The following is a 68,490-nucleotide window of genomic DNA, read 5'->3' as shown; positions in this document are numbered from 1 at the left end:
GTCTTTGCTAGCTCTTCAGGAAGATGGTGATCTGTTCAATCTGAAATAAAAGACAATAAAGGAAACTGTAAGAAAGAGCAACAAATATGCCTGAAATGCAGCCACTTTTGTAGAACCCATTCTGTTTTTCCCCTAACAGAGCCACTTTAGGTGTTTTATAATTGGTCTGGTCTGGGTAGCAGCAATTTCTGACAGCTCTGCGTAGCTCACAGTCTTGTGTGACTCATATCAATAGATGGTCATTTGAAACAAAACAGTGGCTGGCTGCCCATGAGACAAAAAGACACAGGAAGCATGACAGGGAGCGACAGTTTCTATTTAAATTCTTTTTTACAAGCGACTGCTAAATAAAAACACTTTACATGAAATGATGTTGATTTTAGGAGGACAAATACATTCCAGGAGTACCGGTAATACTGTTCTAATTACAACCTGCTAGAGTAGTAAGGCATTAATAATAGGAATGCAATTACCAAATGGTGATGGATGTTCACTGTAGGGCAGAAAGAAAAGAGAGGAGTGAAGAGAGAAGAGGAGGATAGCTCAGAGTACAGACTGTTTGCGTGTAAGTGAAGGAATCATCATGGGAAAAGCAGGTGAAGACAGGGAAGATGAGGAAGAAAGCGGAGGGTGCAAAGCGTTTTGTAATGAGCTTTTTTCCTCAGGAGACGTAGAAAAATAGAATGCGGGATGAGGTGAGGGATTGTAAAATGATTTAGTTGTCATAAAACATACTAAGTACAACTGTGCAGATTTAGCACTTCCTTCCACCAGATCTGGATTGTATTATCAGAATCTGCACCAAATTTTACAAACTCTTGGATCTCAACATTAAGATACATTAATTATTTCCTGGGAAACTGACAAGAATGTTAAAAAATAGCCCTTTAGCTGGATCCCCACCAACATGTAATAGGTTCTGCCCTGGCACATCACTCATCCCTCCATCAATTTTGGTGCAAATCAGTTCAGTATTTTTTTGTGTAATCCTGCTCACAAGTAAACAAACAAACAAGCCGACAAACAAACAGTAATATAAATGTTGACTGTTGTAACCATTTTGGTTTTATAGAATATAGAACACAAACAAAAAGTACATGCATGTTCCTAACATGAAAAACATGTAAATTACTGTACATGCAGGTGTTATATGTGTGGAATAGAAACGCCAGCTCAGGAGGGATAAATCCATGCTGTATGTCTGATCACCACAGGAAAGTTAACACTCTTCTCTCAACATGCCATATGGCTGATTAAGCCAATGCCACGATCTGATTGTGCAAAACAGCACATCCTTCTTCATTTAAAAACAAGGTGCAGAATGTACCAAAAACTAAGATTAAAATTATTGTGTCGGTTTGAGTAAATGACACCTTCTCAAAGTAACCCAGTGTATGTGGTGCTGCTGAAGCATGTACAGGCAATAGATGAACAGATGGCAGGGAGGGCAAATGTCTGAGAGGTTTTGTCACACCATGTCAGTGCTGGAGGGTTGCAGGGCGGTTTAATCACAGCGATATGAAAACATAAAAAAAAAAAAAAAAGAAAAATCATGTTTTTGCTCTTGGAGGAAAGACTTCCAGGTGTCTCTTTACATTTCAGTCTCTTCATAATTATGCAAGAGCTTTATTCTCCTTCTGTCTTCAAACAGAAGCATTAAAGCCACAGAATATTAATGGACTCACTTTCATTTGCCTAGAAAGGAGAGAGTCATTTGTTTACTTGTTAGTAAAACAAAGCCTGTGTCCTTCGTCATACACAGAACTCACATTTCAATCATATTCTATCAAAACTGTCAGGTAAATGTGGTATCTGTCTAATTAGGCTGTGACTATTGTATATTTAGATGGAGATGGTCATTATGTAGTCAAATATGTGTCTCCAAACCATCACACTGAATATTTGAGTAGCTTCCACAGTTCAAATAGAACTCCCACCCCCTAATTATATGTGCAGCGGGGGAGTCTATTCTCATTAGCAGGTGCCTTTTCCATGTGTCCTGTGGCACTGATATCAGTGAACTCAGATAAGTACTAAGATGGCAGCTCCCACTGCCTGTGGCACATCTGATGCTGCTCCACTGTTGGTGTAGAGCTACATTTTCTCCAAATGGACTAGGAGGGGAAACGGAGGATATGATTTGTATTCCTGAAGGTCATCCTGAAAATAATTTGGAGATATTATCATAGTTTCTATGTGGTCAAAATAAGGATTTCTTTGCTATACTGGTAAAATTCTGCCTGGGATCAGAGAGTGCTGAGAGTCAGAGGAAAAAAATCCATTGCGGTAGACAAACAGACAAACAGTGCGTACGGTAGTCTACACAATGTCTGCTGCACTCTGCCTTTGTGTGCACTGATAATATTTACCCTTAACTGGTGCACACAATCAAATAATTTTGATTGTGTGCACCAGTTAGCTAATTATAAAACAAATTTCAAAGAGGCGGAGAAGGAGAGGGATGGGAGCGAGAGAGAAAGAGACAGAGAGTGTGTATTAGAAAGTGAGAGAATTCTCTGAGAGGACACGGTGGCAGATCGATTACGGCACTGATGTAGCACTGGAGCTTGTGCTGATGGCAGCAGTCTTGGGAGACTGAGCGCTAAGCGTGGTCACAGTGGCTGAACCAGAATAAGCTGCGCATCACCTCACAGTGAGGCAGACAAAACCGATCTTTCAAAACCCTAAACCTGAATGAGACACAATGCAGAAGAAAAGACTTGCTGTGATGACAAAAAGCATAAAAAATGAGGTGCATCTTGGGATGCGTCAGGAGGCATGTGAGAAAAAAAAAAACTCGACAGGCCCTCCCTTCTGTTGTACTGCCTTGTGGTGATGTACCTACTCACATGTCAAAAATACAAAGGGTAACATAGCAGTGAGGGCATGAAGAAGTGTTGGTGAGGAGTGACTTAATGTTTCCTTTGACTGGAAAATCAATCATACAATTACAAGTGTAACAAATGTGGAGAAGCTTACTTTGATCATCAAGCCCCTTCTATTTGAACAGAGTAAACACTGCAAATAAGTACACAGGGCTTTGTGTTTGGCTTTATGAGATTGGTTGAGTATGCACTGTTGTCAGTAGTGCTCCAAGCAAACACAGAAGTTTTTTCAACATTTCTTTATCATTTATTCAAGGCAAAATTTACCCAATCATGATAAGGTAATTTCTTTTAGAACTAAAAGGTTTAAAAGTGGTACTGATGTTGATTGATGGAATTCAGAGCATAGCAGAGAGGACCAATACTGTTCCTGCATATATGCATGTTGAGGTGATCTGGGCTGGAATATGTAATGAATGTAGGCTTTGTTTCAGCTGATAGTGAGACCCAGTAGTTGAGGAAACCACTCAGTCTGAACTCCTCCTGGGAAAACAACAGGAGGCAAGAATGGAACAGCCCTGCCTCTGTTGTCATGGCGATGCCATATACCTGGGAAATGGAGAATATATGTCTTGACCCCTGAATCTTCCATCAGGGGGAAAAGGTCGGCTTTTGAAAGCGACAGTATAGTTCACAAGGTCAGCTTTATGCTTTTACACTCACAGCTCCTGAATGCATTGCGTTGTGAACCATTGCTTGTGTGAACTCACACTCATCCACAACCATGGATAAAGATGTGTGGCAACACGATGCACCGAAAATACACAGTACTAGAATTTGTTCCTCCAGCAGGTACATACCACTCATCCGAGAGCAATCACATCCCTGCAAATGAACAGATAGACACATGGATGAGAGCATGGGGCAGGATGTGATGATGTCTCAGCAGTGATCAAATTCAGTCAAGGACTTGGCTCCTAACATAGCAGGGGCTGCATTTAACCACAGAAAGCTCTTCTCTGAAGGAAGGGGAAAGATGAGCTTAGAGCATGACATTATGAGGGACTTACTGAAAATGGAAGGGGAAAATAAAAATCTAAAGTGGAGCAGAATTGGAAGAAGAGAGAGGCCTTCTTCACCCTCCTTTTTCTTTCTCTTAATGTGAGCAGGAATCGGTCTGTGTGGGTGAAAGACATGTGAGACACACACTTTAGGTGGGAGAGATGAGACATGCAGATGGATGCAGAAAGGAAGAGTGTTGTCACAGGAGGGCTAAAGCTTTCTAATTAAACTGATGGAAGGGAATGCATCATCAGAACCTCTACAGTACAAGCTATAGAGTTATAGATGTTTCTGAAGTGACTCACTCATATAAGCCTAAGGGAGCAGAATAAAGTAATTACTGAAAATCCTTGACCATATATAATGCTAATGAGTGCAAAATTGCTCCCATTGAGGAAAGTGGGAACATATACTTCCTTTTCTGTATAAATGTCTGTTCTTCAAGAAGTAAATCTCATGGCAATAGTAAGTCCAGAACCTAAGAGGGATCCTTGTTTGTTTCCCTCTTAGGGACAGTGTGAACGGGGGATGAGATGGGGGTCAAAGAAGGGATCTTGATTTACTGAAGGGAAAGCAGTCTGAAATTTTAAGGATAGCACTGGTGCCTTGTTTAAAAAAGGTCTTGCTTTTAACAAAATTAAATATATAGTATAAAGAAATTCACCCCCCAGCTCGACAACTTTGACACAGCCCCTTAGATTTTCATCAAAATATGAGATGAGTTCACAGTTGTCAAGATGTGGGGATTGTGAATCTTATTCTCATTCAGTGGATTAAAATTAGGCGCTGCACAAAATTTTATTTTCATTTAAAAAATTGCTAATTCAAATGAAACCTGCCACAGAAGCTTAGATGTTTTTCTTTACAGAGCCTGGTAGGAAGCATTGGTTTGCATTGTGCAGAAATGTATGTACACATGTGACAACACAAAGATACACACCTGCACAGACACACACACGCATACACACATCAACACATGCACACATGCCTCCTCTCAGTGTCTTTGTTGTTGATCCAGCAGCACATGTGGCTATTTCAGAACCCATTTGTCTTTGGCACTTTGGCTTTATTCCTCTCCTCCCCCACTGGAGAGCAGACAGGTTTTATAGCTCTGTGGTCCCAGGGGAACCCCCAGAGACACACACACACACACCCGTCCCATCTCTTTTTCATCTATATATACACACATACTTCTGCACATGTGTGAATTCCTGCACACTGAAACAGAAGCAAAAGAGATGGGGGGAGAAAATGGCCAAAGCGACAATGCAGCCATAATTTATGACTCCTGAGTGTTACCACATAACATAATTAGATTTAGTGCAGGACTCGCATTAAAATGAAACGTAGCAGTTATCCTTAAAGATGCAATTCCATTCCTCTAATACTGTACATGTTGTGTCTTTGCATGTATATAATTAATCTCTCATGACACCATCCTTGCATATTCCTATACACTTTCCCAAGACTGGACTGTAATGTGTGTGTGTGTGTGTGCAAGTGTTTCAGTGTGAACCTGTGAACATCTACCCATCTACAGACACATGAATACATTTAAGACTTTTGCACATTCAAAAATAAACCGGCAAATGCTGCACACACCGAACAATCATCCTCTTGTCCATTCTGTAAAAAGTGTTCCTCTCTCCTTGTTCTTTTTATTCTGTTCACATACAATGATCCAGCAGGATAAAGCTTAGTGAGAAAGTCTATTCAGAAATAAGTTAAGCTTCTAGTCATCCATCCCTTCTCCTCCCATCTCTGTCGGAAACACAACACAGACAGAAATAGCAGTGAAATAAGCTAAACGCCCCATTTTCGCAGAGGAGACAATAGACACCCTGTAGAACGGAATTTCACAAGTGATGATTCACTAAACTGTGTCTAAGTGTATGTGAACTAACTCACTATGCACAGCAAAGAGTGAAGGAGAACAGGGAATTATCCAGAAATAGTATCCTCCAGTTGCTTGATTATTGTTTAGGTGTGCATCACAAAAACAACAAACAGACCAGCTCCTTATCAACAGTCTTTGTTTCTCTGAATGCAGCACAACAGAGCAAATTTATTCAATTAAGCTTTGTCCCTTCCATGTTTCCCATCTGTTTCATCCTCTTTTCAAAGAAAAAATCTTTTCGCATTTATCTCTGTCCCTTCCTCCTCTCCTCTCCCCCCTCCATTCCCTCAATCACCTTAATAATACAGAGTTAATGAGGACTGGGTGAGGTGATCAATCCCATTTCCATCCTTATAGACGGCACATCAGCAGACTACATCTGCCCAAATCATCTCCTCTTCTCTCTCCCCCTCCGCCACTCTCTCCTACTCCACTCCCTCATACACACAGTCGGATGCCTTTTTGTGCCCCAGGGGGAGTCACTCCATATCGCAGGGGGAACTGTAACAGGATTTCTGCAGGATCTTGGGTCGGAGTGGGTGGTCATACCTAACTGAATAAGGAGAATGAGAAAATCAGATCATCTGCAATAAAAGCTGAATTATTTCCTTATTGTGCGCAGGCAGGCAGTGTTGGCTACCCGCGATGAAATCGTCAAAAAAAAAAATGGGATTTATGATTTGAAGCAAAATGAAAAATGGCCAAACACAAGTGCACGGCCACACACACACACACACACACACACACACACACACACACACACACACACACACACACACACACACACACACACACACACACACACACACACACACACACACACACACACACACACACATCCATCCATTAACACATGCCCCCACACAAGCTTTGTCTCTTTGTTACCCACAAAGCTAAAACAACAACATACTGGACTAAAATAAGGAAACGGATGATTACAAAAACATGCACAACCACTAAAAGTGTCACATTCCAAATTAAACACCAGTTTACCCATGCACTTACATACACATGTGCATCCAAAGTTACACATGAAGAAACATAAGTACCACCTACACACGCTCAGGCAGTGACTATCACTGCAGCAGCAGCAAAGACAAAGACACGGCTTCTCACTGGGTGAAAATGTGACTCAAAAAATAGAGGTCTGTCTCGCAAAAACACACTTAGTGATGAAATTTACCATCTTGTTCATTTTTTTTCAGTGTTTTTATTCTTTAAACTCGAATAGAGCCTGAATCTCCACTGAATCACACATGGTCCTGCTTCACTGTCTGGTTTTGCTGTGCTGTGCAGACTGTGAGGATGGATTGCAGTTGAGATGAATAAAGGGAAGACAAATGTGCAGGAAATGAAAAGAGAAATGACACGAAAATAAGATAAGCTGGGAACAAAAAACAAAGAGGAACTGGTAGGGAGATTAGCATGATTAGGAATAAACTGACTACCACTGTCTGAAGGAGAGAATTAGGAGAAGGGAGAAGACGTGAGACTTGTGTTTATTGGTTCGTTGTGCCCAGCAGTTACAGCACAGACTAACATAGATCCAGACAGGGGTGGCATGGAGGAGAGGAGAAAAAGGGTGTCTGTCCACGCTGGTTGCTGGTAGCACCGCATTGTTATTAGCAAAGCCCCTCCGCCCACTACCCTCGCTCCTGTCGCAGAGAAAAATGTTAACTCTTGCATGGCTGGTGGGCAAAACTGTATGAGGGGACAAAGAGGAGAGGGGAGGAGAGCAGCTCACTTCAGATGCAAAGCTGTTGCAGACAAAGAAGGCGACGATAGTGATATTCTCAGTGGGACTATACGGAAGTTGCCAAATGCTCGCACAAACACACACACAGCCATACGGAGTCAGACATAAAGCTGGCAAGGTGAGACAGCACAGACAAAGAAAAGCTGAGTGCAACTTAGATCGGCTGAGTCACTTCTGTTTATTTTAGGAAAATATCATAATAGAAGCAAATGATGCTGCAGAGAGCGCAGAGGGGGTGGAAAGGAATGGGGATGTGGGGGATTCTAGTTTGTAATGTGTAAGTGTGTGTATGCATGTGTAATGTGCAAGTAGAAAACCCCAGGGGTGTGGGGGAGGGAGAATTGGCAAAGGATCAGTGAGAGGTGAGCAAAGAATAGAGTGAGCTCAGGGTTTTTGGATGGTGATGATGTGCAAAAAAAAAAAAAAGGCAATGATTCGAATTGGCTGTAAAAAAAGGACTGTTTTCATACACTGGATAAAGGAGGGCGAGGACAAGATGGGGCGAATAACTCCTTTGGGAAATTAGAGGAGGGATGCAGCTTATTTTAAGTATTCACATATGCTGCAGCTGACATGTAAGTTTATTTTTGGTAACATGAATAAGCCTCAAAAAATGTAGATATACAGTGTGGAGATGTATTATAAAAAATGAATGATGTGGACTCAGTGAATGTTGCTGTGGCTTGTTATAGTCAAGTTCACTATAGCTCTTGGAGTTCTGTCCTCATAAAAATGCTTCTGCTCACACACGCAGTTTAGGCTCATTCACAGAATTGCATTCATTTGCTTAATAAAGGCTGCATCTTGCTGACTAATATAATTAAAACGATCTAGTAAACACGCTTCTTTTAAACTGACTGCACAAATTCAGCAAATGGACACACACAAGTGGAAAAGGTCTTCCATGTTGACTCCCTCCTGGGACAGGGAAGTTTGTGTGTATGTGTGTGTGTCATCAGTGAAGGCGTGCCTTTCGCTTCACCCTTTGATGTCCTGCCTGTGACTGCAGGGGAGGAGCTACCACAAGCTCATTGCCACCTTCCAGACAAAGGCAGCGTCAATTTGAAAGTGCGTGTTGACACTTCATTCACACTGAATTCACACACACACACTCACATAAGCTTTCCCGTCCTCATTCTGAACAGAGCGGCGCCTCCTAATTGTTTAATCGTGAGTGATCACAACAATCATTATTAAATCACTGTTATTAAAATAACCGTGGCCTCTTCCTCTTTCCTGTCACTCTCACTTTATTTGACTCCTTCTACATTCACTCTTTTTCAATTTTCACATAAATGTTAATAGTCTAGAATATAAAAAGGACAGCCATATATATTAGCAAAAAACTTTTGTCCAAAAAAAAGTGACAAAAAATGTAACGTGCAAATAAAGCACATAATTGAGAGGCATACTGACATACTTTTCCTTTCCTCTCTCCTTCACTTCACTTATCATCTCTGTTCTCTCCCTCTCCCCTCCTCCTCCTCCTCCTCTGTTCTGTCCTATAAAATGACCTTGAAGGTCGCACCGGTGCGCTACACTCAAAGGCTTTGTGACAAACTGTCTTACCTGCAGAAACACACACAAATACATAGGTACCTGAGCCCAAGCACTTAAACAAAACACACACACACACACACACACACAGAGACACACACACTGCTGCGAGTGGTTTTCCTGGCAGAGATCTGCTGAATTGATCGCTGCTCAGACATTGCAGAGGTCAGATGTAATGAATCAATCACACATGCATCAGCATCTAGAACAGCGGCTACAGCAGACAGTGTACAGTTCCAAGCCAAGGCCACGGGCTCTGCTGCCCTGCTCTGATGCAGGGTCAACCTCAACATTAACATGACCAGAAGGGATTGGCAGGATTTAGCAAAATGGACTGGAATATCCATAGATGTGGGAAGTCTCTGATTTTGGGATCGATAACAGCAACAGACAATTCCAATAAACACTTAAAACCGCACTTCCCACACATATAATACGTACAATATATCTGGGTTTGGGCAGTGCAGCCAAATGCTAAACGATGTAAACTCTGACAGAGTTGTGAAGCTGAAAATATTGTAAACTATTACAATAATTTAGTCAGTAAATTAAAAAACTGGTACACAACAGCAAAGACAGGAAAACTGAGCCAACCAAGGTCTCAAGGACAGCTCGATCATCAGACACCAATCAATCAGAACAAGCGACAGCTGTGTGTGAAAGGCATGCCCTCAGTCTGCCCACCTTTATTTGATCTATCGTTCTCTGTCCTTCTTCTCCTCTCACTGCTCTAAGCAGCCTAAAGGTGAGGGTGAGGACATGAGGATCACTGCAAACGTAACTTAATCACAGAAAAATACTACTGATATGCGTTTGACTGAGGCTTTGTAGTTAGAAGATAGTAAAGAAGAGGTGAGGTCTTTATGAGTGAAGCTGCAAGAGAGTGCCACTGTGCCATTTATGTGGAGAAGAAACAGAATTAGAATTCAAAGCTTTTGACAAAATGAAACCACTTCGTGTGGTAAATCGTGAAAAAGGTTTCCATGAAGGATTTGATCATTTTCCGACCAAAGAACATCTTTATTTTAACATTGCATTCTTCACGTACTGCTCATACTTTTTCAAAAACCATTTTCATTAAATGGTTAAAGTCTGAGTCTGCATAACAGTATAGCATCATATCACAACTATAAAACATTTTACGCTTGATGCCAGAAATTATTACAATACAAAATGGGGCATCCGCAAAAATATGATGAGACACTGCACAAAACTATTAAGTAAAAAACAAAAATTCTTACAAAATAAACACAAATTTTTAAAAACTCTCTTCACTGTCATCTCTCAGTACAGTGGATCATAACTGAAGTCAGATCTAAAGCCTACATAATCTACCTGATCATTAGCATCACCCACAGAGACCTGACCTGCTCCATCCATCACACCAGCCTGCTCTTCCCTGTCTGACCTCACTCTCTTCTCCAGCCCAGCTCTCCTTTAGTCTACTGCTCCACTTACAGTCCGATCTGCGCGGCTCAAGTTCCATATTACATTTCATTCATTTTTCTTCTGCAGGAAAAAAAGCAGTGAAATTTCAAACATCCCCTCACAAACCGCACTGCATCTCCCTGCGCAAACAACGCGATTAGATCCTTATTGGGCTGAGAATACTGAGCGAACCGAGTCAGCGGCAAGACCCAAATTCTACGAGCAAAATATGTGCGACACTTCTTCAAGAAGCCGATGTTGGCCCCCCCCCGAAAAAAAAAATACCCGCAGGGTGTTTTTACTATTGCGACTTACCTTCAGGTTTCTGTGGTGTTGATTCATTGAAGAATGTCGGTCAAATGCAGGAGTTGCAAAACAAAATACAAGCGTGTCTTTCCACTCCCTCCTCTCTCTGTCTGAGTGGCAGGAGAGAGAGATGCTGCGGACAGGAGGAGAAGGAGAGGGAGGAGGAGGAGGAGCGGTGCTGATGCTGCAGCCGACACCTCGCAGAGCACCCTTATGCTCAGGCGCCGGGTCTCTTCTTCTTCAACACATGTGCGCACTCTGCTGGATCACACGAGAAATATGATGAAATCACCATTAACAGCAACCAGGGTCGTTTTATTTACAAGAGTTAATAGAAGTAAATGCCTGACATTTAACCTGCATGCTGACTCTGGTATTAACGTTTTGTTCTTTGTGTAGGATTTGTGTGTGACTGGGCATACGTTCTTGGTTGTAGTAAAATAACATTACCTCTGAATCATTCTCAGCATCCCTGGATCCGGATACTACCAGCAGATGGCGCCAAAGTAAAGACATTTCAACTCCGACATGCACTGACTTTCACTGTGAAATGTGAAATTTTAGCACAATTGTTTAACATCACAACTGAGACCTGGAAGCAATTTTATGATGAATAGGTAAAAAATAACAACAAACCTAGGGTCCACTCACTAACCTTTTTGCAGCTTTCAAGTGCATCTCATGGTCTTCCCAAGCACATAGAGGGTTGTTGGTATTGATACACTGACGACTGTGCAAACTCCACCAGCTGAAGAAGGCTGTGAGATGTGGTTGAAAGCTTGAGTTTCTGCAAGGCTGTGAATAAACATTCAGGCTCGCAACAACTACACACACTCATCCCGTCAACCATGTGACAATGATTGTGACCCTAACAGGCAGAAGTGTTTTGTGCTTTTTCAACAACATTCACACTGTTTGTAACACACTGGAAGCCATGACCAAGCAAAAAAGGGCTCTTCTGCAAAGAGAAAAAAAAAAAAAAAAGTGATGATAGCAAAATAACATGAACACGAAGCAGCCGCTCGTCAACACTGGTAATGGATTTGAAACATCAAAAGCAGAGTAATGTGATACACATTATGAAAGGGGGAAGCTAAGGTCAGTCCAGTTTTGAAGCAGCATCAAAGGAGGAAGGAAATAAGCTCCTTCTTTCATCTATTTATATACATCAAATTTATTTCAGAAGTAAACACCGAGGTTTGGCACAACATGTAGGAACAACAAGTACCACTTTTACCAGAAGATGCACATGAATCCCTTTGTGTTAATTCAACAGAAAATCAAATGTAAATGTCATGGAGAAAAAAAAAACAAAACAAACAAACAAATACCACAATGAATGTTCACAACTGACAAGGAGACAATAAGCTAAAACATGAATCAGTTGAGTGTAAATGAGAATTGCTATGTTTCAACAAGTGTTCATGTCTGTGAAGAGTTTGATTTCTTTGAAACAAATACATCCATCCATCCATTATCCATACCGATTATCTGCTTAAGGGTGACGTGTGGGGCCTGGAGCCAACCCCACCCGAATTTGGGCGAGAGGCAGGGTACACCCTGAACAGGTCGCCTGTCTATGAAACAAATAAATGTAATAAATGTGCTAAATGTAACTGGTATGCTATTTTTTAAAGTACATGACCGAAAACCCTGGAAGGGTTGGTCACGTATAGTTGATTAAAATACTACTTGAAGTAGTACTGTGATGTCACAGAGTATTGATTTGTTAATAAGGCATTACAGTACTGGTTAGATCAACCACAGGACAAGAGAAGGTGAAGGCAGTGATTTTGCCAACCCTGAGAATACAACGTTTCAGTTACACCGATTATGTAAACACAATATAGTGAACACAAATAGAGCAATGAAGCCAGAGAACCTAAAGACAGATGCTCTTACGTATGCACAAAAGCCATTACGCTGTCAAAATAACAAAAAATCTTTTCTCCAATTTACAAATAATTTACTGCAAGAAATATACACAGCATTTTATATACACATGATTACACATGTACTTTATTGTAAAGGACCCCCAAAACCACAGTGAAAGCACTTAAGGGTTAAAACTAATGAGAATGCTGATGACATGTCAATGATATTAATGATATGATTTGTATTAATCAATGAATAAGTCTTCATTTAAATGATTTACCCTTTGTTGAAGGGGAACTCCACCGACTTTACAGATCAGAGTCTGTTCATGGTCTTGCGGAGCTCTACTGCACAACAAGTCTCATAAAGCATTTTGTGGCTCCAGAGGGAGCGGAGCAACATCTAAATTGCCTCATGTGATATCACTTGAGTCAGTGTTGGTTGGGTCTGAAGACTAAACGTTTGACAGAGAAAAAAAATCTGGTGGGGTGGGACTAGAAAGAAGTGTGCTTAACTGAACTCTGTAGAGTTACTCCCCACCTCATACTGCTTGAGGCTAGGGGCTTGAGCCTTTGTCAGCTGCTACTCATATAACCCAAATCTCCAACTCAACTATTTGTGGTTGAGTTGCATTGTGGGTAATGAAGGCACCAGGTATTGACAAGGAAAAAGAGTGAATGGGATTAAAAAAATGTCTCTTGATCTGCTGCATTGGTTTTGATCCTTTTTCTTAAAACTGTCCACCATGAGTCACTAGCATAGTGCAATGCTAAATTGATGGAGTATTCTTTTAAGTTTATGAAAAGAGAAATCATGCCTAATTCTACCTGATCAAATTCTTTCTTTAACTTAATTGTAAATATTAAGTTTGAATTAGATTCATAATCTGAAAAATGATCTTGTTTTAGGAAGTGGGTAATAAAAAGACATTAATAAACATGAGAAAAAAGGTGTAAAATAAATTGAGAACAAATACATTAATCCAAATTGAACATTAAAAAAAGGTCGGCCTTAATCATTTTTTGAGAAGAGAAACTAAAAGTTACAAGCTACAGATGCAAAAAGACACAGCAGCCAGCACTGTGAAAATCACTACTTATGTTACATGACATTAGCTGGCATTCAGCGACTGCCAGTGTCTATGCCTGAGTGTGTTTTAACAACTCTCACTGGCTTACTTTTGTTCATGACTGCTTCTTGCTAAGACATATCCCTGCATTAATTAAATACTGTATAACCACAACAGGGTGCCAGTCACATGGAAAGTGTAAGTTAGAGCTTCCTGATAGTCACTTATACGTGCAGCCATTGCTCTAACTAACCCTTTCTGCTGGTGGTCAAGTTGGTAATTACATCATTGACAATCCAAGATTGCTGCAGTGTGTATTGTGCAAGTTCCCACTTGTCACCGAGGACTGTTGGAGCAGCATTTCTGTTACATAAGAGTTTATCAAGTTTAAGAGAACGTAGCTACTGGTACCAATCTGTATCGAATACTGACATGTGTTATCTGATTTTCAGAATTATGTAGATCTATACAGTAATTATTATGTTTTAACAGAAAAAAAGACACAAAAACGTATTACTGCAGAATTTTCTGGCACCAACACGATAACATTGTCACATAGTACTACTGCCGGCAATGTAACCCAGACACTCTCCAAAGAAGTAACATTGACCCAACATGAAGAGAAACAAATATTACGGTTTCCCAGTGTTTCAGCCTCCCTGAAACACTGACATGTTTCATGTCTCCAACACGAACCCTCCCCTGTCAGACAGCCAAGCGATAAACAGTTAAACCTCAAGGCCAAGCACAAGGGGTAACAATACAGAAATAATAGAACATGTCAATTAGGGCTTTAGAAGTTCTGTTTTATCAGTATTATCACCAGTTGTCTGTGTTCTACCCAGCAGCTGAAGGGGAATGTCACAGGTCTGTGTATTTTAGGTCAAAGTTGCTTATCATTATTTTCCCCAACAAGGAGTACTGCCAGTGAGGGACTGGGAATTGTCTTGTCAGGAACATTCTTACACAGACAGACTGGCTTTAGGGGAGGTTGAGATGTATGCAGTATGTTCTAATGCTGCCTACAAATTTCCACCGTCCTCATCGATTCCATTGTGAAGGAAGGCCTCCTTCTCTGGGGACATGGCTTCTAATTCCTGGTCATGCTTGAAACCGATCATCTCCGTGTCTGGGGACGAGCGGGCTGTGGCGGCCTCGGCGCTGTGGCGAATACCATAGCAGAAGTAGATCACTAAACCTGAAAAAGCAGAGCAAGAAATATCATGTTTGTGTGGTGTAGTGGCTTTAAAATTAAATTATGCTTTTAAGTTGTTTTTTAAATTTCCAGTGTGTTGTTGGGTCAGCTCATGCCAGCAAACTGAACATTAACTCCCAGAGACCCGAAGTTAGCTTGAGAAGTGAAGTTATCTATTCAGCTTTTAAAATTTTTTTGACCAAACAAAAGTTTTTTTAAAGCATAAAAATAACCAGATTTGCATTACATTTTTAACATCATTCATATCTCATTTTGGCAGCCAACATGCAAAATGTGATGTCAGATTCTTTGCTGTATGTAATACCAAAGACATCAGATCAGTTCTTTTCATGTTGTCAGACTATTTCAAGCCACTAAAGCAAATTAGGTGCCAGCTGTGTGTAATTAGTCTGAAAGCATCTGCAGTGAAGTGCACAAGTGGGAAAACCAACCTTCTTTTAATCAGAGACGCTCAAGTGAAAGGTGTCACATCAAAAGACTATGTCCCTTTTAGGCGTGAGTACAATTTCTGCAACTGGTATGTCAGTATAAACTCTTGGGAAACAAGGTGTGATGGACAGTGATGAAGTATAACTACCTATAGCCATCCAAACTGAAAATCGTATCCAAGTGCCTCTGTCCAACTGCATCATCAGGTAGACATTGACAAACATGCTGATCACTGGAATGAAGGGCAGCATTGGAACCTAAAGGGTCAGAGAACATGGTGGCCTGTAACAAACATTAAGTATATGGGCCAGAGGTAGTGTTGAAAAAGTAGTGTCCCAAAATATCACTTTTAATGCACACTATTCCACACAGAGAAAGTTTCTGGAATCAAACCTTGAAAGAGAGCTTTGTCTTGCTCTCAGGTTGTCTCCAGATGATGAAGGTGAGGAGGAGACACACCATGGAGATGATGCTGAGGGCTATAATGTTCCACATGGCAGTGCCTCCCTGCACTGCCAGTACACTGAACGCCAGGATCAACATTCCTGCAGACGGACATTCATTTTTATAATTTTCTGTACCAAAGCTCTGATACATTAACTTGCACCATTTTATTCACGTTTTTTTTTATCACTGTATAAAAGTAAGTCTGGATCACCTACCCATGACAGAGGCACAGATGTTGACGGTAAAGCCTGACAGTGTGGATGGCTCAGGGTTGTCAGGGGATAGCAGGGTCTTGAAGCTAAATCTTTCCTCCACACCAGGCAGGATACCCATACTGGGGACACTGATACTGTCGCTCAGCTCCCCCTCCTCCTGGGTATTGGCCATGTGGTACATGAGACTGGGCTGCTCCGGCTGGTACCTGACACAATCAAACACACACACTAAGCTGATTTACCATTGCAACTTCACACCACTTAAAACTAGTCCCAATGATAATGCAGTGGTATGGAGGGCATATTAAAACCTGCCTATAAGGGATGTCAGTCATACTGTAACATCAAGTTTCAGTGAGTCACAATATGTCTGGTAGTATGAGTATGAAATATAATCCCCACTGACCTGAGAACCAAGACACAGGCAGCCACTAATGTGTAGGCCAGCAGGGTCCCTATTGACATCAGGTCTACCAGGTCCTTCAAGTCGAACAGAAAAGCCATGATAGCTTCAAAGAGCAAGAAGGAGAACAGAGAGAGAGAGAGAAAGATTTGTTTGACCGTAGGAAATTTTGATACAACAATCATTTAATAACAGAAACAACATCACATTTTCAAGATGATCCTCTGATTTTCCATAAACATTTCTAAATTGTCACGAGTCAATGAAAAGGCACTGTCTTTGCAGCTGTTTGTGTTCCTAAGTATCAGTCTGTTTGTTAACAGAGGTCAAAGTTGACCTGAGTATAGAAGCTGCTCTCTTGATTTGCTTGCTGTTGATGTTTTTTTTTATTCAGCTTTCCCATCATCTCACTTCCTTTCCTTCTTCTTCTCATGCATGCACCCTTTACTCTCTGCTTTCCTTTTCCCGCCTTATTCCACATTCCCTATTCGTCTTACCAGACATAACCCCGGCGGTCATAGTGGACGTTATGGGGGCTTTCCTCTCGCTGACATGGGCCAAGAAGGAGAAGAGCAGGCCATCCCGAGCCATGGCAAAGATGATACGGGGTAGGGGGAACATGGAACCCAACAGACTGGGGTGGAGTGGGGAAGAAAATATCAGATTGGGATAACAGTTGTAGATGTAGGGCAGAGGAACAAGAGGAATGGAAGAATCGAAAGAGGTCAGCAGGGGAGAAAGGGGAAGAATTAGAGAAAGGAGACGAATATTGTTATGGGGTTTGGGGCAGGAGAATGTGAGGCCGGCTGCACTGCAGAGTCACAGGGGCATGATGTTGGTCCACGTATATTCCAATTCCAGCATGCAAAATTTCCCTCCCTTAAATATCAAATATGGTGCTCCACATGCTGTAACTCTCCATTCCAATGTAAAATCTTAGGTTACTTCACCATGCAGTTTAGTTCAGTATTTATATTCTTCCTTACACCACTAAGATGCAAGTAGAAAATAACCGTCAAGTCTCCTAAGGTTAATTAGAAAAAAAAAAAGTAAAGTCACTGAACCACGTTAGATGAATGACAAAGTTGAGAAAACCTGGACTGCCTCAGCAAACTAAAAAGAGACCTGGCCATGTAAGACAGGATTAGAGACAGTTAGTGGTGTCCTTTTCATGTCTGGCTGCTGATTTCTGGCAGGTTCCTTCAACACAGAGTTGCCTGCCATTGGCAGGCCAGAACATTTGCAGCCCAGCTCAGCTCCAGCAGCATGAAAAGAAACCGCAGTGTACATGGATGCTGTTTAAAACATGCGTGTTAGTGTCTCACCTGCCCCTATGCCAGAGGTGAGGGTTGCTATTAGCGGGGTTTTGTTGCGGGGGCTGATCTCGGCCATGAACTTGAAAAGCAGCCCATCGTCAGCCATAGCCCAGATCACACGGGGCATGGGGAACATAGCACCCAGCAGGCTACCGGGGAGGGGGAAGACCAGGATATATAGTATCCACACTTACACCCATGAGAATGCCGTGAAACATACATGAACAAAGACACCAGCTCACATATAGAAAGAACACCATTCAGTATACATTACATTCACACAACATAATATGTACTGTGCATGACAAATAGAGTAAGAATAAAAGTGGCATGTGTATATATATTAAGAATGTATATAATTCATAATTAAGCATCATAATTATCTATCAAAGCAATACTCATGTATAAAATAAAGTATGCATGTACAGTAATACCACCATTGTGTTTTAAAAACTGATAATAAGGAAAAATTCAGATTGTGGTGGTGGCCCTTCTTTGGTCACATGAGTCAATGTTACATAACCACATGCATACAGTGATGGTACAATACATTCTTAGCAGTGCTCTTATTTTTAGATAAGGGATCAAATGCCTTCCAAAGTTAAAAATACACTCACGCAGTCTCACACACACATACGCACACACACACACAAAGAAATGTCTAAATGTGTGTGTGTCTGCACATTTGTCTGAGAAAGAGAGAGAGAAAATCTGAGCACATGAGCATGCATTTAAAACTAATGGCAAACCAGTGCAGGTGTGTGTAACTACTTACCTTGTAGATAGAGCACACAGAGAGCCTACAGCTACAGCGTATTTGGCTCCTCCCCAGCCCACATATTTAAAAGCTACAGGCAGAGGGCTGTTGCTGTCAAGCAGGTAGTACGGCATCATGAGGGTGAGGGCAGCAGACACACCAAAGTACGCTACGAAGCAGATGAGCAGTGACGATACGATGCCGATAGGGATGGCTCTTTGGGGGTTCTTCACCTCTTCACCTAAGGTGTAGAGACACACAATTACAACTTCACCACATGCTGTTTCATTTCATTTCATATTCAATTTCATGATCACCATCAGAAATTGTTTCCAGCATCACAGGTTAGTAAATTTGCTTTGGTTGCACTGAGAATGTTTTCTTAAAAGTAACTGAACTGTACATTAAGTTGTCAAATGAACCTGAAAATAATTTAAATGGGATAAGTAATGTATTTTTCAATATTGCTATCTTAAATAGTAATGTACAGCCGTTATTACATCAGCTTAGCTTCCCTCCATTAGTTGGTAAGTAACTATTCATTCTATTTTAATGCAAAGATGTACACATTCACTCCTCCATGGCTGTACTGGCACAATTCCAGGAAACATAGAAAACTGGGCAAACAGATGTATTTAAGAAACATTCCTCATGGTATTTTGCAACAAACTGAACAAGGAGCTTATTTTCCGTGTGCACCCACAAGACTGAAACACCCAACTATTCGGCTGCAAGCGTTTATGTAACAGCGCTTCTAAAGTGAACACTCAGGTCTTGTTCTGCAGTGAAATCACATCGCGATGATGGAACACGCATAACGTGATCTGGATCCTCTCCTGCACCACTATTCATGACAGGTGACAGCTACTGACTGGCCCAGATTATTGTAAGGTCAGGGGTCACGAGTATAACAGTGGTAACAGTTTTATAGTGTATGTGTGGCTGTGTATGTGTGTGTGTGGACGGGGGAGGGGATAATGGCTTCATGACAACTCTAGGTAGCCAGAATACACACACACACACACACACACACACACACACACACACATATGCACACACACACAGATGAACACAGATGATAAAATGGCTTAAGGTTGCCACAGTGCGTATGTGTGACAGACATGTACCCACAAGCCAAACTGAAGCAAACATTCAGGGTTAACTTCATGCTAGCCAATTAGAATCCAGGAAAAAGAGGGGTGGTCCCCCTCTTACAACCCAGAGGTCTTGAAGCAATTAAACATAACTACATGCATGAAGACACATACCTATTCAAAGGTATAGATCTGCACAAAAAACACGAGTAATATCTTCTCCCCAAAGCTCATGTCTTGATTTACGCTTCAGTGCTTGGCATTCTTCCAAGAGCAAAACTGGGCCAAATGCACTAAACTGCATCTTTTCTCTCTGCCCTGCCCCTCTTATGTAATACTCCTAGATGTTTAGACAAGCTTAGGATTGAAATGGTCCCAACTCCAGATCCAGTTACACCACCACCACCACCATCCCCCTCCCCCCGGAACTCAAACATACCCATGAGGCAGTGGAAAGGATTTGAGATGTGGAACAAGAGGAGAGTGGGGCCAACAGAGTGAGTACATGTTTTCTGGTTTCATCCAGCACTGACCTGTGGTGGCGATGCAGTCAAATCCGACAAAGGCATAGAAGCAGGTAGCAGCTCCTGACAGGACACCTGTGAAGCCAAATGGCATGAAGCCGCCCACTCCTAAGCTCTCTTTGCTTGGCAGGTTGTCTGTCAGACTGGACAGGAGAGGTAAATTAGAAATAAAACTAACAGAAAACAAGCCGTTTTGGATGTTTTAAAGGGTCAGTTCACCAAAATGATAAAAAACAAAGTAGATTTCAATGAGGTCTGTGCTTTATCCAGAGTAAGACCTTTTACACTGAAAAAATGCAGCATCCAGTGTAACATTAGATGTTTCAAAGAACATCATCCATATGGGAAAGAAGTGACTACATTCTTACTTGACGCTGGAGTTACTGGTGTAATTGGTGTGTAGGATTTCTTCAGGGTCTAGCTGCCAGTTCTTCAAAGTACCCTTGACCAGCCCAGAGACCACCATGAATAACAGGACTAGGATGTTGATACATGTAAAAACCTTGTTCACCATTGCTGACTCTTTGACCCCAAATGCCAGCAGACCTTAGAGAAGACAGGAAGGAAAAAAAAGAAAAAGTGTTTGAATGAAGAGACACAGAAGGACAGGACATGATGAATAGGACATGCCTCCTAGCAAAGATAAAATATGCTCAATGTAAAACAAATGTGATAACACAAAAGAGGGAGACGGACAGAAAGCGAGAGGTTTTCCTACCTGTGAGGGTGATTATGATGAGAACAGCAAACATGTCAGGGTACTCTGCCAATATACCAGGCGCATCCATTGACATGTACTCCCTGCAGAAATGCTCTATGCGTTTCCCTACCAACTCATCAAAGGTGGCGCTCCACGCACGGGCCACACTGGAGGTACCTGAGATGGAGAGGGAGCAGCAGAAGGATATCTCTTGGTGTCTTTGCCGTTTTGTCGTTGAGCTACAGTAATTAACGTTCTTCAAATGTCCTGTAAATCTAATCTAAGACAAGTAAAGAGACAACATAGTGGAAGATGCTGTGTCGCTTACCAATGATGTAGGAGAGGATGAGGTTCCATCCAGTGATGAAAGCCCAGAGCTCCCCTACAGTCACGTAGGAGTAAAGATAAGCTGAGCCTGTCTTGGGAACACGGGCTCCAAACTCAGCATAGCACAGACCAGCCAGCACTGAGGCTAATGCTGCTATCAGGAAAGACAGCACAATAGCAGGACCTGATTGGGGGTGGGGTGGGGGGCAATAAAGATCACATGATTAGAAGATCTGTCTCAGAGGACATCTTTTTATCATTTACAGTCACATTAATTTACCTGAATTCTCTCGTGCAACAGCCCCGGCTAGCACATAGACGCCAGCGCCCAGTGTGCTGCCCACGCCCAGGGCCACCAGATCAAAAGTGTTGAGACATCGGGACAGACGGGAGTCCTCTGTATTACAGTTCACCACCTTCACCCTCAGCAACTTCTTCCCAAAACGCAGAAGCTTCTCCAGCGCCATGGATCACAGTCTGGCCTCAGGGGAGGGAGGGAGGGGAGGGGGAGAGGGTCCACGGGGATTCAGAGGTCACGGGGAGAGGGGGAGAGGTTACGTACACCCTAATGGGAGGCAAAGGACAGAGTAGGTGGTCAGTAAAAGTAAGTGACTTTTCATTCTCTGCGTTTTACTTTGACTAGTGTACTAAAAATGAAATCACCAAAGATTAAATGAAAACAAATATACACTAAAAGAAACTTGTACAATGCTCAATCCACTGGTGCAGGAGCACGTCATGGGTTTCTGCAATCACATCTGCAAACACTGGCCACATAGTGGTCAAATGTTACAGATGGGGTAAAGGGGTTCACTTGTGCTTGACAAACTTGTTGTAAGTACAACACTGTTTCCTGTAGTGTTACATAACGCAACCCAAATCCACAATGTGTGACTGCTAGCCAAAAAACCAGGGGCCTATAGGGATAATCCATCTTATTGCTGGATACGTTGCTGACATATGTTACATAACAACACACAACTCACAGGAGAAGAGGCACAGCCCTTGAACAGACTGTTCAACACCAAGGGAATCATAACTCATGTCACAGAAATATTTTCTTGAATTGTGCCATGGAGGCTCATTACACAGCAGAGGAAACAAAACGTACCAAGACTGCTACAACCAAATTTACCTTTGGTTGGCGTCATAAGGAATAAACAAAGATGATTCATCATTATTTTCTGTGCTCAAAGTAAACAGAATTTATCAAAAGCACATAAAAAATGAATGGAAGAAACTAGATGGAAGAAGAATCTGAACTGTGACACTTTCATATGTAAAATCACTACAGTCAGTCTTTATAGACTTAACCACACATACACAGACTCATTTTAAAATGGGATGGTGTGTGAATATTAAAAAAAAACAACAAAAAAAAACTTGTGGGAAGGAATGAGCAGCCAATGCAGTTTGAAACCACACTGTCGACTGTCTGGGGGCAAAACACAGCTGTGAGACTTCTTTCCTAAGAATGAGGAGATTCTCTGGGTCATTAGTCTGTCCAACAATTCATCCACATTCCCCAGTGCTGAGCTCATATACTGAGAAGTAATTCTTGATATTTGGAAGGAGGAAAAAAATATGAAGGGCAGATGAAGAAGTGGAAAGGGGAAAAAAGGAGGGGAGGGGGTGTAGACAATGTAAGTGAAGTTGGGGCGGTCTGGCAGAAGTCCTGTGGTATGTCCCATGAAAGAGGGACTGCGAATTGAGTGAGTGACATGCCGTAGCATAACACTGTGACCAGTTTCTAGATAACGGCATGTGTCCAGAACCCACTGGCATGAGGACGCAGACGCAGAAATGTCGTGTGGATGGAGCTACAGTCATGTCAACCCTTATGGAAACTTCCACATAAGGGTAAGTCAAGGTGATGACCTTTTTTCTTTCCAGAAACATTCAGGCTCAAATACAGTACAACTTTCCAACCTGTCCTATTTGACCACATATGAAAAAAGCACAATGGAGTTAAACATGTGGTAAAATGTCACATTAATATATTCATATACTAACAAAGTGTCCTGTGTTTGTTTTCCTAGATGTTCATCAAGTACATTTACAGCACTTGACTTCCCCTCAGGTTTCACCACTGCAGGCCGTTTCCTTGTGAAATGAAAATTAAATTGCTGCCCAGCCAAGGGAATTCATGGATGTACAGATGCCTCTTGGAGATTATCTTACCCAAATCAAATTCTAAATAAAACTCATCATTATCCTCATGTTTACACATTATATTACAACTACATTTCCCACACTGAGTAAATGTAACTGCATGATTAAGAAGTGCAGACATACAGTAAACACTGCTGGAGAAAATTTAGAGAGATGTTTTAACAAAAAACTAATAAAAACAGCTGCTCCTAAAATAATCCATTAAAGTACTGGACTAAACCAGCAACAGTAAGACTGCTGAGCCCGTGCTTATATCATTATTCAGCCCAGATAAAGCTCATGGGCCACATTACTGTAAAATCCGGGAAGTTGATTAATAAAAGCTTAGAGTGAAAATACTATTCAAATAAAAACACCTCGAGGAACGAAGACATATACGCACACATGTAAACACAAACGAAAGCAGCCTATATGAACCACATGACCCCCTCTGAAATGCATACACAGGTTATGCAACTGCTGAGTCTTCTGTCAATGCAATTCATCAGACCAAAATGATGAAACCCAGAAATCTGACGATACAAAACAACCTTCTGTGTATGAAAAAGGAAGCATAATGAAATCAACATTGTTCATGTTGCACACAGTGTCATTGCTGCAGACTAATGTTAAAATGGCGGTGTAAGAAAATAAATGAAATACTTACTAGAAACCACCTACAGATCCACTTCACCTGGAAAAGTTTGAAAGAAACGATGGCAGATACAGGGATTACACGACGTATTTGTTAACTATCCTTCAAGCTGCTGTGCTTGAGTGCAGAGCATTTGACGGCCACCGTTCTGAAATAGAATATGGAGGAATCACATGGCTTGGCTATTCCAAGCAGCACACATGCACACGCAAACACGGTCAAAACGCAGCAGTAGCTGGACGGCTGTGAAAACCTTAATAAATGTCTTAGTACAGTAATAAGTCTGGATGCTCCTGAACTTTTATGTAATCACTGAGCTGCAGTCGCAAAGATGCGAACAGCCACACTAACCCAGTTTATCTACAAAAGCAGCAGCTTTTTCTAACTGAAATGTACCATAGAAAACTCTTAACAAGTTGCTGTAACTCGTGGCTGCATCCAGATATGCTTCTGGTTTGGTGTCAGTAGTGCACATAACGGCACACACTCATATATGCGTGCTTTATTTGAATTCAGTGTAACAAAATTATTATTTACACCGGGATACTAAAGAAGAATAAATACAGAAGGTTAAAAAGTGTCAGGATTAAAGTTACAAAATCCATCTGGCTTTAAGAAGCATGTTCTCTTCTTATCTTAGTGTGCACACACACACTGACACACGGCCCACTGTCAGTTTCAAAAAGATTTGGCAGAGTACAGTAGATGAAATGTGAAGAAACAAGAGGCAGAGCCCATCAGAGGGAGGGAGGGAGTGGATGAACAGGAAAGGGGGTGTGAGCCTTTAGAGCCAATGAAAATATGCTATGAATATGTCATTGCTTAACATTTACATTATGAGTCCTTTTCAATACTACTAAACATTAACTGGATTTATATTTATGGCAGTGATTTGATGAAGTGTATCCCCTAAAAACTGCATATAGATACAGAACTTAAGTCAGTGGAGATTTGCTTTCGACAGAGTTCCTCTGTAAGTCACTCTGCAAAACGGGAAAGCTTAAACAAACACCCGCTCTTGTTGCCACAGCAAAACTATTCTTTTATTGATGTTTCTTTCTGTTGTTCTAGACATACCTGATAGAAAATGTCATGGAAAGCCATCTTAGACAACAGTCTATCGGTTTTAACGCCACTAAGACAACAACTGCTTTAGGAAGGATAGTCAGTGAGAATATAAAGATTAAAAATGCAAAGCCTAGATCTGTAAGACCGTACAGTATCTTCAGGGGTACATACACATAATATAAAGTGTGTTCCTCTGTCTCCTTCACTGAATGGCACTGCATAATGGTTGAGGAATGGAAAAATATAATGCATATTGCTCTTTGTTTTGTTCTCTGTGTTGGTGGACTGTGTTACTGTTTTGGGGTTGTTCAGTTCAGCTATAAGGTGGTGGCACATGGTGATGTGTTGCTGTTTGACCGCCTGTGATGGTGGCGGTTTGAAGCATGTGCCGCGGGGTCACCTTTAACTTGTCGTGGGCGTGGATTTCAACAATGCATGTCAGTCACTCAGTCAGTGGGTCAGCCAGTCTGTCAGGAGCAGGCAAAGTCATAGGCTTATGCTGCGCCACCTCTGTGGACTAAAAACAACTACAAATATGAGTAACGCAACAGCAATTACAACCAACAAATAATACTCAATGACACTGTGTAAGAAAAACGTATAGGAAAAGTAAAAATTTTTGACGGGACAAATGACAAAGTGCCCTCCACCTGTTTGCACAGACAACAATCCTGCTCTCATCCTCCTTTTTAACACAGGCCAAGGAAATAATCACATATTTTAGGAAACAAAAGATTGACCCTTTACCTCCATTCAGTTCAGCTACACAGATGGTTCATTTTTAAGTAAGTAACCCCCTCATATAAACTCCTTTTAGACAAAGATAAAACAATGATGCTAAAACACTGGAGGACTTCTCAAGCAAACAATGTGGGGAGCTACAAGTGTATGAAAGGAGGCAAAATTCACTGATATCTCTGCTCAGCACTGGACTCTATGCTGATTATGTGTTGATAATATGGGCGCAGTAACTGTCAGCACTTGCTGAAGATCCAAGCATATTCAGAAGAAAATATGTCAAGTAGAATATTTTAGTCATCCTGTTTTCAAAATATAATTTTGACATAGTACTATACAGTTTTTCACCATACCTAATACTTCTAACAGAATATTTACATTTTTTCTTTGCAGCAATAGAACACAAACAGCAATAAAATTGTGTATTTCAACTTACCATATTTGTGCATGTTTGTACTCAGACATGTGTGTATTTTATTGTGGCAGTTCATCGTGCTAGTCAGTTGTAAATTTGACAATTAAAAGGCTTATTCTGGGTGCCACTGACCACTGAATACAAAGTTCTTTCTCAGAATTTCAGTGTGTTTCTATTCCAGCCACTAATTACTTCCGTAAGCATGAATATGCATTTTGTGTGAGCGTGACTGTGTGTGCTGCGTGTGTATTACTATTACCCAACATTGTAAAAAGCTGCTGATCCAAGTTTTGTACACACTGCTTCTATTTACTGCAGCTACAGTGACTTACATTTTTTACACTGCTCTGACAAGTCAAAGTCAAAAACCACCAACGGCTACTTGTTTCATCTTAACTATGGGTATAAACAAAAACTACACACTGTTCCAAGAAAATACAAGTTTACGCTGGTGTTACTGAGCATATAGGCAACCTGTCCTGGAAGAAATATGAAGCCCTAGAATACTAAGGCCATCCCCTGTATCTCAGTAAACCTGGAAAGCTTCCACAGGTGTGCACACACACACACACACACACACACACACACACAACCGTCTATGCATTTGTATAGGCCACATCCAACCCAGCACTCAGCAACATGCATGCTAGTGACCCACTTTCAGACCGGCTAAAGTTAGACCGGCTGGAACTGATGCCATGAAGATCTAAAAGGTCAAATCTTTTTACTGAGTCATTCTAAAAAATACAGTTTAATTTAGTGTATGAAAATTCAGCTCTTCAATCATGTAGCAATTTTTAAAGCTCTGTTTGTCACACTTTTAAAAATCAATTTTAATAGGATGTCACTTATACTGCACTTCCAGCTGTTATTTCAAATGCCAAACTCTGAGAGAGAGTGAGAATACATTAGGCTGAGACAGGTTGTCTCACTCCTCCTACAGATTTTTTTTCTCCTTTCTAAGTTTTCATAGCTTTGGACATTACATCGGTAATTTATCACTGAAGGGATTTCTTCAGATGCTCCTCACACTTTTGCTTTAACAGATGATTTTCTTCAACATGTTAGGCTTAAGCGTGTTTATTACTCCATTATGTTTCTGTAACCTCAGTGAGTGAGTGCTTTCTCCCACCACTGCTGATTTACAGCTTGCCTTGCAATTCAGTGTCTTCCCTGTGTGGCCATTTGCTGCTTTCACTCCAGTCTACCCCCCCCCCCCCCCCCCCCCCCCAGTCCAATCCCCCCAACCCAATCCCCCCAACCCCTCCTCAGCACACTCAAGCGTGCAAACCTGTCAGTTCTGGTTTTAGACCGCTTTTCAGTCCAGGTCAATCGCATCACTAGTCCAAATCTCGCAGCCACCACCTCCCTCACATGCATCACCAGACCTCTTTGGACAGGCTGCACTGCTGCTCAGGATCCACACAAATCCGGTCTCAACATACTCCAGGAACCACCTCTCATATTTCACGATGATGGTTTCAGACAATGCATTCTCGGTAGTCCTTTATTGGAGACTCACCAAACTGTATCAAGTAGGCTACTGAGGTGTGAGATGCAGGAAAGGGAAATTATGCAATGCACTTGTGGTATTTCTGCAGCCGCACACATGGGCGTACGGCAGGAAACAGCAGTACTTAGAATAACACGGCTAAAACGAAGCGACACGAGCATGTGGTTTACAGCGTGGGTGCTTCTACTCCCAAGTGTTTAGGCACCGACTCAAACTTTACGCACAGAAACGCGTTTTCCTAAGGATCTCTAAATGATGTGTGTAACCTCAAAGCCATCCAACCTGGGTTACTGATACTGGAAAGTTATCATGCATTGTTAAACCATTCACACGCTTGCCGCTACGGACCACAATGCAGCGCTGTAATAGTAGTTGTTTACCTTATAAATCCTCCGGGAGTGCATGAAGCAGTGATCCAGCAGAGCGCGTTTCCTTGAGAGGTCTGAAAACTGGGAATTGAAGAGAACAACAACAACAAAAAAAGTGTCGACGCACGGGGGGCGACAGAGTAATAGGTCTTTCTTTACAGGTGGTAAGGAGAATTTTAAGATTTCGAGTTGCTCTGTTCAGCGCGTTCAAATGGGAGGAGGGGATACGGAGGCAAACAAGCGGCCCCGCCTGCTCATTACTATTACAGTTGTGCAATAGCCATTCGCCTGCAACTGTATATAGTCACCCAACTGCCACGAGTACCTGCTGGCTGAAATCAATAACAACGTGAAGTAATGGCCGTGATTTCACATTCACAGCGTTGTCCAGAGTTTTGATCACGAGACAGGAAAAGAGAAAACATCTGGAGAACTTTAACAAAAGAACCCAGAGAGATTCCGCAGCTGCTCCAATGAAGCTCACTTTCTAGTCAAAAGCATTCAAATCAGTGATAAGGACTCTATTCCTGGGTACAGAGTAGTGATTAATACTCTTAAAAATATTCTTTAAATTGAAGCACACTGAAAATAAAAGCTGATTGTCCCTTTTAGATAACACGATCTCATCGGCTACAAGTTCTCACCTGAAATGTTAATCAAAGCTTAACATCAACCTTCCAAACGAATATTTTATTCACAGGCAAACAGCATAATAAAACAAAAGTCTTAGAAATCTGATTACAAAGCTCTCAGCTCTGGACATCAGGGCAGTGTGTAGGGAACAGAGGAGTACTGTGGGATGAAGTGGGGATCAAAGAACAACCATCAAGTCAACTCTTTTGGGAGACAAGTTAGTTTCTTTGACTGTGAGCGATTTCCTGCCATTTGGTCAACTACAAAGTTCTTTTTGGCACATATGGAAAAGTGGAGTATGTGAGACAACTAAAGGTTGTTGAGCAGTTTTTACAGATAGCCAGGTTCAGTATAGTGTCATTTGAGATTTTTTACCCCAAACAATCCATGTCAACAAAAGTTTACTCCTAATAAATTATGCATTTAAAACACTGCCAGCATGTAGTATAACTGAGTAGTTGTTTTGAGCTGACAATACAAGGCCTCATTTCAGCATCAGTCTTGTGTTGATAGGTGTATGAGCACACCTTTCTATACATTATTCACATTATTTACATATTTTTTTTTAACCTTCTGTTTTCAGTCAAGGTAACTGTTGAGTGTTATTTCAAATCCATTTACGCACATTTTTTCTGAAAATCCAACACAGCGATCCCATGGTTGCTGTTGTCATGTTCTCTATGACTTGGCTTCCAAAAGTTGTTTGATGTCTTTAACGCCATGCTCTGCTGCCACGGCGATGATGTGATCCAGAGCATTCATGCGGCCCAACATCTTCACAACCTCTTTGACTTGTTCCCTGTTGGCAGATACCGGTTATATTAGCAGCAGTATGAACACATACTCAAAACATTACAACACAGCTTCAGGGTACTGATCAATTTACTGACACTAGTCAGTAAATTGTTTTTATAGAATGTTTCATCCTACTCAACGGACATTCGATAGTATTCCAGGATAGCACCCAGAGCTATAACTTAATTCAACATCCCTAATCTGACAAACCCTCTGAAGCGGTGTAAAGAACGTAGCAGAGCCTCTTACTTGGCAGTGCGCCGTTCCACATCAGACCCGCCCACACTGCTGCGGTGCAGTGAGTTTGCCAGGTGGGTGAGGTAGCGACAGAATGGCTCCAACTGAGGCAATGTCTGCTGGCCCTTCAGTCCAGAGAGCCACTGCACTGGCAAACACTCCACCACCTGAAAAGGGTACAAGGAAGAGTTACACTCTAACTCTGGGTCACCCCTGTTAAGTGAGTCACAAACGGCCAAAGCTGAGCAGGGAAGTGGAGAGCAGCAGATCGCACTGACCTAGGCTGAGACGATTTTATTATAAAATACAAGCACCTCTCATTAGACTGTCAGAACCAGAAGAAGAGCCAGTCCCCATTGCTCAGGTGGCTTTAAAAAATCCATCTCTATTTTTAGACATGGCAGGCACATCATGTACTATTAAATACAGTAAGATGTCTCTGGAATCATTTTGAAGTCTACAAAAACATGTGTAATTGCAGTTTGGGCCTGTGAAAAATGAATTTTTATTCCTAATCAGCATTTCCCCTTATCTCAGACTGAACCCATAACCCTCTTGGGAAGAGAGTCCACATACAGTCGCACCATTCACTGCACTACTGCTGATGTGTGATGTATGAACTCTCCAGAACAGGGATCTAGTTAAGGGACTAAGTACAGAAACTGAACAGTTACTTCCTCAGTGTCATGTTAATGAGACCATGGAGTCATCACAGCTGACAAAAGAGAACCCTCAGTCCAGTTAAATGTTTCCTCTGTACCCGCGTGTAATACTGTTGCTCTATGGTATTCATACTGTTGTAAATATGTAAACAGAAGGTGGAGACATGACAATGGATGTACCGTGGCCACTGTCTTTTCCCATGACTTGTTCTTGTGTCACATGGCTTGTTGTGTGAGAAGATAAGTGGTGTGTCAAGTTTTATGATGAGAGTGGTATGTAACAGGACGTCCACATGCCATGATTTTTCGTTTGCAACACAGGAAAACAAACACAGAGTGGAAAGTCAACCCACTGCTTTCTACATGGACTGAAACATCAGAAACCGACTTTATTCATATCCAAAGATGAGAAGTTTATGAATGGACACTTGTACTGACTTTCCAAAGTGTGTGGAAACAGGAAACAGTAAAATAAACAACTCCTTTGCCTTGATACCCATGAGACCTTCTACGGAAAGGTGAATTTATTTATCTTATAACATAAAACAATCACACTAATCTTAGATTTTTCATCCAATCATTTAAAAAGAAGTTATTTATTCACAGACAGACTGATTAGTATCTTTTTATTCAAAACAAATCAGTTAATCAAAACAAGCCAGCTGGATACATGAGCCCTTCTGTGTATTCATACATGCGGCATGGAATGGCAAGAAAATTTCATCTCCTACCTTCTGGCACTTCTGAACATTGTCCTCCCATGTGTCTGTGGTCTGCAGTGCAGATAGGATGTATCTATTGAGAGTGCTGTCCAACGCCAGGTCCCTCAGACAGGAACTGGATAAAACACCTTCCCACTGCAGGATGTTGCCCAGCAGCTAAGCAAAGAGGGAGCAAGAGCAACACAATAGCATGCAAAGTCAATATCCATGTAGTTGTATTAGTTGTAAATGTTAGCTGTAAGTGATTACTATGCAAATCACACCAAAGACATGCACACATACACAGCAACGGATTATGAGTGCCTCACCCAGGTCAGCAGAGGAGTGGCAAGTGGATTAATAAAACTACAAATGTGCACATACCTTCACACACGACCAAAACTGCCTCTGGTAGAATAAGTAGGGGCTGCTATTCTTGTTCTCCAACACACTGGACAGAAGCAAAAATACACTTTTATTCAGTTAGCGTGTGTCATCATAAAGACTGAAGAAAAAAAAAAAAAGACTCGACTGCCTCCAATGTTAACAATTGTGTAACATACTTTTTGGGGTAAAGTGGAAGGAAGACATCTTCATCCAGAGTCCGCCTGGTCCTTAAGACTATCATTTTCAAAAGCTCCTGACAGAGAAAAAAGGACATGAAGATAAGTATTTTATAGATATAGTACAGTGTGCGTATGCAGGTAGTGAGAAAGGGGACAGTACCTGTGTGTATCGGTTGTCCCCGTGCAGCACAGTGGGGTAACCTTTCATAAGCCTGTGAATGAAGCCCACCAGCCTGGCTGTTTGACTGCTTGACAGCGGGTCCCACACCTGCTCTGTCAACACTGACACACACCAACCAATACATAAATACACATGGCTTCTTATGCTCTTGCCTGCATTGTTATGCCGAGGCAATCTTTGTTAGTATGCTAGGTGCTGCTGTGCGGGTTTCTCTACCTGTCAGTTTGGAGAGGATGACCGTCTCTACGATAGCAGGCAGCAAACCGATATCTCCATCTCCTTTCTGTAACGTGGTGTCCTCCTCAAAACCGTAAAACAACAGTGACTCAAACCAGAGCATGTACTCGAAGTTTGCACACTGTGTCTTCACAGGGGGAGAAAAAAAGACAAAACACATTTCTGAATTTTCTCTTCGCATTTAAAAAATGAAAATGTCACACTGAAAACACACACACATATATCCTGTACCTCTAGAGGGTTCCATGTAATCAGCTGCAGGCGGACTAAAGGGTTAAAGAGTTTGGGCAGACAGAGGCCAATGTAAGCATCTCTGTAGCAGTCGGCATAGTCTCTCCTCCACACTTCAAAATGGGATTTGATGAAGTCAAGAGAATGGAAGTCCTCCACCACATCCTCAAATACTTTCTTACATTCCCTGGTGATACGATCTGGATGGGATGAAAGGCTTTACTTAGACATGAGCTACAGAATGTCTGATGTGTGTTAAATCACATCTAATCTACCGATTTGCCAAATCTCCTTGATACGTTTGAAACTGTAATTTTTCCAGCAATTCAGTGACGAACCTTTCTCCATGTTGAAGCTGGTGATGTCGGTAGACGTTTCCTCATCATCGGATGATAAGCCTTCTTTATGCTCAGCCCTCTTTCCATTCTGCTCTCTAGCTTGTCGCCGCCGAGTTCTGTGCCCACCCACAAGCAGAAAGGCAGACAATTAAATGTAACCAGCTCTTTCAATCCAACCCCACTCATTTCAAACTAAGGTACAATCAGTAGTTTTTGTGAATAAAAACGCAGGAAGCTCAGATGTGAGTTTTCGGCATTTCGTGATCTGAGGCAAGAACTAAAACAGTCTACAGCAGGGGTGGGCAAACTGTTCCACAAAGGGCCGGTGTGGCTGCAGGTTTTTGTTCCAACCAAGCAGCAGCACACCAGACTTGACTCATTTAATCAACTGATCTCAGTCTTCAGACAGTTGATTGGTCAAACTGTGTGTTCTTGATTGGTTAGAACAAAAACCTGCAGCCACACCGGCCCTTTGTGGAACAGTTTGCCCACCCCTGGTCTACAGAGACAACAGGAACTTTCTCATTAATCTGAAAATGTCACAAAATTCATTCAACAACAACAATTCAGCCAACAAATCCTGGAAACATACCGTCGTGCTTCCCTCTCCGCTATCCTCCTCTGACGACTGTGCTCTTGGTATGCTGCACGGTCTCGACCAAATGAGTCTAAATTAGGAGCCATGACAGCTTTATCTGCAAGAGACAGGAGCCATTTTAGAACCAGGAATGAAAAGCAGAAACAAATCCTAACGTATTACTTATTCTGGGCACTCAACATCTCTGGAAACTCAACATAAAGAGTGCTGAATAATTTAAATTAAATTTTTAATTAGATAAGTAAGTGACAAGCAGAAGGAGTGTTTAACCTTATGAAACAAGTTTAGATGTTGATCCTTCCTACCTATTAGGCACCATCAGCAATAAGACCTTATATTTCTTAAAAAATAATTTTGATATCATGCATTTTCTAGTTACTTACCTGCCTTCAACTTCCTACATGTTACAGTGAAAGTGACAGATGACAAGTCACTAACGTTTTTGTCATCTTTACTTAGTGACTCATGGCTTGTGCAGAGTTACAAGCACCCAGCTGACTGTGAGACTCAGCCACTAAAGAGTAGCCAATAAAACTCCCAGGTATGTACATGCCCGCTCACTCACTCAAAATCACACCTCAATTAGCCTTAATGACAATAAAGAGGGAAACATAACGGGGGTAGTGGAAAACAAGAACATAAACAGCATACATACGCACAGACACACTCACATACAGAGAACTAACGAGGCCGTTCAAATAAATCATAAAAACCTTCAAGATGGACTGACTTGAAAGGCTTGCAAACTCCGACGATTCATCTTTAATATCATCCTGTCTTCTCTGGACAAGTCGTGAGGCCCGTTGCCTTAGTAACTGGTGCATGGCAGCCTCCAGCTCCAGGACAGCAGGCACCTGAAAAATATGATGCCTTCTGTGACCTCTGACCCAAACAACAGCGGGGTTCCGAGTCACAGGGATGTCTTGCGGGAGCATGATGGACAACAACATACTGGAACCAAAATATCACTAGTGTCGGGTGAAAACCTGGTAATTCTAAAATATCTATTTCCATGAAGTAAAGCCAGAACATTATGAATTCATAAGCAGCCAATGGGTCCAAGCTGAAAATATTGACAGTTAAAAGTTAAAAGTCTAGTTAAATGTCTTGTGAAGTTAATGTAATAAAATGACAAAACTGGAGTTAAAAAGTTTTTAGCCAACACCAACAATATGAGGTTCCAGTCATGATGTTTATTCCGTAATAATGGGCTCCATACTAAGAGATGCTGATAATGGTTGGTTAGTGTCCCGTTTCCATCACAGTGTTCTGTGCACTCAGTCACCTAATAGGGTTAAAACAGACATTAGCGTGGTTGAGGAAACACACGTTGGCAGGTGGATCACCAGTTCTCTCTTCGTTCCATGTAGTTGCTGCTCTGCTGCTGCAGGATCAAGACTAAGTTATTCTGTTTAGACATGCGTTTAGTAACCATAGTTTATATCAGAGACATCATTTCATTATCTTTTAACAAATTAGACTCATTCGCTTACATCCTCTTACATCTGTGACAATTGTGTATTCACTATACTGGGTTCTCTTCAAGCACCAACTCATTTAAGATAATTTTGTTCACTTATTTTTTAAGTAATGATAATTAAAAATGAATGCTGTTTAAGAAACTGAAACAATCTCATTTCTTTATGAACTAAAAGTATTTTCTTAAACCAAGTATACCAAGTATGCCGCTGAGATAATAGATCAAAGTTACATTTCTGACTGAAATGAGAGCAGTTGTGAAGCAACTGGGAAATACAAGGAGAGTGCTAATTTGCAGTCACACTGGCTTGTCAGCACAGTTAACTCATAATAATAACAGTTCCTAAAAAATTAACTACATTTACTAAATACAAACAGTAGAAATAGGCTTTTGATCATTTGCAATTAATATTTAACAATCCAGAACTTTTATCAGATTCAGTCTCTTTAAAATCCACATTAAGTGGTCAGAGATCACACAGACACAAAACAGAAAACAGCTAATCAGACAGCAGATAAATTCTCCCTTACCTTTTCACTGAAACACTCAAGCAAGTCTCCAACATACCCTCGCATCTCTTGCAAGAATTTATATTGATCTGCATTGTCATTGGATGAGCCCTCCAGCTGCTGTATGGTGCTCTCAGAGGCAGCTAGGTCTTCTTCAATCTGTCTGTAGCGCTTGGCGTTTGCGTTGTGGCCTGCACGCATTTGGCTGAGTCTACAGACACATGACATACAGGGAAAGACAGTACGAGAGGATGACTTAGACGGGGCTGAGGAAGAACAAAGATAGTCTAATTTTAATGACTGACATTCGGTATGCAGAAAATTGCTTTGGAGTTCCCCCATCAAATAAACACATCATGAAAACTGATTAACAGGAGACAATGAGCTACTATAATTCACTCCTAGCTGAACAGGAGTTGTAATTAGGGGGACTAATGTAACCCCCGTCCAGACCCCACTTTCCCTCTCTGGCCCTTAGATCTGTGGACAGCTTTGCTGGGTCCTCAGGACCACAGCGCACAGAGATGGCAGCAGCTGAGCTGAAGACTGATATTAGATGTTGCTGCAGTCTTCCACTGAACCTACCTATCCTGCAGGCGTTTCTTTACCAGATCAATGGATACTGGGGTTAGATCACTAATAGGCGCCCCGTAGTGAACAGAGCCATTGTCTGCTCGGCCAGCTGGCTTGCCAGTCTGTGGGGCCACAGTACTGTAGGTGAAGGGCATGCTATAGGAAGAGCCATAGGGCTGGCTCTCGTAGCTGTTCTGGTAGTAGACTGTGTTGTCCTCTGGCTGGTTGCTCTGCACCTAGTCATAAGAAACAAGAGAAACACATAACTCATAGACCTGCTGCTGTTTACTACCAATTCATTATGATCGCAACTAATGGTTATTGGCATTACCAAGTATTCTATCATAATCTTTTTAAATGAATCCTTTAGTGTACAAAATGCCAGAAAATGAAAACTGAAAGTGACGTCTTCACATTGCTTGTTTTGTCCAGCCAACACTCCAAAACCAAAAGATATTCAATTTATATAGATATAAAACAGAGAAGAGCAGCAGCAAATCTTCACTTTTGAGAAGCTGAAACCAGAAAATGCTTGACAAATTATTTTACAGCTGTTAAAAGATCTAGTACAGCTTACCTGGGGTATGCTGATTCCTTTCCTAATCTGCTCCTGCTCCCAGCGGCTCACCTCCTCATCCTGACCTGCATCCAGTGCCTCATCATCACTACCCTCGATACCTGTATGTGTGACGGGGATGTTCGTGTCTTAGAGACAACTGATTTATGACAGTACTATATGATCAATGGATGGTAAGCGCACCATAATTATAGAGTACCTATCTCCTCAGCTATCTTTTGTCTCTGGCTTTTGTTTTTGACTCCGCTGAAGCGGATCCTCTTCTCTTCCTCATCTTCGTCGTCGCTGGCATCTTGGTCTTCTCGTACCAAACGTTTCTTGGGAGCCTCTGCCTCTACCAGTGGAGCTTCACCCCCGAGTTCTCTAGCCAGTTGCCGCCGCTTTCTGGCAGCATGGATGAACGCTGCATCTGGGATCTCCCCTAGAGTAAGAGAAGGAAACAGGTCGATCTAAGTACTTGTGTAGCTGTGTGCACAAATAGTAACAAGTTTTTCAGGTAATTCTAATGTTAGGAGAAGAAAGCATTTTAAAAAGATATTAGGAAAATCAAACTCATAAATATTTCCTGCTATATAACACACAGAAGTACAAAGTTGTCAACAAGACCAGGACCATTCTTTAAAAAAATGCTAGTAGTATAAGTGATGATAGTCAAAACACAGGACAAAAAGTTACATTTGACTGTGTGTATGATACCTGGTCTTAGGCTGCCGAGGGAGGAAAGTGTATTGAAATTTGCTCCAGTGTTGTTGCTCCTGGACACTTGACTTTGTGCCTGGCCAGCCTGATTCCTCGCCTCTTCCTCCTGCTCATCAGCACTGTCCACCTCCATTTCTTCCTCCCCCTGCTCACTACCTGCTCTGCTGATGACTTCCTCTTTGATGCCAACTGGAGGCGGAGGTGGTGCGTCTAGGAAAACAGGATACAGAGACAGATGAGTACAGAGGAATCAACAGATCAAACAAACTTACATTACACTTCTATTATAACCATTTCCAACTGGTATGAGGCCCTGGGGCAGACCCAGAACACACTGGAGATACTAAATATCTCATCTGGCTTGGGAATGCATTAGGCTCCCCAGGGAGGAGCTTGGAAAGCATTGCTGGGGAGAGGGATGCCAGGACTACCTTGCTTAACCTGCTGCCACTGCGACCCGGCTCTGGATAAGTGGTAGAAAATGGACGGATGGATGGAAAAATGCTGATCTACAAGATATTTTACGCAATGAGTTTAAAAGTATAACTCAAAACTTCTTCCTACAGTGACGATAAAATTAATGCCAGTGTAAAATGACACAACATCCTTTTCTCAGACGTCCACCCCCATCTTGTGGTACAACAACGCAAGACATTTTACACTCAGTGTTTTGAGTATTATGATAGGGAACACTGTCACAGCTTAAGTCATTTTTAGAAAACAAAAAAAAAAAAGAAAAAAAAACAAACAAAAACCTGAATTATAACCTTAATTAACAGTCATACTGTCTGATATGTGGTGACAAACCCCGCAGCTGCAAAGTCATGTGACGTGACAACAGAGACGGCAGGTGATGCGCTTGTATGAAGCGGCGTGCTGTCCCACCTGACTTGACTTCCTGTTTGACATATCCAGACCTCTCCAAATCCTCCTTGTATTCTTTCTTCAGCTGTTTCACGATCTTCTTGCTGTGGTTGGATTTCTTCACTCTGAACACCTCGGATCCCTCTGTTTACACATACACCATGAAAGAGAGAGAGAGTCACGTTAAACCATGCCCATCATCCAGGTTAAGATGGCGGTCTGAAGAATGATTACCGGTTCAGGTAAGTACTTATAATGCTGTATGCGATCATAAATACGATTTCCGTATCCTCAGCAACACGTTTTTCTATAGCTAAGATTAACTAGCTAGCTCACTTAGCACTGGTTCACTGTGTTACCTTCTTCATCGTTGAAACTCAGCAAACTGGCTTTCGTGGGTACTGGCGCCGCCGCTGCATCTTTGCCTTTCTTTTCCTTCTTGACAGCTCTTACACTGTTAAAGTTAGGCTGAAAGCCGTTGCTATGGTGGTTATCCGTGCTGCTGGGCGCTCCGGTAATGCCGTGAATGGAAGTCTCCATAAACGGGATTTCCTCCACGACAGGCCCGAACGATGTCGGCGCCAGCGGGGGCTGCTGACTCTCGTCCTTCTCGTCCTCATCGGAGTCATTCCTCCGTCGAAGGTTAGCTCGTTTCGCCTTTTTAAACATTGTGTTTCTCTTTTAAACGCAACGGTGCATGCTCAACTGCAGACGACACCTTAAAACTGTTGTTGGAGCCAAAATATATTATCCCCACACTGCCGGTCAGCCATTTTCTGTCGGAGATTGCGTTTCTTTTTCGCCTTCCAAATTTCAAGCTGAGCACATGCGGCAGCAGCGTGTTACTGTCCCCACCTGGTCAAAACTGGTATAGATGGGCATCAGTCGTGCACACAAGAGTCACTTACATTACATCCATGTAAGAATCAATAAATATGACATAAACATGACTTTAATTTAATTGGAGGCCTATTAGGAAAGCTTACAGTGCAGATAGCACAATCAAATGTCCCATATGCTTACATTACAGTTAGGAAATGATTGTCTATGGGGGAAGTCTTCTGTGGTTTGTTTGCCTTATTATTCTCATTTGCTTGTTGCCAAATATGAACATGACCTCTGAAATTACCTTTAAGTGCTGTGTCCTGAGTCTGCATTTGAGTCTGAGCCAGGGCAATTGCTGTGACAATTCATAACACTGCCATAGCTATATTTTTTATGAACATTCGTAACTGTACCTTTCTACACAAGGTCAAGCAAATTATTGATGACACTGTCACAACACGTTGACTTTGACAGCCATGGTGAAATTAATCCATTAAGACTGTTCCCAGTAAGGCAGTTGCACTGTAACGCATTCAGCCACACAGTTAGTTTGCGTTTATTACCGAAGCCTGCCGTGACGGGCTACACAACATGTCCCCTTATTTAATATCAGATTATCATGACAGATCCAGATCCATGATAGGGCTGCGGTCAAAAGGCCTATTGTGCACAACTCAGATGAGTCCAAGTCCAGCCATGACGCATGTATTGGAGTTAGTAGCTTGTTGACCACAGAGTTTGAATGTTCATTATTTGTTCTCATGAAATTTTGTATATTTGTATTTAGTATAGATGGATAGAAATACAGATACATTATCAGATACCTGCAGATACCTACAGACCTTCCCATACTTGTTTTCTTTCAAAGTCCCTTGTCTCAAAATGATCTCCTTTCATTTTTGCTCACTTTCATTCACCCCTCATTATCTCTGGACTATTTCTTTCACTTACCTACTTACCTGATGACAGCTTTTTGAAAGATAGTCTGGAGAAGATGAAAGATCGAAATGCATACCTCTGAAATTACACCTGTTTGCTACGGTATATATATGTTTGCATGTTAAACACATGATGGAAAATGGAGGAGTTTAAAGGAGCATATGTCTCTCCTAATAGGAACAGATATATGTATTCTAGACTTCCACCGTGCTCAGTTCCTTTATTAAATGCCAGACATGTGAGCTGCTGTTAGCGAGGGTCATTACAGAGCCATTACTTGACACAGTGTAGTCGACGCTGTGGTAGTGATAATAACTGCTGAAAATTAAAGTGTCACCACAGATGAAGCTGGAGTGATATGTTGTGATTAATTAATGTCACGATGACCCTTTTCCATTAAAACGATAATTGGAGATAAATATCTTCCCATTAATGATGGCATTTCAGTTTTAAAATCCCGGAGCCATTTTTTTCTCATAACAGTACACATTCATTAATGAGGACTAGAGCAGAAAACTTATTCCTTTCCTATTGTGATGCAGTGAGAAGTATCCTGGAACCTATCAACTGCTCATGATGAAACTATTGCGTTATGGATGACTGAATTTATTGTTTTCTGTTTACAGAATCAAGTGTCACAAATCAAGAAAATATATAGTTTTATTTCATCTTGACTGGATGATCAGCAGTGGTTAGGCCTGACCTCATCAGCTCAACCCAGGCTGTAGAGTCAAGAGTGTGGCATCACAGGGGATTTCTGAGAGTTAAAACAAGTATGGATGGATTGTTCTGTCATGCTTCAACCAAGAAGAAGCTTGAAATTAATCTTAAAAACCACGTGGGGGCACTGTAGGTCCTTGTAAGTGAGAAAGCTGTGTCTTATTTGTGGCCAAGGTGCGCTCGTAGCTCACTCATGAATAAATGCTAATGAAATACAATGACATTTCCTGATCCAGTGAATGTATCTGAAACAAGCCAGCATGAATATAGATGACATCAATACTGATACTCAAAGGTTCATAAGGCTCATCAAATCACTCCTCTCATCGCTAAGAGGAAGTTGTTGCTGTATAACCATTTCAGGTGATGATTTGCAAAAGAAAAGCAATCTGATTTGTGTGAGACAGATATCATTATTTGTTTAGTTGTTGTTTATGTGCAGGCGACCGTGGTAAAAAGGGAACAGAGTATGTCTTTTTTTTTCCTTAAGTAGTGCAACAGGCGTGATGCCACTTTAAATTGCTCCCGCAGGGTACAGGAACTGTAAAAGCAAAAGTTACAGAAGCCAAGGTTTCATTTGCACTGATGGAACAAACATCAGGGTTGAATAACCCAGCTTATTAAATACACAGTGTGCATGTCAAGAGGTAATGAAGATGGAATGAGAATTTAAAAAAAGAGGTGCAGTAATGGAAGGACAAGAGGATCTCCATCATCCCACCTCTTACTGACGACTTCAATTCATGCTAGGCTAGGTATATTAGTTTAGACAAAATTGAGATGTCAAAATTCATCAGGTTTTAAATAAACATTTCATCCCTTAAGCACATCTATATATGAATCATAAAACCATGTGCCTTTCCTTTCATGAATGCAATCATGTTTTATAACAGTGGGAGTCAGTTTTATCTAAAGACGACTATCTAATTTTGGAGCTCTTCATATGTCCCAGTGCTCTCAGGTAATAGCGTCCTTTGAAGACAGAAGATTAATGTTGTGATACAAGCACACATGTACAAAGCTGCAAAACATGACTACTGTGGATAACTAATTATACTTATCTCTAACAGGGGATCAGGATTCACTGAGGTAATTTCTGTTTAGACTCTGTGTCTATGCTTTGTGCTAGCAGAGTACATTGTTTCTCCTCCAGCAGAGGAGGAATAACAAGTGCCTGTGTCAGGATATAGTGGCCATTCTTACCGTCAATTGCTAAGATGAAATCAAGTAACTAACTGTCTCCGTTGCCAGGGACACCAACTATTTGAACACAAATGGACCCAAAAGCTCTGACAAACATGAACACACATTCGAAACACATGGGTGCACTTCCTGATTATTCATAGCAAGACGGAAAAAAAGTGGTTGTTTGTTGAATAGTACCATTCATTCTTTCATACTGGTTAATGTGCTTCATGTGCATGTGTAAGATGATTCATTTGAGTGTAAGTGTAAATATCTGCATATTTCTCCTTGGCCTTCTCTGGCTTCCAGTGTCACATAGAAGAGCTTGTAGCGACAGTCTGAGTTGATGGTGCAGGTACGTGTTTGTCTTGGGCGTTATCCTGCACTTGTGAATACTGCAGTGCCCTCCATCCACCTCCTTCATGCATTAGAAATAAATTTGACATTACCCGTTTCACGCCTCTTTTCAACTCCCTTCCACCCCTCCCTCCAGCTGCATTTTCAGTTCATACTTTCCCCATCTTCTAAGCAAAGCAGTTGTTTTTTGTGCCGAGTTTTTGGAGTGCAGATAGAAAAGTGGCAAAGACTTTTTAAAAGAAAAGTGTGAGGAAGAAAGTTGTCTCAAACTACTGTGTCAGCAACATCACCTTTCCTCTCCTCCAACCCTCCTCCTATCACTCAAGGTAACATCAAAGCCTAATCACTGGGAGGCTTAGCTATAGTTACACATCCTGTCCAGGCAAGGAAACTCTATCAGGACATCTCTTCCAACTTTGCATACATCCATCTCAAAGACTGTCCCTCTTCTGAAAACTTCTCCCCACCGGGCCTGTTCTTGAGTGTGCATCGGAATCGTATTGGGGATTTAAGAAAGCTAGCACACCCTGATCTGCAACCCCTGACAGGAGAGAAACAAAAAAAAAAACATTTCAGAGACTCTGTGGTGAGAACGTCCCCACAGCACCTGTGAGCAAAGCAGATGGAAGGCTAAAGTTGCGGTAGGGGATGAAGGAGATGATGTGCCTGATTAAAGAGAACACAGAGAGAAAATGATGATGTTTAAAACCACTTTGAAGCCTGAAATTGGTAAATAAATGATGTGCTCAAGAAGACTCAAGAAATGGCTGCAGCTCCTACACCTGGGGCTCAATGCTTAAATATTCATTTCCTGCCATAGTCACACACACTTGAGTGCGCGTATAGCTTATAAGAGGGAGTGAATGTGTATTAAAGATGCACATTGGATTAGAAAAACGTGTGTACTAAGTGATGCTCCTCACAAACGGCTGTCTTCAAGTGCAAGTGGAAAAGAAGAGAACAGAAGAGAATTCAGGATTTATTTTCTATTTAATGATCGACTCAAACATCCTCAAAACCCTCTCATCACTGGACAACGCAGCGCAGAAGAAGCGAAAGCCCTCTCTGCTTTTCATCTGCTCCTTTACTGTTCTTTCATCCCTGCAATGCTCATAATGGTCCTGAGATTAGTGCTGGATGTGCTAACTAAACTTCTCATTTGGTGGAGAGGGAGGGTGAGAAGACACTTGTTTGAGAGAATTACTGCAGGAAAAAATGAAAAGAGAGAATTTTCAATGCGGATGTTTAGAAGATGAAAGGGGAGCTAATTCCGAGAGGAATTTCAACAACATTTTAGTATAAACTAAACTAATAAGTATGTCATTGTATACAATTGCAAACATTCAGAAAGAGACGCACTTTGAGCAGCACATGTTCCCACTCCACCCTGGACAAACAGTGTTCCATAGTTTTGATAACTGCAGGCAGTATATTTAAATTCACTTTAGTTTGTGACTGACAATCTACAGAACATGACACAGAAAATCGGACTCATTTCCAGGTAGTTTCGAATAACTATTCGACTTCAGTTTAGCTCACACAATGTGCGCAAGTACACACACGCTTTCTCTGTACTTCCTCACTGCATTCTTCATCACTCTGTGCTGATTAATCATTGTATCTGACTGCTCATTAGACCATCTCTTTTAAAACTGCTTGACCTTGTATTGACTTTTTTTTCCCCCTCTCATCGCTTCATTTCACGTTTCTTTCTCTGATTTGCCTCTCCTCTCCGTATCTTCATTTCCGAGGCAGCGAATGCTTCAGACAGTCCTTCAGGGGCTTTTCTCTTCGGTCAGCCTGAGCACAGATATTTCAGCACCTTGATTTCAGAGTAATTACATAAGGATAAATGATGACTTTCCCTGAATGCATTTCTCCCCTCTTTCCGTCAACCCATCAGGAACAGGACCTGGGGCACAGCAATCACTCACTACTACTCTGCAGGAGGGAGTTCGAATCTCCCAAAAGTTTACATATAAAGACAAAAAGACTTTTTTCCCCGTGATTTCAGAGTAATTACATGAGAATAACTCTCCCTGAGTGCATTGCCCCTTCTTTCTGTCAGACTGACAGGAACAGAACCTGGGGCTATGCAGTCTCTCCCTAGTGCTCTGCAGGAGTGAGTTACAATCTTTCAAAAGTTTATGTGTTACAGTTTTTTCTTAGCATTTAACTTTTTGAATCTTTATTTATATGGGGGCTTTGGTTGAGCATCCATGCTATTTTTCAGCACCACACTGCGTCACATTCATACAACTACACAGACTCCCACTAGGGAGTTGCCAAGGGCAACTGCATCCTGCTGTTTGTCACTGAACAGCTCCACTGGAACAACTGGGGATTGCTCAGAGGTACTTCAGTAATAGCTAAATAGGGACAGCTCATTTACACCTGGCCTAAATTGTCTCACCAGCTCCTGAGTTTCAATTCTGAAGTCTTGTAATCAAAGCACTCTATTTCTAAGCTTAAACATTTCTTATAATTTTTAAGGTTCTGTGCTCTCTGTAAAAATGAGGTTAAATTTTCTTAATCAGATCTGGTCGGTGTGTGTACAAGCAGTGAATATTAACTGAAGACTTTTCATGCCAGTCCTTTGACTCAAGGTTGCCTTTTTGTGATTCCTGTCACCTTCACAGAGTGCCTTTTGTTCATGAAGGCCAAGGGCTATGTGAAGTATATCAGTGAGGAGCATCAAATTCCAACCTGATCTTATGTTTGATACCCAGCAAGTTAACACTAACAACTTGAGATTCTGGGCAGGTACATGGTATCTCTGAGTGATGTATTTGGCCCATGCAAGGAAAAAAAGAGTGTCCTGTGAGAACTTGCTATGAATTCAAAAAACAAATAACAGGCTTTGACTTTGTAACATCTCCTCTAAGGGGACACACTCAAGCTCACCGGGGGTAGAAGCCCACTGCTGCCCCAGCAGAAGGCCTCACACCAGGGCCTTGATTTAATCACTGCCCAGCAAGGGGAGAGGCCAAGCAGGCAACAAAGCTGCCCTCCAGCCTTCCATCCCCCTGCCATCAATGCTCCCTGTAGGTTGACCCAGGAGAGGCCATCCCTCACACTCCACCCTCCACCCGGGTTGTTTGAAGATGAGAGGAACTGAGTGTGAAGGGAGGGACAGCCAAGAGGAGGAGAGGTAGATGAAACCCCGGTTGTTCTCTTTGAACTGCTAATCACTGTGTTTAAAGCTGACCTCGCTTCCTGTCTCTTTTTCTGTGTTTGGCTCATTAAAATATGTACCCCGATAAAGGGTCCAGATGGGAGTTCACCATGAACCACGATCTCTACCTCAGTGCCAGACACACACATCTCATTTTATCCCCCAGATGTGAAATAATAAATAAACAGGCAAGAACTGCACATGAGTCACTGATACTCAAACGGGAGATGTTTAATAACCCTCATCTAATCTGCTATTTCATCGATACTCTATGAATAAGGATGGAATCCTACATGTGCAGCTGTTGCTCCGTAGCTGACCATGAGATCGGGGATTTTAAATTGGCTCTTCTTGGATGACGTCAAGTGGCTGTAAATACATTCCTCAATCAATGTTCAGGTTGGTCAGGGACATGTGTCAGGGATGCATTTTTGCAACTTCGCAAACATCTTACCATTTTTGAAGTAGGTATCAGAGGAAAGGTGTCACATAACCACTGCAGTCTTGTTCTATGATAGTCTGGCCAGACACATATGTGTATGTATTCTTTCTGCTTAGCATCTTGCACAATAAAAATCTAATTTAAATAAATAAAATCTGAAAGATGCTTCACAAATCGGACTATGTCTATATCTCTATTTTGTGAGGAAATTTTTGTCCACTAGCATTTTTTTAGATCTGCATTCACACTGACGTGCCGAAACACCAGGAGAGCACCAAAGTCTCTGCTTTTTCTTGTTACTTAACTCAGCTGTCTCACCTGGTTAAACCTCTGTTCTGTCCCATCCTGCTCTCCATAATCACTCATACTATGTTTCAAAGTAGATGAACTCTTTTTTTTTCTGTTTGCGCTGCTGCACTGACACAACGACCTGAACACTGTTTTGTGATTAAGGTTGTTTTCTTATGTGTTTTCAAAAGGTGGTTTGAAAGCCAAAACAGAGCGAAAAAGATGTGTTTACAGATTTAGTTGGCTTGATGTGGACGTGGTCTGAGGTGCATTCTAATGTGAGGTGTGAACTGCAATGCAGGTCCACTGGATCTTGTATCCAGTTTGGATACATTTGCACAGAAGATACTTGGTCTGAACAAATCCACAGAGACTGCACAGACAGGGAAGGTGGAGCATAGAAGGTGGGCATGATGAGAAGGAGGAGAGTGGGGTAGCAGGGGATCAATCAATCATCACTCCTGTTGGTTTATATTGACTCTGCGGTCCCCACTGGGCTACACGGTCAATGTGCTTTCAGGCATTTTGCGTGGGTCGATGAAGGAGCGTGCCTGGCCTAACACTCACCTTTTATAGGAATACGTGCGTGTGTATTAGTGTAATATATTAGATGTTTTCATACAGTGTGTATTGACATATTTTCATACATGTGTATCATGTGGAAGGTGAAAGTGTGGCTGTTAGAGTATGGTAAGTGAATATTTTAGAAATTACAACTTATTTGTTGTAATTTCTAAAATAAATGTATCAACATAACCACGCCACAGTGAAGCAACTGGGCATCAGACTTTGCCATGTGCTGAGGTTTGAGCTCTTTCAAAATTAGCTGACCTTGCTACCAATCTGCACTGCGAGCGGTGGCAGCCTCCCAAGAACCAACAGCATCAAAGTTGGCTCTGGCCCGTCAACTGTGCTTGGCATTCGTCGTGTCATATAAATGGGTGATGAAAAACTGTCTTCAGCACACAGTACAAATATCTGTGTAACCTGTTAGCCTGCACTGATGTCAGTCCACAACAATGGCTCAGTCAGTTTGAGTCACCATAACTGCAATGATTAAAATGAAGGTTTAATGTTCCAAGTGTCTTGATCAGTTAATTGGATGTCAGCAGATTAAATAGACACGACCTTTATATTATTGACAATGATGGCAAACACTTTTGTCAAATGAATCAACAATGGATAATTGTTTTCTTTTGGTATTAACAGTTGTAGTGTCTTTGCTGAAATATGTTCAAACGTTGTGGGTAATTGTGATAATTGTGATATTGAAATAGATTGTGGTATGGTAATTGTTCTGGATATTCATGTTAATAAACCATTCAAATAAACAGACGTTAATGTTTGCTTTTGGGCAATCCAGTAAAATGAATATCTGCAAAATCAAGGTAATCAATTACATTTATGCATACAACTAACTTCTATTGTGTTGTGGTACATACATAGTTACACAGTTTTTACTTTGTATTTTTATATTCAGAAAGAAAGAGTTTGTAGTTAGAAGTATAAATGCATGATATAAGCAGATGCTGTAAAATCACTACTGACCTTGTCCTTCTGATTTCCAGAACATTTTTTTTTAGAACTTAAGAAATGAGCTCCTTGTAATTGGGACTTGTACATTTGCTGTATCTGCTGTACCTGTCACTTGCAATATATATGCTGCTTTGAGTGATTTGACATGCCACATAATCCTTTATTTTTTAAATTTCTATCAGATGTCCAAACTGTAGTGAAGTGGGATCTTGCAATGAGCTTGAGTGCTTGTCAGAGTAATGGACAAGATGAGTGAGTGCAGTAATAGGTACAGGGTAAACAGGAACTCACAAAGAGAAGTAAAGAGAGAAATAAACAGACACTCCAAAGAGAAACCATGGAGAGAGGAAAACTCAAGTTTAGGAGAGTGATATGAAAAGAGAGAGGAGTGTTTAGATACACAGTTCTTCTGATGAAATGAAGAGAGGGTGGAGCTGAAGATGAGAGCCTTTGTTGACCGTCTTTCTGCTGTATTTTCTTGTGCTTGTTGATTAAAAGAAAAAACCCTCTCAGCAGCTTATTCTTAGCTGAACACTATTTTTGTTTCCATCCTTTAATCTCTTCATGTAAAGTATAAGACAACTGTCAATGTACAGGTTTAATTAATGACTAATTGTGTGCATTGTTGTGTAATGATAAGACACCTACAGCAGTTTATTTTCATGCGTGTGTGTATGTACCGGTGCATGAATGTCCATGTGGAATTCTGCAGTATTTATTAGAAAAAAGATTGTAAGACTACTATTTATTTTTTTTTAACCCAACCGGTCATCAATCATCTAAATGATGTGATGCCACAAGCATGTACTGACAGGCTGTGAGTGATGGATGATTGACAAGTGATGATTACCTGAGCTGAGGGGTGTTTCTGGTCCCGAGGGTAAACCTCTCTAGGGCTTTTACCTAGTTGGTTCAGATTGCAAGATGACTGGAGACGGACTGAGAGGAAAATAAATTTACACTAAATAAATCAAATTCAGCTGTCAAAAAGATCAATTGTTTCTATGACCTTTGACTATATACATACAACAGTATTTGTGACTTTTATTAGAGCACATTATTAACTGTGAACTCTTATGAAGCACGTTACGGTCAATGTCTAAATGTACAGTAGGAGCCACATCATTTTAAAGTTCCCCATTCTGAAAAGGCAAATGCATTGTAAAAGGATATTAGCAGCATTAGCCATGTATGAAATGTTACTTACCATTCAAAACTGGCAGCTGCTGCACAATGTTCACAGTAGATTTTCTTCACATTTTAACTTCATAGCTTAAATAACACACAATGTAAACTGGCATTAATGAATTTTATCATGAATGCGGAACTTGGATGTATATCAAAACTCATTTGAATGCAGAAAACATTTAAAATGTACATAAATTTACATTGACTTTTGTTTTACTTGCATTGCTTTTGTTTCACTCATGAACTGATAATGTTTTTATGTGGTCATTAAAGCCATCATTTTGTTTTGACATTTACTGTGAGACTGTAAGTGGTTTACTGAAATTGTTAAGAGCATAAATTTTTAAAATTCACATTTTCAGATATTACCGCAATCTTCCCAAAAAAGGGACCTTTACAGCTTTGATTTACTGTAAAACACTGTCAGTCCTTTAAGAGCTCAGATAATCAATTTTAAAGTGACAAAATATCTTCAGTTCACATAATCAAAAGCCGGCAGTGCAGCAAATGTCACCAGGAAGTGGAACACTTGAAAAAGGCAGAGTAAAGGTTTGGTTTTACAGGAGTAACTTCATACTCTTTTTTTTCCACCACCCAATTTGCTGAGCATCTCTGACACTGTGACCCTTCTTTTATTAAGAGTCTGAGCAGCGTAAGAGGGGACAGTGTTTCTTTGAGCTGGCAGGCCCACTCAATAGAGAGAAGGTAATAAAACGAATTTGAAAGAAAAGCTGAAAACAAGAAGAGAGCTGGATTGAGTTGAGTCGAGCAGCAGCGGGTGGACTGACCAAGAAGTGAAAAGGCTTCTACCTGACAGGTTATTGATTGGCTCAAACTTCCCAAAAGGACCCTGGGAGACTTTTAAAGGGACAAACAGATGCTACTTGCTCAGGCAACCCCACCTCTTTCTTCTCAACACATGACATTGTTTGAAAACTTGATGGCATTTGAGATAGTTAGAAAAGTGTGGATCAATGGAATGAACTCGAATAAAGAACTGGCACTGTATGACAACACTGTTCTCCACCAGCACATCTTTTAACAAAATCAAAGGGCTTCCCAGCGACAGGTAGTCTGACAGTCTGTCAGTGTTTAACTCTGACACACTTTAACACTGACCACTAAGGGACTGTACAGAAATTATTGGGCCAATGAAGGGGAGGTGAAGTTGGGGGTGGGGGATGAACTCTATGTTTCACTTTGTCAAAGAGCAAATCCCTGCAGGGTTAAAATAAGAAAAAAAAAAAACAACATCCTCCACACAACATATCAAAATAATATAATAATGTTAGACTGGTACAACTTGTTCAATTGTGTATGCCAATTTAAACCTTAATATCCAGTTGGAGTTTGTGCCCCACCAATGCGTGCACCGATAAAGCAAAGCAACCAGAGGCAGAACTTTCATCCTCTGTAAATGGCAAAGTGCAACTTTATGAATGGCACAGGCTTTTTGATGTAACTATTTATGAGTAATTATGATGCTAAAATAATTGCATGTCAATTACATTTCTCTTTAAAATGTGATAAATTATAGTGTAATTTCAGAGTCATGTCATGAGATGAAAGGAATGACCTTTCAGGATGCCACCGCTGAAAAGACACATAATTTCCCAGGAAGAATAGTGATGATTCTAAGCTGCCACAAGCTGTGCTTTGTCTTGGCAGAAATTACTTAAAATGGTCAATGCTTTCTGTAGGAAAAAAAGCCACATGAAAAATCTGGGGACCTAAATTAGATCATTAAAGCACAGTAGAATATTGTTTAGTTGGAAAGGTTGAAATACAACATTGTAATAAAGCCTGAGGACAGAAGTGCTCAGTGCTGACATGCATTAAACATATATTTTTTAATCATTCCTTATTTGTCATGGAATACACTGACACATTCATGTAAGTGGACAAACATACTGTGTACATTTTGTGAGTCCATTAAAATTCTGTTACTACCTTTGGTGCAGTCTCCACTCGGTTTTCAAAAATCCATTTTCCTTGTGGCATCTTTCAATTAATCTGTCTACAATATGATTGTTGATGTGCGTGTACGTGTGTGTGTGTATCTCAGCGCGTCTCAGCTTGTGTGTTTTTGTGTGTTTCGAGATTAGAAAAAGCAAGAAATCAAGTTGTAAAACTGAAAACGTTTTCAATTTCTAGTTTTTGAAAGATGAATAAGAAAAAGTGAATATGTGAAACCTGCTTCGACATGCTTTTTAATGACCTGCTGAAGACTCTGTCCTCCCTTATCCTTAGATTTCAACCACAGAGTGATACAATGATATAAGGTCAACAATATTCCACCTTGTATCATTGTTAATTTTTGTGAGTTTAACATTAAAATACAACATGTCCATGGAGATGCACAGTAAATATAAGCATTGTATTCATGTCTTTTTCTTTTTGCTGCAGAACTTTACATACCCACTGTTGTGTCTAATGACACACCCTGATTCCCGATGGACTCTCAGGTGGAGTCCCAGTAGTATTGGTGAGAAAAAATGCATAACAGAAGAGGCTTGAGAATAGATCTGAATAAGAAATGTGAAATCCAGAAGCTTCTTTTTTGAGAATGATCAGTTTATTGGCGCAAGTCCCAGACCACGGAGGTGCCTTCAGTTTTGAGACCTCAGACACAAGTCCCAGCTCTTGTTTATTATTGTGCCACGATTAAACCTGCAATTTCTGATACAGTTTGATTTTTTAGCTGCCTAGTGGACCGTTTGAAGTCAAAAAGGTCAGCTCGGTCTTTAGCCGATGATTAATGGTGCAGTTTATTTTCTGAACAGCTAACAGGACCAACAAGAAAGCTGAAAAGTATTGGATTACATTATGTGAAACAGGTATTAAGCCTACACAGGCAGTTGCAGTTGTGGTATTATGTACTTTTGAGAGTGATGTTGAGAATAGGTGTGCAGTGTGCTCGTTTCTGAGGCGTCGGCAGGTGTCAAAGGCAGAAACATTTGTAAATTTCTCTGTTGCAAATCCTAATGAAACATCTAAGTCTGGTTTTAACATACGGGCTTAAAGAAGTAGCATCAAAGACAGATGCAGTGGTAAATGTGGTTGCGTTAGCATACTTTATAAGCACCCTCTTTGATCGCTCACAAAGAAATTGTGCTAAAACATCATCCATCTCCTCTGATTAGAGCTTTGTGTGGCAGACAGTGCATGCAAGGCATGTGTGCGCACACAGCCCACAATCATAAACACACACACACACACACACACACAAATATACACTCACACACATACACAGACGATTCGTTCCACCTCACAAAAACATGTCCTAACTCAACTTATCTCGCAACTCATCCATAATCAAAACTGACAGTCCTTGCCTCCACCTTCCCCCTCCTCACCTCCCCTACCTCTCCCACCTACCCACCTTCTGCTCTCACATCCCAAAATACCAGACTGCTGAACACTAGACTCTCCCTGTAAGCCCCAGGCCAATTAGTGTGGTGTTGCAGCATTGTTATCTGCCTGTCATGGTGGGTTTCTCCTGCCCGCTCTGCGTTTGTGGCACCACAAACTGCTGCTGCTGGGCCACAGGCAGCTCGAGAGCCGGGGACGAGATGGATGAGGAGGAGAGGAAGAAAAGAAAGGGTATGTGAGGAGTGGGAGAAATTGTTATATTTAAGAAGGGGTGACTCTCAAAAAATGACAAAGTTTTTGACTAATATTGTGCACAATGTTGTATCCAGTCATGCTTTCTTTCTCTGTTACCATGCCATATACATAATGAGAAAACACCCCACAGAGGGAAGGAAAAGGTTCCTGAAAACAAACACCAAGCCTTTAAAATACTATTCTCGATATCAACATTATATTTTTCAGGATAGAAAACCGTCCTGTTATGGGATGGAGACGGAGGAAAAAGAGGAGGAGGGAGGTTAAGGTTGTGGGCTGTGAACTGAGTCATTTCTAGTAAGACCTTCATGTACAGAGCTTGGCTAGCACAAAGGCGAAGTGTGTTCACTGGTGTGTTCCCAGAACTGTAGTGGTTAAAAGAAAGGCTGAGTAAACCCTTACCTCAGTTACTCTATTGCTACATGGATGAGAAGATGGAGCTTCTTCACATACTACTCTCATCATGTCAAATATCATCCCTTTTTTTTATATATCTGGCAGTGCATGAAGCAGTGTTACTGAAACTCAGATAGTGTTAATTACAGCAATTGTGGATTAAAAGCCTAATGGCATAATAACGTGGGGATAAGCAATGGAGTTGACATTTAAGTAACTTGAACTATGATGCTACAGCTACTGTGAAGCAGCAACAAGCTGAGTGTGGTTAAAATAACACTAATAGCCTTATTTAGGTGCAAATGCAATGTCAGAATTTGAGAGTTGGGTAAAGGGTATTTATGTGCTTTCACCCTCCACTACAGCTCTGTGTGTCCCTTTGAATTTAAAAAAAAAAAAATCCATTGCAACACAAAAAAATATTTAACTGCTACATACTGTAGAGGTGTTGCAAAAGTACTTAGCTATTCCCTGGCCTGACCAAAAATGAGGTTGTCAAACACTGAGGTGAGACAAGAGTTAGTGACACTGGCAGCCAGGGCCAAGGAAAAATTCTCTCCCCAACCCAGCTCAGAGAGTTGCCTCAAGCCAGCCATGAGGTAGAGCTACAGTAGCAAGTAGTTGAAGCCACCACTTGCGAGTGAGATGATGATGCTCACACATTCAGAGAGTTGTGCTGACAACCGCCTGCCAATGGCTTCAGTGATCAGCAGGAATAATGATGTGTGTATGTGTGCCATCGTAATAACTTCTATTTCGCCTTCTACTCTGAAGACAACCAGAACACTAGGAAACAGGGGAGGCATGTCACAACGTGGTGTCATGTGTGTCTCCGAGGGAAACACTTGCGGTGAGACATTGACACCTGGAAGTTTGAGAAAGAGAGATTGTTTCTTTTTATACTAAAAGGCATGCACCGCCGATGGCTTTCTAAATGTGTCTGAGTTTCTCCATGTCCGAAAAGTTATTCTAAAACTTGGCATATGTGTAATTCCCTCTCTTTGAGAGCAAAATCCTGTCATTTAGAGAATAAAAGAATGATCAAAGCATAGTAGAATGACATAAAATTGATGTATTGCTCACAGACAAGCACAATTAATGCATACGCAGCCTGCTCTTATGAGGCCCCTGGCACAAGGCCTCCCCTGTGCAGCATAAAACACAAATTCTTGCTGAATAATTTTGACCGTGTAACAGAAATATGTGGCTGTTTTCTGATAGAGTAATATAACAAGTCCTGTTGCTGTCAGTTAAACATCTCAGGGTGGAAAAAAAAATGCTGTTGACAAGTTATCTGTACCCCACATCCTGAAGCAGCTGATCTAGGGAAATCACATCAACATGAGATGTAAAAATGAGAACATGAATTAATCTATAATTAATACATGTGTGAATTCTGTACATACAGTGGGAACAAAAAGTACTCAGACCCCCTTAAAGTTCATTTTTTTCTTCATTAATGTACACACAGCACCCCATATTGACAGAGAAATTGTTGAAATTTTTGCAGATTTATTAAAAAAGAAAAACTGAAATATCACACAGCCATAAGTATTCAGACCCTTTGCTGTGACTCTCATATATTTAACTCAGGTGCTGTCCATTTCTTCTGATCATCCATGAGATGGTTCTACACCTTCATTGGAGTCCAGCTGTGTTTGATTACACTGATTGGACTTGATTAGGAAGGCCACACACCAGTCCATATACGACCTTACAGCTCACAGTGCATGTCAGAGCAAATGAGAATCATGAGGTCAAAGGAACTGCTTGAAGAGCTCAGAGACAGAATTGTGGCAAGGCACAGATCTGGCCAAGGTTACAAAAAAATTTCTGCTGCACTTAAGGTCCCTAAGAGCACAGTGGCCTCCATAATCCTTAAATGGAAGACGTTTGGGACGACCAGATCCCTTCCTAGAGCTGGCCGTCCGGTCAAACTGAGCAATCGAGGGAGAAGAGCCTTGGTGAGAGAGGTAAAGAAGAACCCAATGGCTGAGCTCCAGAGATGCAGTCGGGAGATGGGTGAAACTGCAGCCCTCCACCAGTTCGGGGCTTTATGGCAGAGTGGCCTGATGGAAGCCTCTCCTCAGTGCAAGACACATGAAAGCCTGCATGGAGTTTAAAAAACACCTGAAGGACTCCAAGATGGTGAGAAATAAGATTCTCTGGTCTGATGAGACCGAGATAGAACTTTTTGGCCTTAATTCTAAGAGGTATGTGTGGAGAAAACCAGGCACTGCTCATCACCTGTCCAATACGGTCCCAACAGTGAAGCATGGTGGTGGCAGCATCATGCTGTGGGGGTGTTTTTCAGCTGCAGGGACAGGACAACTGGTTGCAATAAAAGGAAAGATGAATGCGGCCAAGTACAGGGATATCCTGGACGAAAACCTTCTCCAGAGTGCTCAGGACCTCAGACTGGGCTGAAGGTTTACCTTCCAACAAGACAATGACCCTAAGCACACAGCTAAAATAACGAAGGAGTGGCTTCAGGACAACTCTGTGACTGTTCTTGAATGGCCCAGCCAGAGCCCTGGCTTAAACCCAATTGAGCATCTCTGGAGAGACCTGAAAATGGCTGTCCACCAACGTTCACCATCCAACCTGACATAACTGGAGAGGATCTGCAGGGAGGAATGGCAGAGGATCCCCAAATCCAGGTATGAAAAACTTGTTGCTTCATTCCCAAAAAGACTCACGGCTGTATTAGCTCAAAAGGGTGCTTCTACTAAATACTGAGCAAAGGGTCTGAATACTTATGGCCGTGTGATATTTCAGTTTTTCTTTTTTAATAAATCTGCAAAAATTTCAACAATTTCATGTTTCTCTGTCAATATGGGGTGCTGTGTGTACATTAATGTAGGGGAAAAATGAACTTAAATTATTTTAGCAAATGGCTGCAATATAACAAAGAATGAAAAATTTAAGGGGGTCTGAATACTTTCTGTATCCACTGTATCATGGTTGCTACACATGGTTTCATTCTCAACCTACTTTTAATTCTCTGCTCTGCAATTAATGTCTCTGTATATAAATCATGGGGCTCAAAAGTCATGACAGAAACAGAGGGCAGGGGAGGGCATGAGCCAAATTAATGGTAAAAGCTGCTCACTTCTTGATAATAATTTGCAAATCTTATTTTTCTTTAGTACTTTTAGAATTCCCCATGACAAAATGTGACTTTCAGAGGAATTCTTCCCCATTCTCTCAAATGTAATTCTGAAAAAATCAGACCTTGGAGTCCCACAGCTCTCCGTTGAACTTTACTCGGTCGAGAGACATTTATGCTGCTTAAATTTCACATCCAGGCATTTTTGCAACATGCAGAGGAGGTAGAGAAGAGGAATACCAATACCAGTGCACAGTATCCCATGTAACTATGTGTTATGGTATTAAGGACAAGTGACTATAGAGCAAACTTCTTCTTCTTCTTTCATATTTGGATATGGAACGAGGATTGACAAATGAGAGATGGGACTTTCTGTTGTCACTGGTCTTATCAAGTGGGTACCTCCCACTTATTCACTTTCATCTTCTATATTTTAGTTTTTCTTTTTTAAGCAGCAGCCCACACACATTCCAAGAGATTTTGTTAAAAAGGAGCCCACCAAAGGGAGCCATCCATCGTCAGTGTTGATCAGACTTGTACCCGTCTACAAGAGAGGCTGACATTAAATCCGAATCCTGCAGGACCAATCAGATTGCCTTGGGACAAGAGTGATACTGTGTTATGTGTGTTGGATTTGGACCAGACAAGGCTTAGTTTGAGCCTGGGGAGCGGATGAAAGTTGGGAGAAAATTTACATTTGCATGTGATTAGAAGTCATATTTATTTATATCACTGACAGTTGTGTTATATGCCACAGATTTTTCAGCACAGGGTTAGCATACGTAACTATTCATTTAACATAAATTCTGAAAGTCTGTGATACATCAGTTGTTTTCATAAATTGGTGTATGTTAAGGCAGTTCCAGAGAAGAAGGCACAACTACTAATCTACTCAGGACAAACATATAAAATGGTTCTGTACTTTTCCCCCGAAATTCCATCTTACCATTTTCACCGAGTTTCACCGTGCACACAAGAACAAAAATTGTAATTGTTTGACTACCTGCCAGTCTGTTACCACAACTTTGCTATTACAATTCTAATAATCTACTGTATGTTCTAGAGTTGAAATTTATTTCTGTGTTTTTTTTAAACTCCAACTTGTAATTTCTTTTCTCAGCCAGAGTCACCGCTTGCCCTTTCTGGCCCTGTCCACAAATCTCTAAACTCATAAACATGCGGCTTTCAAATCCATGAAGAGTACTTTGCTCTCATCTACCATTCCTCTTGTACCAGGGTGACTTCTACAGAGTAAACAGACAGCCGAGTGTTGGACTTTAATTCAGAGCCAGACCTCAGACTGCAGCTGACAGTCTCCAGTGGGACTGCAAGTTGCTTTCATTTGTCTGCATGAATCCTCCAGCCCCTTTTCTCCCTCAACTGTCTTAACATGCACCTACTCAATAATAAATTCTTACTGAGTTCAGCATAAGTTTCAACTCTGTCCACTATTATGACTAATAGGTATAGAAACTCATTTGTGCTTATGCCTACTGGTCTTCTGAACACGAGGGGCAGGGTGTAGGTTGATGCTTTCCGTAATGGGACCTTGAGTTGTGATGGGTGTGATACCCACTGTTATAACTGTTATTGGGGCAATTTGTATGCAATTTTATGTGCTATGTACCTATACATCGTGTGTTTATATTATAATTTTTAATGTGCCATATGTGCTTTTTTTTTTTGTCTATTCTGTGTTTATTTTTGCACCTCAAATCACCCTCCAGGGCAAAAATGAAGGTGAACTTACAGTAACTTGTTCATATTATTCTTTAAGATAAAAAGCTTTTAGCCAGAGTTCAAGCAGGAAGACAATTATCATTCTAATTTCCTCATCACGCATGGTCTCCACCTCTTAATCATCATCCAGTCGACTCAGTGGGTTATGTGCACAAGCTTTTCTGTCAGCCAATAATCTTGCTAGCTGAGGGGTACTTGTGCTATTTTAAATGTCAGTGTCTCTTGGCTGTCACTGCAGTGTACGGTGCTATGACCCTCTATCTCGCCACCTCCACTTATGTCAAGGGCCCATCAATAGTTCCGCAGGAGGAGGCCTCTCCAGAATGGATGCAAACAGCTGTTATTCACTGTTATCAGTCCCAACAGTAAAAGATTTCTGTTTACCGTCAGTCGCTGCTGCCAGGGAAAAACACTAAATGTATCCCGGATATTTCAGCAACAGGCTGATGTGCTCACATGAAGGTAAACCACAGTCCAATAATGAATCCAGAATTACTTTGGTCTTTTAGACAATACCATCCTCTTCCTCTCTGTACTTTCCCTGCTCATTTATTGTGGAACTCAGGCATCTTCTTAGACACACACTGTTGCTTCCCTCAGGTAATGTATTTGTTCTAGTACTTCTTTACAGGGGTTGTTTTGCTCCACAAAGATGTGCCTGTGTGCTGGTGTTGTTGCTCTTGCCCTGCAACAGTGCTGTTTGATGAACTGTTCCTTTAGGGCTCATTGTGCCTTGGAAGAGTGCTAAATCGCAGTCCAGTCCAGTTTGATTTTGTGCTATAGGAATTCTTTGACTAAGGTTGAGCCAAAGTCAACCAAAAAAAAAAAACAAAAAAAAACTTTCCTATACTGTGTGTGAGAGAAAATGGAGGAGCATTTTTAAAGCGGAGGAGTAAGAGACCCATGAATAGTAGTAAGCCTCATTACTTTGGTAAATGGGTAAATGCCCCATGGCCTGTACCACCTACAGTATGCCAGCTGCAGGAGCAAATTGGTCTCCAGGGATTCATAGACAGCTGTGTGTCTGTGTGTGTCTGTGTGTCTGTGTGTTTGTGTCAGAAAGAGTGTGAGAGTGAGAGAAATAATGATTGGCAGAGAAGCATCTACAAAGGACTAAAGTCACACAAATAAACACATTTATTAACTTGCTAATGACAAAGCAAAAGAACATTGGCTGCCTGTGTGACTCATTTTATTCTCTGGCCCCATTTAAAACAAGAAGTCTGAATAAAAATGTAAAAAAAGAAAAAAGTCATCTTTTTCTTTACCTTCAAACTTCTTTGAAACCCTTCAAACTTTCTGCAACAATGTCAGGAACAGTTTTGAGTGAGGAGAAATGTAGCCCCACTGCCATTTAATTGTGCTCAACTTTTTTATTTCATGTAGCAACACTGAGTTTGTTAATGTGCTGGCTTTTTCCCCAGCTTTTCGCATACACATCATAGCTATTAGACTTTGTGCTATTACATAGTTAAGCTGGCATCACTCTTGCAACCACAGTTCATGTTTCTTTGATCAAATATATCTTCAACATTAACAGATGATGTACAGATTGGCATAATATGTGGCGTGCACTTTTGTTCCCAACAAGAACAAAGGAATCCTTTGCTTTTGATGTCTTAGCAGACATCTGCTAAGGCTGAAAAATATTTCCAATTAGATGTTACTTTATTAGTCATCATTTTACAGAATGATTACAGAAAAGTTATATAAGTCTAAAATAGACATTATTTTCAAAGATCAACATTATAATCAGCATAGTTAGAATATACGGTATGACCAAGTCTGTAGGTTTCGATAGGCTTCTTTCTCCTGGCAGTACCAACATTCATATCAAATTTATATGTTTTTGACTGATGGGTCAAGATAGAAAAATTGTAATAAGTGTTTTGTTTCTGCCAGGACAAAGTTAATTAAGCCATCAGTTATTAAATATGCTGGTCAGAGGCAAACAGGTATGTGTTCATTTTGGAAGTTATTTACACCTCAGCTGACATATAAGGAAGCTTAGTAAAGATCAAACTCTTTCATTAATATTTTGTTGTAAACATTTTTTATTCATGGGTGTGGGTGGGTTTTGTGATTAGAAATGATTCAGGGTTAAACCTTTAGGTTATAATACAATCTTCAACTCAGAGCTCAGTGAGAGAAAAAAAATCACACATTTGGTTTGCTATCAGTACATGTGCATGTCACTCTGTTGTCCTTGGTTTTTATCTAAAAATCCTCCTTGCTGCTTCAAGGAGAGCTGGTAAAGTGCTATATGGTGCTTTTATAATTATGCTAGCTACAGTATCTATGGCAACATCTCACCAGTCATTCGATGAGCTCTTGGGTCCACAGTCTAAAATTGTATTACGTGTTGTGACAGCATCACTTGCAAGTGTTGGAACAATGTTAACTGGCCAACTAACAAATGGACACGTGACACTGTAGTATTCATTGCTTTGTGTTAACAACTGCTTCGGTTTTCATCTTGAGTGAAAAAGAAATTCTTCACTTGCCCTTGTTAAATGTGTGCAGCTCAGTATTCAGCTGCTTTTGGCTTCCCTTTTCCCACAGCCATCTCTAATTTTCAGGCAGCGCTAGAGAGTTCACCATCAAGGTCAGGAAGTACAGTCAGTCTGAACAGATATTTACAGAGACCAACAAAAGGGATGTGAGCGAGAGGGGGGAGAGAAAGAGACAGAGAGGGGGAGCTTGAACCAAAGGGAGTCTTTTTTTTGGTATTGTGTGTTTAAGGAGACCTCAGTACAGACAACATTCCCAAAAAAGCCTTTTCACTCCTGTGAGCCAGACAGATACACTAAGTCTTTGCTTTTGAAAGTGATGAAAAGTGGAAGTAGTCACACCAAGAAAAGCACAAATAAATTCTTACCACCAGGCCTCAGACATGAACAGACACACACTCACAGACACACACACACATAAACACAAATTCTGACTCACCCATATAGCTGAGGTACCCTTATCCTCCTGAAGTGTGTGTGATGAGTTGAATCATATTGTGAAGCTGATGGCCTGAGTCAGTGGCATAAGGGAGGTAGATCATTGTTTGGTTTCATTTCCATAGATTTAATGGCAAACATTTGTTAATCTCTAAATGCTCTTTTGTTTAAATTCTGATAGCTTCATCTTTGAACAGCTGATTGAAATGCCCTATGACATGTTTTTGCAAATTATACTGTTCCGTGACTAAGAATTAAGGTGTGGAATTCATATGAGGCAATTTGATGGTTAATTAGAGGCCAACGTCTTATTAAGTGAACATTTCTGATGTTTATCTTGATGATATTTTATAATTTTGTGAGTTAATTATGATGATTACGCTTCTAAAATACTTAATAATCTTCCTATAATGCACTGCAGTTCATTACAAGTACTGCCAATTTATGTAATGAGGAATTTTATTATCAGGGTCATTTTTTCCTTCAGTGGTGATTACATCTATCAGCAGGCACGCATGACAAGTAAATGGAGTGTTTGTGAACTGAGAAGTTATAGCAGCTGCTGACAAAAATGTGTACTTTATTGAATACGTCTTTTTGACTTAATGCTACAACTGTATATCAGTCCTGAGCACTGATAAAGATCAACTCAGAGCAATAAAAAGCAGTGCTGCTGTCTGTTTTTATGTTGAGGCAACAGGGTGGGGGGTTACCAAGGGTGGGAAATGGATCGATTTGAGTGAAATTCCCTGTTAAAATGAAAATGTTTGAGTCCTATCTACATAGAGGGAGTCATTATGTTTACTTTCAATTCCGCTGTCTAGCCTCACCCCATGCAGTTTTGATGTGCAACAGGGAAGTTTACATGGACCTTTACTGTTCTGCTTATGCATGAATCACCTTCCAACATGATGTGATTAAGTGCAGAATCTACATGTATTCAAATGATAGTTCTAGTTCTGTATAAAGTATAAATGTTTTATAAATTATTGCAAAAACAGAAAACATCTGAAAAACACATACACCCTTTGCAAATAGTTTTAATTCAACATCATATCATAATTATGCTGAGATGCCCAGAGATTCATTTAGGTTCATTTTTCTTCCTCAGTCTGCTCTTCTCTCCCTGGTGGTGAAGTACGTTGCTTATGGAGTCACATGAGGACGCGAAAATATGAAACTGAATCCCTGAGTCAAGAGGAGCTGAGCATACACAAGGAGGAGTGAAAGAGGTATCTTTCACACACATGATAATGCATGAGATTAAATTATGGAATCATGGGAAACTTGTTAGTGGAAAAATGTATTGAATCCCCACAGAGGCAGAAATGATCTAGCACGAACAAGGTGGATGCATTCATATGAATGGTAAATGATTTATAAAACAAAGGTAGATTCTGGGTAAAAATGTTTGGTTTCAAGCAAACAACAACTTTTAGAACAACCAGCAGTCTCAACCACTATCCAGGGGGCTGATCCTGGATCTGTCCTGCCCTGGTGAGCTGCTGCAAGAGGTGCAGCATGGTAAATGCTTTCAATGGACAGTGAAATCATTACCTTGCTCGGTGACAGCAAGGCAAAGGCAACTTTTCATCCTGTTCAACTGTGTGAAAGCAAAGTTCGTGTTGGTCTGTACTAGTTTGATATGATCAGCAAGCAGGGAGCATTTCTGTAATTGGAACAATTAAGGGCACAAGATTTCCCCAAGCAGTAAACTCAACCTAAATCAATAGCGAATGCCCAAGGTACAACTGCCCCAGTCCTTTAATTCTGACAGCCAATTTGTTTTTGTTTTTTGACACTGACCTTTCTGTTTGTTCATATATTATTGTAGGGACCTCTTTGGAGTGACTAAATTTAACACAGTTCATGTTTGAATTTGAGTCCAACACATACATTACTGCCTTTCTGAAAGCAGATTTCATTATATTAGTGTGATTATAACTGATCATTTCAATTTGTATTACCTTGGACTGCTGACATCAGAGGGTTTGTTGCAGTGTTTGCCTGCTGACAAGCTTTTTGCAATTTGTAATGCCAAGTGGGAGATATCGGAGCCAACAAAAATTCCCACACATCCTGCTTGTAATTAGCACTAGGAGGCTGACATGCCCATTTTTCCCAGTTGGCTGCTCATATTTATGGTAAATTCGGTATGACGTGAACACGATATCAACATCAGAGTAATGTCAGCAGAGAAGCTAGTCTTATGCCAGGTCCCTTCAATTCCATTCAGTTCAGTTCTGAATGGGATTTTTAGGCCGTAATCAGCTTCAGAATTCCTGAGCACTGACAGACCTCTTTCAGTTATGGATGCCATTTTTGGCCCCTCCTGGGGTTTAGAAAAAGTTCCTGTTTGCATCATAATATGCAAAGGAAAGAAAGTAATCTGATTTTTAAATGTAGTCTGCATTAAAATTTTGTAAAGGTCTTTAACAGATATGAACTAACCTGAGATAAGGGCATTATGTGATAAGGTTTGTTGTGATTATTGTAGATTAGGTGCGTGCAAGTGATTGGCAGCATGTGGCATTTCTTGTGTCTGCAGTGTTTTGGTCTTGTGCACCTGTCACAAAACTTTGCGGTGTGTGAGAACATTTCAAAATGTTCACCCTGAAAATACCTTAAATTTAAACAAATTTAATGCTATGATTGCGAGAGGATAAACACGCTGTAAAGCGTTTTATTTCAATATGTACTTCAATAAGCACAACCAATAGTCCAGTGAAGCTATTTAGAGGACAAATATTTGAAAAATCTAGTCAAGTAGCTGGAACGGAGTAATGGTGGCATGTCTCTGCCTACCTCTGCAAATGATGCATTTCAGTGTTTATGAGTATTCAGCTGGCCGATTTCACAAGCGCAGCCTTTGTTACAAGGCATAGTGGCCTCTCTCTCTCTCTTTCTCCCTCTCTCACACAATCTTTCCCCTCACAAACACACCCAAGCACACACACATATTCACAAACACACTTTACTAGCCAGTTGTCCTTGGTGTGTCTCATAAAGACAGGGTGAGGAGGCCCGGATAGTTTCAGGCAGTAAAAGCAGCCTGTGAAATCGCATCTCATGTGAAGTCACAACAGATGGCAACCACTGCTACGTCCTCGCTGAATATGACACAGGAAAGGACACAATGAACATGAACTGCACATTCTGCAGCTACGCTTCCCTGAATGAGGACATGAAATCTTGTTAAAGACAAGGTTGCATATTGAAAGCTATACTTAACAGCTGCTTATTGTGCTGTAAAATGAAAAATTTGAATAACATTAAATCAACAAAAAAAAAAAAAAAAAAAAAAAAGATTAGACCCAGTAGGGGGCAGAATTAGTCCAGAAAAAGAAGAGGAGGAAAGAGAAAGGGATGGGTGAAAAAAAAAATGCACCTAACTACATAACAAAGAGTTATGTAGTCAGGTACTAACCCTAAAGCAGGAGTAGCACATGATATGCTACAACACACTATCTTGATAAGAGGACATATGGATGCTATAGATGCTTCTCTTGAAGCTTTAATCGCCATGGTAACCTCATAAGTTTTCTGCAGACATTCAAAAAGCAACTAAAACATAAATTTCTCCTAATGAAGGGATGAGGAGGGGCGGGGGCGGATGCTGTCTGTATTCAATGGATCACCGGCCTAATTGTTCCTCTGGAGGGTTGGAGGGATGGAAGGATGCAGGGATGGAGAAGACAAGGGATGCCTGAAATGACACAACAAACCCTCTTCACTTAATTATCTTAAGTGAATTAGCCTAGTCATCGCTATTCTGTAGCTGAATATGCATCACGTAAATAGTGGTTGTGGAGACGATGAAAGCACCTTAATGGCCCTGTCTGTTTTCAAGTGCAAATGCCTTTCAACAGTCTCTACATGGCCACAGACGGAGAACAGCACTTAAACCCTTAGACTAAATAGTCATGCTGGGCAGAGATTTTAAAGCAAAACAAAGAAACCACAGTTCTCTGCCTTCTCTACCTCTTTGTATATGCAAATATGACTAAATAATGTCTTCAGATTTCATTAGATGAAATGAAGGAAACAGACACAAATTTATAAAATTAATCAAAAAGTAATCAGCATAATTTTCTGATGTTCAGCATTTCTAAAGGCAAGCTTTAAACAGTGGTGATCAGGAGGGAGTTATTTTCTGATTTTGCTGTTTCTTCATACACGCGCACACATTGATAGTCAAAATTCATTCCTCCACCCTTGATGAGCTTCCACACTTCTGGCATGTCAATCAAAAAAAAAAAAAAAAAAACTGAGAGGAAAAAAAATCTGAATCCAAACAAAGACAGATAAAAATAATTTCAGCATTATTATATCTTCCTAGTTTCCTCCAGCTAAGGCCTACATAAACTCAAAATAACATAAAAATGACAGAGGGGATACAAAAATTGGGGAAAATGTTAGAGAAATGTTCAGAAGCAAGAGGAGAAATGATGCCGGACCATGACTTAGAATGAAAAAAAAGCTGTAATGGTTGAGATTATGTCTTCCTCCTGAGAGGTTGAAGGAAAAAGGTGTTGTTCTTTTGGAGTTGAGGGTGTTGAGAGGTTGAATAAGAGAACTTTTGCGGATAAATGAGAAAAGCAGAGGGACTTCGCAGACATCCATTCTCTCCTACAAGACCTCAATTACCCAATATTACCTGCATTTGATTACTGCCTCTCTTATCCTGCTTCTCTCTTCTCCTCTCAGCTCAGTAACGCTCAGGGAGCTTAGGGAAAGGTACAGGGAGAAGCCAAGAGAAAATGAAGAGAGCGATTCTGCAGTGAATGCGACAGTAGTTATTTCCTGTGAAATAACTTCATAGAGTCCGTGCTTGCATGTGTAAATTTTTGGACTTGGATGAAAAATCTAAAGGAGACAGAGGCTAATTACATTTTCACTTATTAAGCAGCCATGAGCCATTTGGTGAGTGCATTTGCTGCTCAAGACTGACAGCTGGGAGACTGAAACAAAGGATACAAGCAATAGTGGAAACCGGAATAGCACACGAGCTTTAATGAAATGTTTGTACTCCCATTTCATATCCTCTGTGTTTCATTACTGCTCTCAAGGTCTCTAACACAATACCATCACCATTGTCTCTTTTATTTGCTTTCCCTCCCTTTTCTCTATATGTCTTGTAGTTCTGCAGCACGGGTGTATGTATGCACACCCATGAAGAATTACAGTGAAAATTACATTGTACCTTTGTTACTTACCCTTTCAAATCTGAAGCCACCGAAGCGATATGCTTCCATCCACTGATGCAGGTCTGAGAGGAGGAAGTGCAACTCCCAGCAAATGGGAAGACACAAAGGGAAGACGTGTTACTTTAACACTTTGTCAGGAAGCATCCACCGTACGAAGTGTCCTTGAGTTAAACACTACATCCTCAACTTCTCCAAGTGGCTGTTTTGTTGTAGATTATCCATAGTGGTATCTATCCAGCAGAGGGGCAAACAATAAACTATGCAAATATTGTGCAGTAACTTGCCTTCCCTGCCATCTGTCCTTTACAGAGATGGAATCAGTAGTTTGAGTACATCAAGAAAAACTAGAAATGCAACCAAAGAATATTTAGTGCCTTTTGGGATACAGATCCTAAAGTCTACATATATATTTTTTTTGCAAACTCAGAGCTGCTGAGAGTGTTTTTTTATGCAGTTTGTGCATTTTTAGAAGATTAGGCTGAGAGGCATTTTTAATTACGTCTTCTTATTAGCTGTAAGCTTAAAGAAAACACTGACATACTGTATCAACAAACAGATTAGCTTGATCTGATGGAGCTAAATTGTAGCAGCATTGTAAAGTACAATGCTGTGTTTACACTGGATCTTTTGACCATTACTTGTTTACATTTGCTTGTATTACTTCCACTGATTTTCTATTTCTGTTCTGTTGGAAAGAGAGAGAATCTCTCAGTGTGTTTGAGTTTTGCCTCACCCCCCCCCCCCCCCCCCCCCCCCCCGCTCGTTCCCTCACTGAGTGCCTGGAATGGCCTCACCTGGAACTTGTACCTGATCACCAGCAGCTGATCTTCATTTCCTCATCAGTGGACCTTTATATAAACCCCCACCAGAATCAGTGTTGCCTGCCTTTTGGCCATTGAGCTGTCTGTGGAGTTTATATTGCTGAAGCCCTCTGGCTGGTATAATCCCATGCTTGTTGTACTGTGGAACCTAGTTTCACTTCAGTTTCAGTCCTTTTGTCAGCTGACTGACTGTCAGGAGTGTTTCTGTAGTACATCCAATCTCTAGGTAACTCTAGAGAAGCATTGCAGGGGTTCTGTGCCTTTCTTTTTTAAACTCCTGTTTTGTGGTCAGTCATGGATGTCAGTGATTTTATTTTCTAGTTAGTGTATGGGGAGTTTAGTTTGGAAACCCTGATTTTTTTCTTTGCTTCCCTTAGTCTTTTGTTTGTTACATTTAATTCCTCCTTTTGTTAATAAACACCAACCATAGTACATCTGTTATGTGTTTCAGCTACTTCTTCCTGTTGTCCTCAGAGCAACTTATGTCACTCCCTTATGTTTCCCCAGACATTCTTTAAAAAAGCCTGTAACATAAGTGGAGACCTCATCTGGGATTTCTACAAAACAAACAAGAAAATCAGTGGATGTAGCGGCTTGCTTTAAGCTCCCTCAGAAGCTGGAGGACATTACTGATTACATAGCAGTGTAAAATATATTTTCCAGTTGTCACAAAATTTCTAAGCTCATTAAATCAATTCAAGTGATTCTCTCGTTTGAGAATCACATTCTGAATCGGCTTCAGAAATCTAGGAGTTGTGGAGCACTATTCATTTCTTCATCATGTCTTAAATGTATGGATTAATCACAGTTAATAGTTTTACACCACTTGGTTCAATGTAGATAAAATCAGGAATAGTAATTTTAATATGCTGCAGTGAGAAGGCAGTTTGATCTAATACGCCCTCTCTGCATGGAGAGCTGATCACACTACATTCTACCGTTCCATCTCTGTCACTGCTTGAAGTTGTGAACCCCTGTAAACCCCAAAAGACGAGTGTATGTGCAAGTGAGTGACTTGACAGTCTTGCTGCCTTGGGGCAAAGTGTCTTCAAGTTCCTCTTGTTTACAAAACCCTTTTGTGAGAGAAATATCATTCAACCAGAGAAGGATATTAACACTGCAGCTACAAGACAAACACTGACATGCAAGCCCCACAGATGCACGCACGCACACACACACACACACACACACACACACACACACACACACACACACACACACACACACACACACACACACACACACACACACACACACACACAGAGATAGAGAGACCAAAGGCTGACTTCATAGACATGTTTCTCCCTGTTGGGATTCAATTACAGAAACTTAAATGATACTGGGATGACTACTTCATAGCCTAATGGCCTGCGCTTCACACATCTCTTCTTCTCTATTATATTTCATTAATAACACATTGCTTTAAGCTGAGGAATGGAGTAGCACAAAGGCAGAGATAGACAGAAACAAAGTGTGTGTGTCTGATTGATGGTTGCACTGTGAGCAACCATGGAGGCAACTTTGCCACCATTGCAAAAATACATGGAGAAAAGGTAAAATATCACATGCATACACATTCACAGCTTCCTCTTGTCTCTTTCCCTCTCTCTTTCTTATACACACATATTGTGGATAAACACCATAACAAAACGGCTCCAGCTATCAAACTGTAAATCAGACTAGCTATCATCACGGTGATATTGTTGGGGACATAACGATCTCCTTCACCCTCCGCAGCATTAGCATACCTTTCTGTCTAGATTAACCACCAATAAGATACCGAACCAACACGGATTCAACAAAAATAATAATCACATTTGGACATCACTATCCCCACATTACAGCAAATCCCATTATTTGAAAGCAGTGAACTGAGATTTCTGTTATTGTGGTACCCTAGAGAAGGTGAATGTCTGTTCATTTAATGCCAGACTATCTCTCTATTAGTGAAGGACAAGAGCAGAGAGATGAGATGAAGGCATAAAAGGAAGACAG

General features: G+C 41.0%; 2 protein-coding genes across 4 annotated transcripts; both read right to left on the bottom strand.

Annotated features, from left to right (window-relative positions):
* Positions 1-11,987: 11,987 nt before the first annotated feature.
* Positions 11,988-28,312, bottom strand: slc7a1a (solute carrier family 7 member 1a). 3 transcript variants are annotated; one of them, XM_041051124.1, is made up of 13 exons: positions 28,124-28,312; positions 21,484-21,768; positions 21,205-21,387; positions 20,895-21,053; positions 20,545-20,722; positions 20,186-20,319; positions 18,577-18,799; positions 17,811-17,950; positions 16,489-16,591; positions 16,083-16,288; positions 15,814-15,965; positions 15,569-15,677; positions 11,988-14,973 (listed from the first exon to the last, which is right to left on the bottom strand). In XM_041051124.1, the coding sequence occupies exons 2-13, from the start codon at positions 21,668-21,670 to the stop codon at positions 14,798-14,800; spliced, it is 1,950 nt and encodes a 649-aa protein (XP_040907058.1). In that variant the 5' UTR covers positions 21,671-21,768; positions 28,124-28,312; the 3' UTR covers positions 11,988-14,797. The 3 variants fall into 3 exon arrangements, with proteins under 3 accessions (XP_040907058.1, XP_040907060.1, XP_040907059.1); XM_041051126.1 differs by lacking the exon at positions 17,811-17,950 and adding an exon at positions 16,983-17,119; XM_041051125.1 differs by lacking the exon at positions 28,124-28,312 and adding an exon at positions 24,022-24,303.
* Positions 28,313-28,788: 476 nt separating this feature from the next.
* paxbp1 (PAX3 and PAX7 binding protein 1) lies at positions 28,789-38,775 on the bottom strand. Its single transcript, XM_041051751.1, has 18 exons — positions 38,352-38,775; positions 38,014-38,136; positions 37,126-37,338; positions 36,629-36,850; positions 36,430-36,530; positions 35,865-36,088; positions 35,301-35,490; positions 34,021-34,144; positions 33,285-33,387; positions 32,693-32,808; positions 32,355-32,554; positions 32,103-32,250; positions 31,866-31,987; positions 31,703-31,779; positions 31,524-31,590; positions 31,170-31,316; positions 29,789-29,943; positions 28,789-29,543 (listed from the first exon to the last, which is right to left on the bottom strand). Exons 1-18 carry the CDS (start codon positions 38,659-38,661, stop codon positions 29,423-29,425), a joined length of 2,763 nt encoding a protein of 920 aa, XP_040907685.1. The 5' UTR covers positions 38,662-38,775; the 3' UTR covers positions 28,789-29,422.
* Between the last annotated feature and the right edge of the window lie 29,715 nt (positions 38,776-68,490).

This window comes from Toxotes jaculatrix, chromosome 12, assembly GCF_017976425.1.
Source record: "Toxotes jaculatrix isolate fToxJac2 chromosome 12, fToxJac2.pri, whole genome shotgun sequence".
Classification (NCBI taxonomy): Eukaryota; Metazoa; Chordata; class Actinopteri; family Toxotidae; genus Toxotes; species Toxotes jaculatrix.
This window is presented reverse-complemented; position numbering and strand designations above follow the sequence as displayed.

Coding starts and splice junctions, on each gene's coding strand:
- slc7a1a (XM_041051124.1), bottom strand. CDS start 21,670: ATGGCGCTGGAGAAGCTTCTGCGTTTTGGGAAGAAGTTGCTGAGGGTG. Junction 16,289..16,488: donor GCCTGTGTCTTGGTTCTCAG/GTCAGTGGGGAT, acceptor TGATTGTGTCAG/GTACCAGCCGGAGCAGCCCA. Junction 14,974..15,568: donor TTCAGTTTGGATGGCTATAG/GTAGTTATACTT, acceptor CTGCTTTTTCAG/GTTTAGTGATCTACTTCTGC.
- paxbp1 (XM_041051751.1), bottom strand. CDS start 38,661: ATGTTTAAAAAGGCGAAACGAGCTAACCTTCGACGGAGGAATGACTCC. Junction 38,137..38,351: donor GAGTTTCAACGATGAAGAAG/GTAACACAGTGA, acceptor ATGTGTAAACAG/AGGGATCCGAGGTGTTCAGA. Junction 34,145..35,300: donor TTGAGTGTTTCAGTGAAAAG/GTAAGGGAGAAT, acceptor CATATTTTTCAG/GTGCCTGCTGTCCTGGAGCT.